Here is a 72,089-nt window from a genome sequence, read left to right as displayed (position 1 = left end):
CAGACAAAATGAGCCAGGTAATTAATTATTTGATTGTTGAAGTTAGTCACGGCACCTTTTTAGAAGGTTTTGAGTAATAGATGGGATATATATCCTCAAAACAAGTCTACTCGAGGACTGTTTATTCAGCTGATTTTTCTGGTGAATATTGAGCAGCGATAATTTTAAGATTATATTGTGTTTTGAATGTAGCTCTTTGATAACGCCAGTTAATTACCAGAGTTACTGCAACCAACAGTTGAGCACAGAATTGAATTGACATCCTTTTAAGTTTATAGCTTTCTTAATAAACACCCATGCCTACATAGATTTTCCTCCAGACTCAACTAAATATCTGCAGGAGAAAAAAGAGAGATACCTATGATAGTATTTGTTCATACAGTTCTCTTGAAAATTGTATCCTACATGAAAACACTCTCAGTGATTCCAGGATGAGCACCGTCAGACACACCACCAAATGTGGGGTTCAAGTTCCCCAAAACATTTATCCCTTTCATGAGGCATGTGGAATAAATAAACATTCAAAATCTTAAAAAATTAAACCATATGTTTAAACATGCTACTTGTGCCTTAGCAAGGAAAATGTAAATGTTAAGATAATCAGCTCCAGCTTGAAAGTCTTCAAAATCAGAGTTGTTAAAATGTAGAGCCAAGAGTTGAATCCTGTTCTTCTGGCTCAAGAGCTAATACACATTTTATTATGATACTCCTGATTTGCCTTTAAAACAAAATTCCAAGAAAATGAACCTAAAAAACACCATGTTAAAGCTTAAATGCTCATTTTTCTTGGGCATTTGGTGAGAAAAGTTTACAGGGACTGTTTACTGACCTCTTACTATATATCAAACTCTATTTCAAGTAGTTCATACTATTGGTGTCATTTTAGTGTCACAACTCTGAACAATAGGTATTATTGTGTTTTTTCTTTCTATTTTGTACATAAGAAAATTGAAAGTCACGTAGGTGAAATGACTTGTCAAGGTCAAGTAGTAACAGGAAGAAACAGGATTCATATTCTGGTCTTTAAACCTATACTTTCAATCACTACCATAAAGAGCCTCCTCCAAGGGTGGAAATTTCATATAAAGCAGTCATCTAAACAATTCACAAATTAAAAATAATGACTAAAAGTCTGAGGTATGGGAGAACATACACATTGAACAATAATTATGAAACCATAAAATATAGGGGCATTTAACAAGAAACACTACTACACTTTTGTGCTCTAAACTAATTACTAACGCAGTATATTCCTTTTAGCTGGTCACTAGAAACACAATTCAAACTGTTTATAGTGTGCACACAAAACATTTGGAAGAATTTGCATTTCCTGAGAAAGATATTTTATACTCTTGAGAGGCAGCCAATTTAACCTGAAACAAGATTCTACAGCTTCTCTGGCACTTTTCCTCAAGGTTACTCATCCTTCCTAGTGAACATGAATTCCATATTTTGCAGAATACTTATTCATGCATATGCATTTTAAGCTATATCCATAATGTTCTTTTAAATGAATTACCCATATCATTTGCATTTTATTGATACAAAATATATCAAACAATCTCCAAATAACTACAGTACAATATAATAGTTAAGGGTATAAGGTGTGACGTTCTATTGCCTAAGTCTGAATTCTAATTTTGTCACTTATTAGCTCTAAGATCTTGGAAAAGCTACTTAACATCTTTAAGCTTTAGTTTTCCTATATGTAAAAAGAGGATATAAATAGCACTTCATGAGGTTCTTTTGTAGATTAAAAGAGAAAAATTTTTAAGACATTTAGCACAGGGCATGCCCATTCATTTATTCAAAAATATGTGCTGACAATAATGATCTATCTAAAAAATGAATCAAGAAAACAATTCTATTCATGATAGCACCTAAAAGAACACTTAGGAATAAATTTAAACAAGAAGGTGAAAAACGTGTACACTGAAAACTACAAAATATTAAGTAAAGAAATTGAAAAATGACACAAATAAATGAATAGATATTTTGTGTTCATGAATTGGAAGAATTAACATTGTTAAAACATTCATACTACCCAAAGCAATATACAGATTCAGCAATCTCTATCAAAATTCCAATGTCATTCTTCACAAAAATTGAAAAAAATACATCTAAAATTGTTATAGAACCATAAAAGACCCAAAATAATCAAAGCATATTTTTTAAAAAGCTACAGTCATTATATTTCCTGATTTTAAGTAATATTTCATAGCTATAGCAATCAAAAAAGTACAGTATTGGCATAAAAACAGACACACAGACCATGAGTGCTTAGAAATAAACTGGAATATATATGGTCAACTAATTTTTGACAAGTGCACTACTATGAAGACACGATAGAGAATAGTATCTTCAATAAATGATGCTGAAACAGCTAAATTTCCACATGCAAAAGAATGAATTTGGACACTTATGAAACAAACAAAAGTAAACTTAAAATGGATTTTTAAAAACCTAATGGAAAATATGAAACCATAAAATTCCTAGGGGAAAAACATAGGGGAAAATCTCCTTGACAGTGGCATTGGCAATGATTGGATACCACACTAAAAACTCAAGCTAAGGAAGCAAAAGTTGAAAAAAATAGGATTACGTCAAACTTATTAGCATCTGCACAAGAAAGGAAACAATCAACAATATGCAAAGGCAGCCTACAGATTGGAGAAAAATGTGCAAACTCTATATTTGGTAAGGGATTAATGCCAAAATATATTTTACAAACTCAATAGCAAAAAAAAAATAATAATCCAATTAAAAACGTGTAAAAGGACCTCAATAGACATTTCTTAAAAAAAGATGTAAAAATGGCCAACAGACATATGTAAAGATGCTGAACATCACTAAACATCAGGGAAATGAAGGATTGCTATCAACCTCACAATGAGACATCACTTGACACCTGTTAGGATTGCCATTATCAAAAGACAAGAGATAAGTGTTGACCAAGATGTGAACAAAAGGAAATCATTGCCCACTGTTTTTAGGAATGTAGAGATTGTTGCAGCCATTGTGCAAAACTTTTTGGAGTGTCCAAAAGAAATTAAAAATATGACTACCACATGACTAAGCAAGCCCTTTTCTGAGCATATAGCCAAAGGAATTGAAATTACCACCTCATAAAGATATATGCACTCCTCTGCTCACTGAGCATTTTTCACAATAGCTAAGCTATGAAGTCAATTGAAGTGTCTGTTGAAGGATGAATGGGTAAAGACACTGTGCTATGTACAGTACCACAGTTTCTCTTTTTAAGATAAAGTTTTTTTTACACTTTCTTTATCTTTTTAGGACAATATTGTTCAGCTTTGAAAAGAAGAAAACCCTGCCATGTGCAACAACATAGATGAACCTGAAGGCATCATGATTAATGAAATAAGCCAGATAGGAAAAGATAAAAAGGTGATTACCAGGGATAGGGCAGATGGGGAGAAAGGGGAGATGTAGATTGAAGGATACAATGTGGCCGATATATAGGATGAATAAGTTTAGAGATCTAATATACAACATGAGAACTATAATAATATTGCTTTGGACTCTACTTTTGCTAAAAGGGTAGATTTTAAGTTCTTTTGTCATACACACAAAATCAGAATAACTATGTGAGATCATTTGTATGTTAATTTGCTTAACTATAGTAACCATTTCATTATTAATACATGAAGTCTTCATGTTATGCTCATTAAATATATAAAATATAAAATATACTTATTATTTAATATGTACTAGACACTATATTAGTCGTTTGGGGTGTATAACTGAACCAAGCATTCAAAAATCCTTGCTTTACTGGCACTTACATTTTAGTGAGGAATAAATGTTAATTATCAGCATTATTATTGTTGCCATCATTGTTATCACCATCATCATGAATATTATCAATGAATGTCCAAAAACTATCTAGAGATCTTAGAGTCTCCGAAAATAATGATATTCCTCAAGGAAGTGTTGTTGGTGGGTCACTAGGCTTAGTGGAACAATTCAGGTTGTGGCCAATCAACTCTTTATTACACATCAGGCTCTTACTCCATCAAAGGGTATTATGCCAATTTGTTTAGCTCCAAGGATTATATAATGGATCAATTCATGTGCAGTGATAATGCTGGGAAAGAAAATAGTCAAAAGGTGGCAGATGTACAGAACCCTAAGTCACAGCTGCAACTCCTGGGGCAGAGTGTCCCTTTGATCCCATCTTTCACTGCAGGAAGAAAACTAGGAAATAAAACATGAAAAGATTCGTTTCAAATTTCGACAAGGATCCTCTGGAAGCATAACTTTCAGAGAAGACAGAGGTCCCTCCAGAGGGCAGATAATCTCTTCTCTTTCCATTAAACGGAAAGAGGACCGCCTCTGTCGATCACTTACAGTCCTATTGGCAATATGTAGAGTTTGCAGATGTAAACACAAGTGATAAACACAGAAATCAGAGATAAAATAATGCTATTAACAGCATCAAAATCAGTCATTTTTGTATTTGGGGAAAGCCCTTCTTTTCTCACATCTGGACAACGAATCAAAGACACCTCAAGAACAGGGACCCACATGAGACTTTGTAAGATAACCCAGGTCAGAAAGAAAAAGAACAATGCCCTTCACAAGAAAAGTGGACACAGGTATAGTGAGAAAAAAAAAAAAATGAGGTTAACCCGGGCAGGAGAGCTATATGCAGTTCCTACTGAGAAAGACTGTGTATCTGAGCAAAATGTTTTATCGGCATGACGCACATTCAAGAACTCTTTCGCTGTATGTATAACCCAAATTTTCCCAAAATGTGACATCTAGCAGCAAGGTGAAATATGACTAAAAATTTGTCAGTCGGAGGGGGCATGGAGACAGAGAAGTGAGAGTGTTCCATGAAGAGGGACAGTATATGAGAAAGACTTGAGGATGTGTACTAGAGGAGCCTGTTGTTCAGTCTGGCTGGAAAGCTAGGCAGAAGCTAGTTAGCACTGTGCTTTATAAACTGTGAGACCAAAGGCACCCACACCACAGTGGAAATCATGGATATAAGATAAACTCTCATGCCCATTCACTTAGCATTAATTCTTAGTCAATGATACGCATTATAAATGTAACCCATAACATATCAAATGTATAATTATATGTGTAAAATATATAAAGCAACATTTCATATATATATATATATTTTTTTTTTTTTTGAAATGGAGTCTCACTATGTCACCCAGGCTGTAGTGCAGTGGCATGATCTCAGCTCACTGCAACCTCCACCTCCCAGGTTCAAGTGATTCTCCTGCCTCAGCCTCCCAAGTAGCTGGGAATACAGGCATGCACCACCACACCCAGCTAATTTTCTATTTTTAGTAGAGACGGGGTTTCACCATGTTGGCCAGGCTGGTCTCGAACTCCTGACCTCAGGTGATCCCCCCCCTCCTCAGCTTCCCAAAGTGTTGGGATTACAGGTTTGAGCCACCGCACCTGGCCTATATTTTATGTTATAACATATACCAACTAATCGTAAAACAATTAAGTGTTAATTATTAGTAATTATTCTTTAAGCATTTACTGAACTCCTCCTCTTTGCCAAACACTGTTCTAGATGCTGGGTGGCCTTCTTGAACAGGCCAAGAAAGGCCCTTGTCTTTCTGAAGTTTACATGTATGAAGAAGGGAGCAAACAATAGGCAGGCCAAAAATTTCTTTAAAATAATAAAAGCTTTGTGGAGAAAATTATGCCTAGAAATATAATAGAGATTAACTGTAGGATGAGGGACCAAGAAAGATGAGGCTTTAGATAGAGTGTTTAGTTTAGGCCTCTCTGTAGAGGTGGCATTAAAGATGAGACTTGAATGAGAAGGAGATGGCCAGAAGAGCATTTCCAGGCATATAAACTGAGAGTTCAAGAGCACTTGGTTTCAACAAGCTTAATGTGGTCAAGGAACATAAAGAAAGGCAAGTGGTATGAGATGAAGCTGGACAGGTAAGTACTGGCTAGATCATGCAAAGACTTGGAAGTCAGTGAATGAGTGTAGATTTCATTTTAAGTTAATTGCAAAGCCAATGTGATTTTTGCTCCTTCTCAAATTCCTTATAAAGAGGTCTAGGAAATTTCAAGGGATGTATGCGATGTGTGCTTGTCAATTAATTCTCTTGGTGTCCATGTAGCATCTGCCATTTTCTCTGTCCTTTCCTGCTCCCACTACTGCAGTTTCACCTGTAACTGAAGACTACCTTAAAGTTACAGCACTAATGACAGAGTACTTAGAAGTGATGTCTTATTTGCATTCCAGATGCAGACTGGCCTGGTTCTGACTCACACTGTTACATGTGCTTTGTGCTCCAGTATCTGCAATATGCTATGTTTCAAAGTCACTTCATAGGTGCTTTACTCTAGTACTTGGATGTTACACTCCAAAACAGCACAGATTTTTGCTCTTCACATCCTACATAGACTTCAGTGGAATAGGTTGTTATTCTTTAATTAGTTTCATTTTTCTCACATATTACAATGAGCCTTACCTTCCAGGGCTCAGGTCTTTGGGAGCTAAGCTTGAAGGCAATCTGAGTGATAGACATTATGATGTTCTTAAAATCATTCCCTCTTCTCTTCCTTTCCTCTCCCAAACTGACACTGGACAAAGTTTGAAAACCTCAGCTCTCCGTCTAGTGGAAAAGTTCTTTTTCAAGAGGTTATTCAGTTTCTCAAGTAAATAGAAGAGCCTTGGTTGGCCTGGCCCTATTGCTGCTCTAGACAGGCTAAAGCTAACAAGCTGAAACCTTGAAGTCATTGATAAACTTGACAAGATACATCCCATTAAAATTATTTAGATAAAAATTTATTAGAGTGTGCTGAGAGACACTAAAAGGTGAGGAAGAGAAGACAGAAACTCTAGTCAACTCTTTAAGAAGCTTTGCTTCAAAGAGGAGCAGAAAACGGAGTTAATGCTAAAGCAGGATAAATATTAATAATATCTTATATATGTAGAACTCAGGCTTGGGGGTGTCCTGCCAATTTAAGACAGTTAGTAAGCATATCTTATAATGCGGGATTCAAATCCAAGTATTTCTGGATCTCAAATCTCCTATTAGTTCCACTATACCATGATGCAATATGTATCTGAAAAATTCACCCTGAAATATTGACTTTAAACACACCAAACCTATTTTAACTCTACATGGCTATTTCCTCTTACACAGTATTCCAGAAATTAACCCAAATTTTCAATTGATCTCATTGCTACTCAAAGCATGGTATATCTGTTTGAGTTTGTGCTTTCACTTCGGAGCAGGGGAATGAGGAAGTAGTGTTTCATGGGCACAGAGCTTCAGTTTGGGAAGGTGAAAAATTTCTGATGATGGATGGTGGTGATGGTTGCACAATAATGCGAATGTACTTAATACTACTGTACTTAATACTACTGAATCCTATGCTTCAAAATGTTAAGATAGTAAATTGTTATTTTACCACAATTAAAAATAAAAAGTTTTTAAATATTTTAAAAAAGCATGGCATATCTATTAAACACAGAAGAAGTAACTAGTGAATTTGTTGAATTTGAAAGATCTGCGTTGCATTCTGTTTGTTAATAACATTCCAGAAAAACCTTTTGGTTGATGTGAAAGATCTAGAAGACGACTGGAGTCTACATTTTTGCCTCTTGTATTTAATTCATACATCATACTAGGACCTTTGGATCTATTTGTATATTCTTAGTGGAAAACTACACATGATAAATGACCCTTAACAGATTCTTTTTCTGAGTTCCAACCATGATAGCAAACACAACTTGCCACTTTCCAAACCCCTGGATTATTTTTGTAGTTTCTTGATTATGTGGTAAGTGCAGTCCACAACAGAAAATCAATACTGATGGGTAAACACAGCATGGTCTAAGTCCTTGAAGAGTTTATGTTCCGGGAATAAATGCCACACAGAAATAGACTAGAAGCATGGCTTAGACCCATGCATAACGAATGCCCTAACTTTCCCTTTCAAGGACTGATTTATAATGAAGAAATTTTGAAAAACAATGGTAGTGAGGCCTTAATATTTCTATTTGCTTCATTTTACCTGAAAAATGAGTATAACTTGGCTCCCAATTTAAAAAGGCAAATACATAGAAACAGAGAGTAGAAGCGTGTTTATCAGGGGAAGGGAGGTAGGGGAAATGGGGAGATATTGGTCAAAAGGCACGATGTTGCAGTTATGTAGGATACAGAGGACTAGAGATCTAATGGAGAGCATGATGGCTACAGTTAATAATATAGCATTAGAGTTGGGATTTTTGATAAAAGAATAGGCTTTGGGAGCTCTCACTTCAAAAAATAGTAATTATGTGAGGAGATACGTTAATTTACTTGACTATAGTACTGTTTTCACAATGCATATGTGTATTAAATCATCATGTTGCACATCTTAAATACATACAATTAAAAAAAGATAATGCTGCACACAAGAACTTGAATAAGTCCCCAGATAATTATGATGAGTGAAAAAAAAGCCAATTCCAAAAGGTTATGTACTGTGTCATTGCATTTATATAGCAATCTTGAGATGTCAAAATTGTAGAAATTAGAGAACAGATAACTGTACGCCCAGGGCTAGGGATGAAAGTTTTGGGAAAGGTAGGTGTGGCTATAAAAACAACACAAGAGGTCCTTATGATAATAGAATTCTTCTGTATCTTGACTGTATCAACATCAACATCCTAGTTGCGATATTGCACTATAGTGATTAAAAGATATTGAAAGATATTGCACTATAGTTTTGCAAGACGTAGTTTTCAAAACATTGGGGGAGGGAACTGTGATGGGTACACTGAATGTCTCTGTATTTTCTTAAAATTACATGTGATTTTATTATCTCTATTATCTTAAAATAAAAGTTAAGGCTTTCCTATATATGTACAGAGGTACATACTGGCAAAAATAAACAACTAACCATACCTAAAACTGTAATGAAAATTTTCACTTTCTTCAAACCCATACATAAATGGAGAAAGTTATTTACAACTGTGGCCTAGAATTTTCATTTATCTTTTTCCTAAGAATAAACATAAGTAAATGTGAAATTCCCCTTCTTAGTACCATGAAACGAAATGAGACTTAGCAGATTTAAAACTATGCTGCAAAGAGCAGATGGTCCAAGAGCTAAATGTATTAATGTTCTGTTTTCATATCAGTAAAGATATGATTTAATTTCCAATAAAAATAGAGATATAATTAAGAAAGCTTTCTGAGACATGCTATATATAGGCAATAAAAATTAATGTACATTTCTATAAAAACATAAAAAAGTAAGAATTATCTATCTGGATTTTTTTGTCATAACCAGACAGGTAAGTCATTATAGATTAAATGTCATGTGTTTGACTGCTTTTCAAGTAGTGTCAAAAGTCAACTCCCACATTGTCAGTTAAAAAAAAAAAAATCAACACTCTAACACTGCTAACAACAAATCAGATTGCCTTCAAGGAAGGAGGAACTGCTCAAATCTTCTTGGCAGCTCTTAGAAGCCAGTTTCAACCAGTTCAAACCAGTTTCAAAACAGTTCAAACCAGTTTCTGTCCAAGAAATAACTCACATACTAAAGAATATTAGTTACTGAGGAATAACTGAGTTCATTTCCCCTCCAGGAACCGGCTCCGCTAGTCGTGGCAACTAAATTGATAACAATTCATTTACATACAGTATCTCAGGTCAGCTTCAGTCAGGTCACCTAATCCCCTCTGCATTTGTCCTAAAAATGTGATAATGACTAAATCATTTGTAGGTGCCAATTTAAAATAACATAGGACCCTGGAGAGCTAACCGCAAACCTGTGTTTCTTCATCATTTTTTCATTCTGTTCAGCTACCACAAAGCTGCAGTCTCTCACACTGACACTTAATAAAAAGCTGCAAAGCGATCTCTTATGAAGATAAATCAAACAATAAATAACTAGGTTAAGTAGAAATCTGATTGGTGTCCTCTCTATAACCATTCATTCATTCATCAAATATACAGTGGGCACCTATAATGTAAAGCAGGAAAATGTAGGTAAGGGGAGTAGACCCTAGATGTAGAGAGAATTAAAATAAAATACAAGCTTCTCAGACACAAAAGATCACGTCTTTTATGATTCCATTGATATAAAACTTCCAAAACAGGCAAATCCATACAGACAGAAAGTAGATGAGTGGTTGACAGGGGCTGGAAGGAGGGGGAAGAGAATGACTTCTGAATGGGTACAGGGTTTCTTTTTGCAGTAATGAAAATGTTTTGAAAATAGGCAGAGGTTATGGGGACACAACATTGAAAATATGCTGAATGCTAGTAAAGTGTTCATTTTAAAATGGTTAATCTTTGTTATGTCAATTCTACCTCAAAACATGTGATTTAATTGAAAACCCAGACTTTTCAATTATGTAGGTGCAAGATCTTAGGCAAATTTCATAACCTCTCTGTACCATCAGCTTTCTCAGAGTATAAATTGGGATAACATTGTCCGCCTCATAGATTAACCTCTTTAGAGTCCTTGACATAGTGTTTGGCACTCACTAAATGCACGTTGGGAATGAGGAAGAGGCCAATGAGATGCTGGACACTGTGGGAGAAAGAGAGGTCAGAAATGGATCCTGATCTTAAGTTGCTTGTGGTCAAGATGGGAGAACAGAGAAGTTAGCAACGAATTGGAATGAACTCCAGCAAGTACTAAATTAAAGGACTGAATAAAACCTCGTGGGAATGAGATGGAGTGAAAGATTCATTCTATTTGTAGGAATCGAAGAGAATGTCATTGAGGAAGTGAATTCAAAGACAAATCATGGGAGATATTTAGACATTACCAGATGGAAAGGAAAGACATTCCTGGAAGAAAGAAGAGCAGGTGCAAAAATCACAGACTCACAGAAGGTTTGTTTGCCTCCCATCGACAAGCTTTGCAGAAATAGTATACCTCAGACAAAGGCATTAGCACTGGGGATTCTTAGGATCAATAAGCAACCTTCAGACGAGGAACTCTAAACTATCAAGGGCAAGAAATTTACATTAATCATCTCTTTTGTTAGCCCATGTAAAAGGAAAACTACTAAAATAAGTAAATGTGTAATGAAATTGGACTTATGGAAAGTTTTTGTTTCTCAACAATTGAAGGGAATAAACAAGGTACTGTCTACTAGAATCTTAGAGAAACCTTCCCAAACAAGGGGAGATAGAAAAAAAAAAAAAAAACTAGCAAACTGGAATTACTTGTTGCCTTCTACTGTGTGATTTGGTGGTCTCAACTTTCTTCTTTAGATGCCAAGTAAACGTATCCCTTATTTGTTTAAACTGAAGGCAGCTGAATGATGAATGCTTGAATGATACTATTTTCAAATAGCAAAGAAGGGTTCTTCATTAGGTTGTCAAATCTAATTTTGTCTGAGCTTTATCTTCACTCTGCTGTTTTAAAGTAGTAGAGTTATATCATATAGCTGCCAAAGAAAGGTGATTTCCAGAAGAAAATAATTTTCCTTTTGAGTCTGGTGCATAATAGGCAGGTATATTTAGATTCAAATGGCAGTCTTGTTTAGTGGAAAAGTCAGTATTTGGAGAAAGGGCAAATGGAATGGAGCCCTTGAGTGACCTTGAGCAAGTCACATATTTCTGACTGGACTCTTATAAAACCAACTGAGATAAAGCAGGTGAAAGTATTTTCTACATTGAAGTATTAAGTCATTTAGCATAAGTCTACATTCTCAGTGGTGACTGGTGAGTATATACTTCTAAATTAATGAGAATTCAGTAAGCAAACATCTCATCTTTGACATATGAACACATATCATGTCAGAAACACATTCATTGGAGATTAAAATGGTCCATACCACTCGCAATACAAAAGCTGAAAAGCCAAATATTTCTAATCCACTGAAACTGTTGGTGGAATTCATTATATAGAAGCTATTAGCTTGTAATGGATATGGAGGATAAGGAAAATGAGAGCTGCTGGCTCAGTGAGAAAATGAGAGCTGCTCATTCAGTCATCCTTCCTGGAAGGTATGGATGTTCTCTCTCACATCCCAGGTCTTTTGCAATTGTGTTACTCTCATGAATTTATGGGGTATCAGTGTGCTCAGAAGTATTGGTAGGTGCTATGAGGGTGAGAGATTAAAGATGGCAGAGTTTTTCCTTCCCAAATAGGGAGCATATTGCTGACAACCTGAGACCATGTTCTGCATTTGTTCAACAATTATGTTTAAGTACCCACTCTGTTCATTTCACAGTGTCTGGATCGCAGTACACACATATGAAGACATTCTCTTTGCATGAACTACTGCTAAATTGAATGTGAGTGACAAATGATTGATAGAACCGGAAAAAAAACGACTATATTAGCAGGAAGAGGACAGAAGAGTTCTGCATATAGCTACTGAGGATGACTTTGTGAAGGAAGAAGTGTTTGAGGTGGGTCTTGATGGATTGTAAGGTTTAAACAAGCAAAAGGGATGAGGAAGAGACAACTACATGGATATATGCTCCAGGGAGATTCATTCAGAATCACAGATCTGCATCTGCCTTGGCCAGGGAAGTTTCTTGGTGCTCTGGTTATTAATTATCTACATAAGCTAAAACCTTAATGTCAGATGAAAAGAGATTAAGTGAGCATATGAGATCAGCAAGCAACTAATCCGGATGAGGATGCAGTTAGTGAAGATTTACGCTGCCTCTGGGCATGACTTTCTCTCTCCTAATGTTTCTGTTTCTCTACCTGCCCTCCATGAAATCAATATGAAAGCAGATCCGTCATACATATGGTGAAGATAGGTGGGACAAAGGGACAAAAGTAAAGTCGGAGTTCTTGGGTTATAATTCTTCTGCTTTTTTGTTCTGGTTTCCCATAACAAGATTAAGAAAGTGGGTAACTCCTTTGAGAATCTAAAGAAAGCTATTAAAGCCCCTATTCCAGAAAAAAAAAATGCAAATTTGTACCCAGACATTTTTCATACAGTTTTATGGGAATCAGGATCCCCTAAGGATCATATATACCACCTCTTGGCATCCACTGAAGCTTGTTATAGATGTCCAAAAGACAGCCAAAAAAAAAATCCTCGCCAAAATCATTAACTTGCTTCATGTATTAGTCGATGGGTCCACCATGTTTGGAATTACCTCCACTTCTGCCAAATGAATTGGCAGAAATTCCAGCATACAGAATGTCTTTTCCCACTTACAGAGATTGTTTATTATTTCCTCAGACCTCAAACACCAATGTAATTAATAATATCTCAGATGAAAAATGAATTTGAAAAAATATATACCACGTCATATTAAACCACAGGTTTATATTAAAAATACTTAGCATGTCAGAAGTTCCTTATCTGTTTCCAAAGTTATTAGATTCATGTTGGGAATGAACAAAAGCTGGTCAATATAGTTATTTCTAAAACACATCTAAAATTATACTGTGGCCTCTTCAAGCCCGCCATTTCTAAAATCACCACTCATTCCCAGCCCTTCCTGGAAGTGACCTCTTCCTTTTGTTTGAGGTCACAGGGCCACTTTAAAGGCAAATAATGGGTCTCGTACACTTTTGGATCATCTGTAGCACCATGTACTTACATAAAAGGTGTTCAGTAATCTTATTTTGAGTAAAAGAAAGATGATCTCAGGATAAGGCTGTTTCTGAAATCTCTGGATCAGAGGCATCAACATCACCTGGGAATTTGTTAGAAATGCACAATCTTGGGACCACACCTAGACATACAGCATCAAAAATTCTGGCAGTAGGACTCCACATTCCGTGTTTTAAAAGCCTTCTAGATGATTCTAAAAGCAAGCTAATGTGTGAAAACCATTAGTCTAGATAAATGATGTGACCAAGAGAAGATTTTTTTTTCTCCAAAATACTGAGACGTTGCTAAGCTACAATTTGAAATACATTAAATTCATCACGTTAAGAAAAAATATTGGGTAATGAAAGCAGCATTGTCAAGGGAATAAGGCAGTCACGAGTTTAAATACTGGCTCTGCCATTTTCTAGCTGTGCAACATTGAGCACACTTTGTAACATCTCTGAGCCATACCTTTCTCATTTGTAAAATAAAGTCATTGTACAAATTGATTTAAAGGTCCCTACCAGCCCCATAATTCTGTATTTCTTTATAGGCAAGTATTTAGTATGAATTTACTGAATGCCTAGCAAAATTCCAATGAATCTGAAGGATGGTAAACAACAAAAGATAACATCTAATTTGAAGAAGTTCAAAATCCAACTAGGAAAACATGTCACTTATATATCAAGGCAAAAGATTAGAGAGTGACATAAAAATGTGAGCCTGACAGTGGCAAGGTCAACTCAGAATTTAGAAAGCCTTCCCTTTCAATAGGGATGATTTGAGAGACGTCCCGAAGATCAGTCTGACTAGAATACCTTCCTCGCCCTGAGCTATGTCACTGTCTCCAGATAAATTTCTCCAGCCATATTTGGGTAACAGAATTAGGTAGAAATTTAACAGCTTGGGAGTTGGTTGTATATTCCAGGTATCGCACATAATGCTTTTCATGCATATTTTTATTTTAAAAGCTCATAAATACCCAAAAGTCAACTAGTAAAATCCTCTCTATTTCACAAATGAGGAAGCTGAGGCTCAGAGATTTTAAATAGCTTACCGAAATTAACACATTCAAGACACGGAGCTGAGGTTCAGTGAAAGTTGTGGACTTTGAAAGTCCGTTTTTTCTACTATATACAAGTGACTCTCTAGAGAGATAAGGTGGTATGGTTTGGCTGACTCTCCACCCAAACTGCATCTTGAATTGTATTTCTCATAACTCCCACGTGTCATGGGAGGGACCCAGTGGGAGGTAATTGAATCATTGGGGTGATCTCCCCTATGCCGTTCTTGTGATAGTGAGTGAGTTCTCATGAGATCTAATGGTTTAATAGCACGTGGCATTTCCCATGCTGGCACTTATTCTCTCTCCTGTCAATCTGTGAATAGGTGACTTCCACCATGATTGTAAGTTTCCTGAGGCTTCCCCAGCCATGCAGAACTGTGAGTCAATTAAACATCTTTCCTCTACAAATTACCCAGTCTCAGGTATGTCCTTATAGGCATGTGAGAATGGACTAATACATAAGATTTAGATAGATAAGACAAAGCCGGTTGTTCCATGAGTAGATGCTGCGTATAGACAAACAAGCCATTATTGCATGTGAGAGCAATAAAGTAGGAATAAAAACAATGTCAGTGAAGTCCTCAGAATTCTAACAGAACTCACATTCAGAATGGATGATTATTGACATCTTTTTCATATGAAAACTGAGTGGCAGCTAGAGGAATTCTTTCATGTGAATCTAAGACGATGGGAGAAAGAAATATTTTCATTTTGTATTTATGATCTTATTTCCACACAAAAAACACTCCATTTTATAAAAGTTGAGATTAAGCATTAACGCTTCTATAGCGTTGAGATGTTCTGCAAAGCAAAGAACTATTAAATAGAGCCCACATGGATCAAAACTCCTGGAAAATACATGCATCAGGTTAAACGAATTTAAAATGACTTGGAAATTATAAAGTGGTCCTCATAGGAATTAAGATTTTTTACATTCTAAAAGGAATGTATACCTTTTGCTTCTGAAAGATTCAAGGCTTTATTTGGCTGCTGCCTAACCTAATCAGCAACTGGTTCTTCGAATAAGTTGATTACTTATGAAGTAAGGTCCTGAAGCCTTACTTCATAAGCTTTTACACACCTTAGCTTTTACTCCAATAAGCTCTTTGGACCAGAAACCATGGAATATCATTTTTTTTTAATAAAAGGCAGGAGGATCTTATTAAATCACTATTTAATTAACACGTACTGTTCAGGCTTTTACTGACATATTGGGTCATCTTGGGCCTGCCATAATTATTTAAAAACATTTATCTTAAACCTACTCTAATAAATTTACATAGTTACGCAACTCCCTGTTCCGCTTCTAATTGTCATTGTATCAGTGGGTGTATTCTATTTAATTTGGCTAGTGACATCTATTTTGGGGAAACTGAATTTCTGTTTAAGTGTGAGTATTGCCCCGCATTCTAGAATACATTCAGTTCTGTTCTACTTGCAAACCTGAAGCAGGAGTTTTTACCTCAACTGCATGCGGAAGTCATCTAGGTAACTTTTAAAATTTACTGAATTCTGGCCACGCGCGGTGGCTCAAGCCTGCAATCCCAACACTTTGGGAGGCCGAGGCGGGCGAATCACGAGGTCAGGAGAGCGAGACCATACTGGCTAACACGGTGAAACCCCGTCTCTACTAAAAATACAAAAAATTAGCGAGACGTGGTGGTGGGCGCCTGTAGTCCCAGCTACTCGGGAGGCTGAGGCAGGAGAATGGCGTGAACCCGGGAGGCGGAGCTTGCAGTGAGCCAAGATTGCACCACTGCACTCCAGCCTGGGCAACAGAGCGAGACTCCATCACAAAAAAAAAAAAAAAAAAAATTACTGAATTCCAAGATGCAACCCCTAGAGATTCTGATTCAATTGGTTTTCTGTGTATCCTAAGTGATGGTACTTTGAAAAAGCTGCCCAGGTGATTCAAATGTATTGTCATAGTTAAGTATTACTGTAGAGAATGTGTTCTCATATAGAAAGAAAACTCATCTCATGAATTTCACAAGAATTCCTTTAATTGGGAAGGGGCTGAGAAAAGAAATATATCTACAAGCCTTCATAAAAACTTAACCTCTCTTTGTGACAAGATATTGCTTTTTGTAGGGGAGTGCTGGAATCAGCTTAAGTGTCCAACAGAAAGTGAGCAAATAAATAATTTTATATACCTATAAATGTAAAGCAATTAAAACGTTTAGAAGAAAAAAGTTATATTATTTTTTAATACGAAGAATATGTAGGTATATATAGTATAGGTATATACTATATATATAAAAAAAATAATTTTTGGACATTATAGGAAAGCATGGAAAATTAAATGCTGTCATCCTCAGCAAACTAACTCAGGAACAGAAAACCAAACATCGCATGTTCTCACTCGTAAGTGGGAGCCGAACAATGACAACACATGGACACAGGGAGGGGAACAACACACACTGGGGCCTGTCAGGGGGGTGTAGGGGGAGGGAGGGTATCAGGAAAAATAGCTAATGCATGCTGGGCTTCATACTTCGGTGACGGGTTGATAGGTGCAGCAAACCACCATGACACACATTTACCTATGTAACAAATCTGCACATCCTGCACATGTACCCCGGAACTGAAAATTAAAATAAAAAAGAAAATTAAAAAGAGAAAGAAAAGGAAATAATCTAAAATAACACCTAGCAACAGTCTGTGTTAATGATCTGGTGACTTTCCATTCCCAATCTCCTTTTCACGTCCTCCACTGTTCCTTATTATTATTATTATCATACACGCACCCAAACATACATAGGTATATGTGTGTATACATATATATTATGCATATACACATACACACATATATAGTTTTTAAAAATAAATAACTCAATATTATTCCACAGCATCACAGATTCTATATATAGTTTTATAGCCATTTAAAATAAACTAAAATGTTACTTTATGGCATCGTTTTTATATTTTCCTCATCATTAAGAAGAAAGTTGAAAAACTTACATTACCTACATTTTAGCAAAGCTCTTCAATTCCTTCCATAAGGGTACTGCAAGTCCACTTACGTGTTTGCCCTCCTGTATGTTTCTCTCCCTTTCCCTGCTCAGCTCTGCATGACACGTGGCACAGGGAAGGGGAATCAGGGGAATGGAGAGAAGTCTAATCCCTGAAAACTGCATTTTCCAGCTCCCTTGTCAATGGGCTTCCAGGTAGTTATAGTTAGTGGGAGATACTAGAGGAAGGTGGAGAGTAGAAAAAGGAGAGTAGGCAGAACATTTTTCCCTCTCTCTGTCTAGGCTGTGCCAACAACATCTCTGCCCTGTGGCCCATTGTCTCACTGTCCTGTTTGTCTTTTCAGCTATTCTAATACTTTTATAACTAATTTCCTGGCTCTGCTTACTTGAATTTTTTCCTGACTGATACAAACACATTATTAGAGGAATATTTGCTAGGACAAAAGAGATGCTCATTTTAAAATAAAGTTTATATTGCACAATACAGAACTGTTCTGGAGCCAGCATGTAAAATTTTATGAGACAACATGTTTTCCTGGACCCTGCATTTCTGGGATTCACCTTTCTCTTGTAATCTCTGTCAGTTTCAAAGGTACATCTTTCTTTATTCTGCATTTGTTTGATTATCTTTTTCCCCATACGTTTATCCGTCATATATAGTTATTCTTTATGAAATGCTTGCTCCCCTTTTTCTTCCTGTGTTAATCTTTTCCTGGTTTCCAAGCCTGAATGTACCAAAAATCCAGGGTCCCTGCTCATTGAATTCACAAATTCATACTCAGCACGCATCTCTGTGCCTGACAAATAATAAATATTCTTTATTATTAATTAAATAAATGAAGAAATGCATACAGATGTTCTAGTCTGTTTAACGAGCCTGCTCTATAATGTATTTTATTATCTAGTAGGAAAAATTTTCCTCTCATTATTGTTTTATTTGCCCTCAATATTTTCTTGAATGATTTCATTCTTTAGCAATAAACTTCAGAAGAAATTTCATCAAGTTCTTTTCTTCCCTCTGAAAACATTTTTCCAATTGGTACTTTGAGAGTGTGTTAAATTTCTAAATTAAATTGGTAGAGAGTTGACATCTTTAGAATAATTGATCTTTACACCTGTCTTGGTTAGTCCATGTTTGTGCTACCCCCACCCCTTATGGTCTACCCATTTCTACACTGCTTTCTGTCAGGAGACTCTATAGTTCAGGTTTCCTTTCCATCTGACTTCTGGTTAGGTTCAGCCAAGGTAAAGAACTGAAAAAACATGCGGGATGGTAAAAGATTTTTTCTCACGGCTCCTCTTGCTACAGTGCCATGTTTCTGGAAGTGGCTAAGTTTCCCCTGCTTCCTGACCACATCTCTTCTCCTCAACTCCATCTCTCTAACCACGCTCTCATAAAGCTTCTCTTGTCCCTTTCCCTTTCAGATCTTGATGTGGTAATGGCTCCACACTTTTGTTAGTCTCTATGTATCTCAACATTCTGTTAGTCTCTATGTATCCCAACATTCATTACTGCTTCCCTTAACCCTGTGCACAACTCTCAGTAGTCCTCTGATTAAAATATGTTTGAAGTCCCAGCTGAGTCCTTCTTCGATTTCTTACTGGCCCTCTGACTAACAGTAATCCAGCCCATTTATTTAGGCTTTGTAAAGTTCTATGCTGTTTAAATGAAAGATGGCATAGTTTATCTTAAATTAAATTTTATGTATTTTTTATTTTTGTTTTCATTAGTGGAATACTTTTGTATTTTCTAACTGGTTGTATTTAATATGTAGTCATGAATAGATTTAATTTTCATGAGAAATGTTCAAATACAATACAAAGCCAGAATAAAAAAGAATTACAAACTTTGTAAACACATGTAATATAAAATAAAATCCCAAGAAAAAAAATACCTCCAACATTCTTAAAGGTAGGTTTTAATACCTGGGTTTTGTGTGATTTTAAAATAATAATATCCATTGTTTAAAAAATTGATAATTGGGCCAGGCACGGTGGCTCACGCCTGTAATCCCAGAGCTTTGGGAGGCTAAGGCGGTAGGATCACGAGGTCAGGAGTTTGACACCACCCTGGCCAACATGGTGAAACCCTGTCTTTACTGAAACTGCAAAAATTAGCCAGACGTGGCAGCACACACCTATAGTCCTAGCTACTCGGGAGGCTGAGGCAGGAGAATCGCTTGATCCTGGGAGGCGGAGGTTGCAGACAGCCGAGATCGTGCCACTGCACTCCAGCCTGGCGACAGAGTGAGACTCTGTCTCAAAAAAAAAAATGGATTATTGAAGACAGATGTAAGTAAAATTGAAAAATATGCAGGGCAGAGAATAACCTATATGTGGAAAATGTTTAAGTTGCAACTTCTACTTTCCAAGCCCCACCTAACCACTAAAATCTTGAATAGCAGAGAAAATAGTTACTGAAATAAACTAAATGGAGCTGACAAAATTATTCAGGATGGCAGGTGGAATTTTTTATGCTGAGATCTCAATTCACAGCAGGACATTCCCCACATTGCCAGTGGTCAACATTTTGATTCAAACTATTTTCAGTGGTTATTTTACGGATGTGATTACATGTTTCACTAATCAATGCCATGAAAGGGTCAATAATACTGTAGCTAAAGTGGTATACAGCTTTAACTAATTGTTTTTTAGGTCAATACATATGCAATTTGTTGAAATTTTTAATATTTTAAATATTTATAATGTGAGGCTTTCAACCACAACTTATAACTGATTCTGCTATAACTAAATCATAGAAGCAGAACAGAGTGGAAATAATGCAGGCCGTCGCATACCCCTTAGCCAACCCTATGACTCTGATAATACAATATCCACTATCCATCCCTCAGAGAAGAATTGTAAGAGTACAAGAATGCAGCATGTGTACCACAGCTTTCTAAAATGCTGTGCAAATGTTAGTTGTGATGAATGCAAATGAATTTTGCAAACAAAATCCATTTGTGTGTTGTTAGTTGCTTACATTGTGAGTGCTTATATTATGAATCATAAGGAGATGATGTTCAGGTATCCACAGTGGAATCAAAAAATATTTTAATAGACTAAGGAAATGGCATGCCTGCCATATTATTAGTAGAAGTACATATTATGACAGAGTAACTTTGTAGCATGTTGCTAATGACTGTTCAAACTGTATCTAATACATAGAAAATTCAGCTACATTTTCTCATATATAATGACTGTGTAACTAACTTGCTTTTAAAATATCTATATGATAAGAACAAGTGTAATGTCTTCTTGGTTGCATTAGCAAAATAAAGACAACACCCAAATACAATAGGCATGGATGCCTCAGGGACCCTAGATCCAGGTAAACACGGCAGAAACTAAATCTTAAATTGCCTAAATCAGCCACCATTTGAAATAATGTCAATTGTCAAGGGGAACTGATGACAGGGTATTTTCAGCCTCCTCAATGCCTATATTTTTCAGGCAAAAAGTTAAAAAAGAATGATATGGTGTGGCTGTGTCCCCACCCAAATCTCATCCTCAGTTATAGTTCTCATCATCTCCACATTGCATAGCGGGGGGCCTGGTGGGAGGTAATTGAATCATGGGGACGATTTCCTCCATGCTATTCTTGTGAGAATACGTTCTCATGAAGTCTGATGGTTTTATAAGGGGCTTCCCCCTTTGCTACGTTCTCATTCTTCTTCTCCTTGCTGCTGCCATGTGAAGAAGGATGAGTTTGCTTCCCCTTCCAAAACGATGGCAAATTTCCTGAGGCCTCCCTAGCCCTGCAGAACTGTGAGTAAATCAAGCCTCTTTCCTCCATAAATTACCCAGTCTTGGGTATTTCTTCATAGCAGCATGAGAACGGATTAATACAGTAAATTGGTACTGCAAAGAGTGCGGTGCTAATGAAAAGTTACCCGGAAATGTGGAAGTGACTTTGGAACTAGATTAACAGGCAGAGATTGAAACAATTTGGAGCACTCAGAAGAAGACAGGAAAATGTGGGAAAGTCTGGAACTTCCTAGAGACTTATTGAATGGCTTTTACCAAAATGATAATAGTGATATGGAAAATAAAGTCCAGGTTGAGGTGATCTCAGATGGAGATGGGGAACTTATTGGGAACTAGTGACATTTTGTCTCTGCCCCAGAGATCTGTGGACCTTTGAACTTGAGAGAGATGATTTAGGGTATTTGGCAAAAAAAAAAAAATTCTAAGTGGCAAAGCGTTCAAGAGAAAGCAGAGCCCAAAAATTTGGAAAGTTTGCAGCCTGACAATGCGATAGAAAAGAAAACCTCATTTTCTGGGGAAAAATTCAAGCCAGCTTCAGAAATTTGCATAAGTAACAAACAGCCAAATGTTAATCACCAAAAATGGGGAAAATGTCTCAAGGACTTGTCAGAGACCTTCACAGCAGCCCCTCCCATCACAGACCCAGAGTCCTAGGAGGGACTTGCATGGGGCCTGTGGCCCCTTTGTTTTGGCCAAATTCTTCCATTTGGAGCTGGTGTATTTACCCAATGCCATACAATGGGGGTCCATTGTATGTAGGAAGTAACTAACTTGCTTTTGATTTTGCAGGCTCATAGGTGGAAGGGGCTTGCCTTCTCTCAGATAAGACCTTGGACTTGGACTTTTGGGTTAATGCTAGAACGAGTTGAGACTTTGGGAAATCGTTGGAAAGGCATGATTGTGTTTTGAAACGTTAGGACATGAGATGTGGGAGAGGCCAGGGTGGAATCATATGGTTTGTCTGTGTCCCTACTCAATTCTCATATTGAATTGTAGTTCCCATAATCCCCCCGTGTGGAGACAGGGACCCACTGGGGGGTAATTGAATAGTGGGGGCAGTTCCCCCATGCTATTCTCGTGATAGTGAGTAATTTATCATGAGATCTGATGGTTTTATAAGGGGCTTTCCCCTTTGCTCAGTTCTCATTCTTCTTCTAGCTGCCACCATGTAAAGAAGGAAGTGTTTGCTTCCCTTTCACCCTGATTGTAAGTTTCCTGGGGCCTCCCCAGCTCTGTGGAACTGCGAGTAAATTAAACCACTTTCCTTTGTAAATTACCCAGTCTCAGGTATTTCTTCATAGCAGTGTGAGAATGGACTAATACAGTTGTCAACCTTTCACCAAGCCTAAGCCAGCAACATCTATTTTGGTGAGACTCAGACCAAAGTGCCTGGCTTAAGTGCCCTTATTTCAAACTCAACTACTTGCTTTTGAAAATGCACAGTATTCATCACGTGACATGTTGACTGAGGTGAGTCATCAAATCTTGCCAGAGAATTGGGAAGATTCTCTCTGTTTTCAGCAGTCCAGAGTGCAGATAAAGCTTTTAAGTCCATCGTTTCATTTTTGTGACTTACAATTTGAGATTTTCCACAGTATAACACAGATAGGTATATGCCTGCATGCAGGACACATATAATTCTGGGCAAAAGCATCTTTTGATTTGTCATAGCATTGCAATCATTTTTTTGTGCAGCTGACAAACTCTTCTCAAACAAAAACATAGCATCTTTTAATTGAGTTCACAGTGGAGGGCCTCAAATTTATTTTGTCATCTAAATCACTCTGTTTAGTTAGAACCTTTATTGCCACTTCAGAACATCTGGTCCAATTAAAGGATAACTGTGTTGCCTTCATTTGAATGGCAGAGGAAGGTTAATTTTAACAGGACCCGTAGGCAAATATCTGTTCTGTGCTGGATTGGAGATAGCTTCATGCCCTAAAGATGGCCTTGATAACTGATAGGAATCTATATGGATTAAGATCCAACCTTACAGCTTATATAAGCATGTAACCACAAGTAGAATTACATATACCAACAGGATACGAGATCACAATCAAGCAAAACCATGATGCATTTTTATACAAGTTGAGATTAGAGTAAATAGGGACCATGTTGGGTTGGAATGTTTCTTGGGATCATACACCCTCAAGGAAGGCCAGAAGCAACTACCATATCATCAAAAGAAAAGTCACAAAAGTGAAGAGGAAGACAGTAACATGCAGAGAACATAAGGGAAGCAGTGATTCTCTTTTTCTCTCGCACAGAAGGTTATGAGATGTGAACAGCTTATATCATAATGTGCCAGACTGCACAGCACAAAGTTGAAGAAAGACCCTCAGAGACATATACTTTCTTGTAAATCCTGGAAGGATGATGAGTAAATTTGACAGCTGAGGAACTTGGGTAAATGACTCAAGGCAGTGACTGAGCTAGATTATTAAAAAGAATATTGACTGAGTATTGCCTGCCAATACCTGAAATATTAGGGTCATGGGGCAGGTATTTCAAGTTCTTTCTGAATAGTCAGATTTGTTATATTTACTTCCTGTTAAATAAGTATATATTCTGATAAGCTTGTGCAAAGCATGTCAGTAAAAACATCAGTGATTATTCCTGTATTACAGTTCAGGTATTTCAGTAGTGACGACTGAGGAAGAAATACCTGCTAGAAAAGATAATATTCCATGAAACACGATTGCAGGAGAAAATATGAAAGATTGCAATAACTTTGGTGTTATGTATATGTGTGTTGACAACTCGCCATGAAGTCCTGGCAAAGATGTTTTCAACACAATAAATGTAACCAGTGCAAACAGTATTATTTCTATTCTTGCATTAAATAAACAGTAATCCTTCATAATCATGCCTAATATTTATTTAGCAACTTCTAGCTTCAAAGTACCTCTAAATATAATCTCCCTTAGTTCTCCCCAAAACTCCTGATTTATATTCTGGGGAAATTATTAGTCCTACTTTAGATATAAGAAAACTGAGACTCACAGAATTTAAGGAAATTATTTAAGGTCACCCAGTTAGTGACCTTATCAAGAACAAACACTTTGTCCTTGGCCAAGGACAATGGCCTTGATATATGCAGTGGTCTTGATATTTGCTTGTCAGCCACACACAAAAGTGGCACGGATAAGAGGCAACCGTTCCTGTTTCTACAAAACACCTCCCATTGATCTAATTAAACTAAAGAGCTTCTGCACAGCAAAAGAAACTATCATCAGACTGAACAGGCAACCTATAGAATGGGAGAAAATTTTTGCGATCTATCCATCTGACAAAGGGCTAATATCAAGAATCTACAAAGAATTTAAACAAATTTACAAGAAAAAAGCAAACGACCCCATCAAAAAATGGGCAAAGGATAGGAACAGACACTTCTCAAAAGGAGACATTTATGCAGCCAACAGACATATGAAAAAATGCTCATCATCACTGGTCATTAGAGAAATGCAAATCAAAACCACAATGAGATACCATCTCATGCCAGTTAGAATGGTGATCATTAGAAAGTCAGGAAACAACAGATGCTGGAGAGGTAGTGGAAAAATAGGAATGCTTTTACACTGTTGGTGGGAGTGTAAATTAGTTCAACCATTGTGGAAGACTGTGTGGTGATTCCTCAAGGATCTAGAACTAGAAATACTATTTGACCCAGCAATCCCATTACTGGGCATATACCCAAAGGATTATAAATCATTCTATGACAAAGACACATGCACATGTATGTTTAATGCAGCACTGTTCACAGTAGCAAAGACGTGGAACCAACCCAAATGTCCATCAACGATAGACTGGATTAAGAAACTGTGGCACATATAAAGCATGGAATACTATGCAGCCATAAAAAAGGATAACTTCATGCCCTTTGCAGGGACATGGATGAAGCTAGAAACCATCATTCTCAGCAAAGTATCACAAGGTCAGAAAACCAAACACCACATGTTCTCACTCATAAGTGGGAGTTAAACAATGAGAACACATGGACACAGGGAGGGGAATACCACACACTAGGGCCTATGAGGGGTGGGGGGCTAGGCGAGGGATAACATTAGGAGAAATACCTAATGTAGCTTACAGGTTGATGGGTGCCACCATGGCACATGTATACCTATGCAACAAACATGCACGTTCTGCACATGTGCCCCAGAACTTAAAGTATAATAATAATTAAAAAAACACCGCCCATAAATTGACAGGGGAAGATTATTGGATAGGAAGCTTCATGTTTATTGCAAACCATTAAGCATGTTGAGCACATTATTGACTTAACAAAAACAAGTGTTTTGGAAAAGAAATGAAGGGTGTTATTTTTTGTTGTACACTTACACATTAAAGCAAACAATAACAGAATCACTTTGGGATACTGCTTCTTATGTGTAAGACAATATTGACTGCTGGAAACCCAACATAAACTCTAAATTTTGTGTATACAGCCAGTCTCCAAAATTCCTCCAATATTTAAAATACTAATCTTAGTTATGTGTGTCTACTTATTACTTTGGGACTCTTTCATACATCTGAAATATAAAGTTCCTGCAAGATCTCTCTTTCATCTTACTTTTTGTGTCCCAGGAGACAGAATTATGAACATGGTTTTTTTTAAAACAAAACAAAATTTGGGAGCAATTGGCTGACTTCTACATAACAAGTCTTTTGTTATTATTGCTGTTGTTGCGTGCACATATATGTGTGTGTGCATGTGCATGTGTGTGTGTGTGTGTGTGTGTGTTTGAGAGAGAGAAGTATCGGAATTACACCGTCCACTTAATTCTAATAGTGGTGCTTTATTTTTCAGCTCTATAGGTGAAGCTAAAATGAACTCATCAGAAGCCTTTTGAGGACATTCTATGAGGAGAGATCTAAGCAGACACTGAGGGAGTAACAGGGTGAGGAGACTGAAGGTGGATTACTTCAGTTTTGAGGCAAAATTGATCACACCCTCAAACAACATATAGCCTCAGAGTTCATGTGACCACACAAGAAAGATTGGTGCTCTCAAAATTATTAACAGCTTTAATTGGTGTAAATCTATTTTAAACAGTGGGCCAGCAACCTCTTTAATCTTAAAGGACCTAAGCAATACCTAAGATGGCCTGTCATAGCCAGTGTGCAGCCTAGAAGAAACATAGAAAACCAACAGAAAAGAAAGGGTGAGAAAACCATTAAGGATGAGGAAGGAGAGAGAACCAAGAGAAAATGTTACTGAAAGAGAAAGTACAGAAGAAAGAGGGCTGATATGGTTTGGCTGTGTCCCAACCAAAATCTCATCTTCACTTGTAGCTCCCATAATTCCCATGTGTTGAGGGAGGGATGCAGTCAGAGATAATTGAATCATAGGGGTAGTTTCCACCATACTGTTCTTGTGGTAGATAAGGCTCATGAGATCTGATGGTTTCATACGGGGAAACCCCTTTTGCTTGGCTCTTATTCTCTCTTTGCCTATTGCCATTAACACTGGCTTTGCTCCTCCTTGCCTTCCTCCCCAGCCATGTGGAACTGCATGTCAATTAAACCTCTTTCCTTTATACATTACCCAGTCTCGGGTATGTCTTTATTAGCAGTGTGAGAACAGACTAATATAGTAAATTGGTACCAGTAGAGTGGGGTGCTGTGTAAAGATACTCAAACATGTGGAAGCAACTTTGGAACTGGGGAACAGGCAGAGATTGGAACAATTTGGAGGACTCAGAAGAAGACAGGAAAATGTGGGAAAGTTTGGAACTTCCTAGAGACTTGTTGAATGGCTTTCACCAGAATGCTGATAGTGATATGGACCATGAAGTTCTGGCTTAAGTGGTCTCAAGTGGAGATGAGGAACTTGTTGGGAAATGGAGCAAAGGTCACTCTTGCTATGCTCTATCAAAGAGACTGGCAGCATTTTGCCCCTGACCTAGAGATTTGTGGAACTTTGAACTTGAAATAGATGATTTAGAGTATCTGGCGGAAGAAATCTCTAAGCAGCAAAGCATTCAAGAGGAAGGAGAGCATAAAAGTTTGGAAATTTTGCAGCCTGATGTTGCAATAGAAAAGAAAACCCATTTTCTGGGGAGAAATTCAAGCCAGCTGCAGAAATTTGCATAAGTAACGAGGAGACAAATGTTAATTGCCAAGACAATTGGGAAAACGCCTCCAGGGCATGTCAGAGAACTTCACAGCAGCCCCTACCATAACAGGGCTGGACGACTCGGAGGAGAAAATGATTTTCTGAGCTCACGGGGCCCAGGGCCCCACTTCTGTGTGCAGCCTAGGGACTTGGTGCCCTGCATCCCAGCCACTCTAGCCATGGCTAAAAGAGTCCAAGGTACAGCTTGGGTTGTGGCTTCAGAGGGTGCAAGTCCCAGGCCTTAGAAGCTTCCACATGGTATTGAGCCTGTAGGTGCACAGAAGTCAATAATTGAGATTTGGGAACCTCCGCCTAGATTTCAGAGGATGTACGGAAACATCTGGATATCCAGGGAGAAGTTTGCTGCAGGGGTGGCACCCTCATGGAGAACTTTTGCTAGGGCAGTATGGAAGGGAACTATGGGGTTGAAACTCCCACACAGAGTCTCCCACTGGGGCACTGCCTAGTAGATCTGTGAGAAGAGGGTCACCCTCCTGCAGAACCCAGAATGGTAGATCCACTGACAGCCTCCACTATCCACCTGGAAAAGCTGCAGACACAATACCAGTCTGTGAAGGCAGCCAGGAGGGAGGCTGTACCCTGCAAAGCCACAGGGGCAGAGCTGCTCAAGACCATGGGAACCCACCTCTTGCATCAACATGACCTGAATGTGAGACATGGAGTCAACGGAGATCATTTTGGAGCTGTAAGATTTGACTACCCTGCTGGATTTTGGACATGCATGTTGCCTGTAGCCTCTTTGTTTTGGCCAATTTCTCCCATTTGGAATGGCTGCATTTACCCAATGCCTGTACTACCCTTTTATATAGGAAGTAACTAACTTGCTTTTGATTTTACAGGCTCATAGGTGGAAGGGACTTGCCTTGTCTCAGATGAGACTTTGGATTGTGGACTTTTGAGTTAATGCTGAAATGAATTAAGACTTTGGGGGATTGTTGGAAAGGCATGATTGGTTTTGAAATGTGAGGACATGAGATTTGGGAGGAGCCAGGTAAGGGATGATATGGTTTGGCTGTGTCCCCACCCTAATCTTATCTTGAATTGCAGCTCCCATAATTCCCATGTATTGTGGAAGGCACCTGGTGGGAAATAATTGAATCATGGGGGTGGTTTCCCCCATGCTGTTCTCATAGTAGTGAATAAGTCTCATGAGATCTGATGGTTTCATAAGGGAAAACCCCTTTTGCCTGCCTCTTATTCTCTCTTACCTGCTTCGATGTATCAAGTGGCTTTCTTACTCCTTGCCTTCCACCATGACTGTGAGGTCTCCCAGCCCTGTGGAAATGTGCATCAATTAAACCTCTTTCATTTATAAATTACTTGGTCTTGGGTATGTCTTTATTAGCAGTGTGACAACAGACTAATACAAGGGCATATCCTAAGGACATGTTTATTCTAAACTATCCTCATGTCTCAACCTCCTTCAAGCCTTTCATGAATGTCACCTTCTCAATTAAGCCTTTCAAGACCCCTTTATTTTAAAGTGCAATATTTGCCCTCTTCCCATGTTTGGCATTCCGTGTTGCTCTTATCCTGCTTGCTTCTTTTCTTTTTTTTTTCCAATAGCATTTATTGCTTTTTAACATATTTAAGACACAAAAAACTATAGAGAAAATGTAAATGCATATTACTAAGTGAAAAAAGCAAATCTGAAAAAGGACACATACTGTATGATTCCAAATTTATGAGATTCTGGAAAAGGCAAAATTATGAGACAATAAAATGGTCATTGATTGACAGGGGTGAGAAGGGAGCTAGGAATGAATAGGTAAGGAACAGAAGATTTTTAGGGCAGTAAAACTACTCTGATACTATAATGATGGATACATGTCATTATGCATTTGTCCAAACCCAGAGAATGTACAACACTAGGAGTGAACCATAATGTAAACGATGGACTTTGAGTGATAATGATGTATGTATGTCAATGTAGGTTCATCAGTTGTAACAAATGTACCACTTTCGTGGAGATGCTGATAATGGAGGAGGCTTTGCATGTTTGGGAGCAGGGACTATATGGGAAATCACTATACTTTCCTCTCCATTTTGCTGTGAACCTAAAACTCATCTAAAAAATAGTCTTTAACAAAAGGGAATTATGAATTTCTAGTAGGATATTTTAAGTCAATACTTTCTTGTGGCTCCTGTCTAGTAAGACTAGTACTACCTCCAACACCATTGAAAAACAAAAATAATTCCTACATATGTCAAAGTACCCCTTAGAGACACTATACCGTTCCATTGAGAACCATTAACCTAAACTGTTGCCAGCAGAGCTTGCTCACAGATCCTGCAAATAGTTCTTGGCACATTAGCAGAGGATATAGAGATGAGCACTGGACAGTCTGACCTACCTTCAAAGCAACATGGTATTGACCATGATGGCATAACAGTCACTGCTTAAAACAATGATATAATAAGTTAAGCAAAAGTTTGATGAATTTAATCGGTGTATACAAGCAATCACAATAATTTTTATTTTTTTTTACACTTTCAAACTTTATTTTTACTGATCTGAATTAACTAGAAAATTACCTCAAGTTACAACCTTGCTTTATAAATAATTTCGGCCACTGAAAATCTGAGCCATAATTATTAGTGCATGGAAAAGAATAATTTTTCTTAGACAATGATTATTTAGCAAGCCTGATATATTACATCCTATTTAATTTAAGAAAAGAAAAAAAAGAATAAACATGTATGCATAGACACATGATCATGGGTAGAAATTCACTAAATGCTTTCTTTTGCACACAGTTTAAGAGTTATGGGCTTTGAACATTAGTATTGCAAATATGTATACATAGTTTTCAATTTAATTCTAAGGAGAGCTGCTTTGTCTAATGCCTTTGGCAAGCAAGCAATACATCATTGGAAACACAGGCGCGTGCTGTTTTGGAATTCGTACCCACTCATCTCTACCCTTTCCTCCTGTCCCTGAAAAAAATTTCAAATTTGATGTACATTATCATCACCTAACAATGACCAGCTTCCTTCCTATTGCTGAGTTTTAAACTGCAGATTTCAGTGACACACAACATTGAGACATAAGCAATAAATCTGCAGTTATGAACAGCTTGCTTTTATGGAAATATGTCAAACTGAATATTTTAAAATGATAACTTTCACATTAGCTTGTCACAGCTTACTTTTTTCATTTTCAGTGCTGACAAATATAAATTTAAATAAATAAAATATCCCAAGTGATATTTAATGTATTTCTAGAAATACTGTTAACTTCTACAGACAAGTTAAACTAAGCATCCCAGTCATTTTAGACTCAAAGGAAGAGTGAGGCATTTTCTGTATTTTTTTTTCTTTTTCTATTAGTTTTGGGCCATAGGCTCTGGACACTGAACTAAGATCAGATGACAGGGTCCCAGCTCCTCTAATGTGCCTCAGTTTCCTAATCTATCAAACAGAGTAGAAACTATATGATCTCCAAGTGTTCTATCTAACAGACTTCGAAATGCCTGTTAAGTGAACAATTCCAGAAGTCAAAGGATTTCAGGAAGGCAGTCTTTTTCTCAGAGTACTATTATTTGCAAAGACAAAAATAATCCTTGTAGATATTAATGAATATTCCTTTGGACTAAAAAAAATGCACGAATTGTGATGAGTTTTTTTTTTTCTGAGATTAGAATATATTTAGATTCTGTGCGCCCATCTTCCTTATTCACCTACCTCTTTGTGAATTTCTCTTTGCCTTACTCCCCAACAGCTGTTTCAACTTCAATACTAAAGCTCTTTTGCTTTTAGGTCACAATTGATTGATCTTGCTTCTACTTCAACTTTTTTGTTGTTGTTTGTTTGCAGTTTTGAACCTCTATTTGCTTACCCAACTGTAGGGCAGAACACTCGGAGAGTCACGGTGCTTGCAGATTTCCAATACTCTACTTTAGTACTTAGCCAGGGCCTAAATCACACTCTAAACTGACCACCTTAGGGATCGGTTGATAGCAATATCTATGTGTTTTCTATAAATGGAGAGATAATGATCACAAGTTATAAAGACCACTTATAAGATGAAGGGCAGCGAACTTGAGCATACAGATGCCTTTATTCTCCTTTCCTTTTAAGCCATCTTCCTTGCAAGCTGGAGACAACGGCCTAACTAAAACCTTGTTTCTCAAAATATGGTCTTAGCAATATCAATATGACCTGGAAGCTTGTTAAAAACACAGAATTGTAGGCTCCATCTTCGTTCCACTGAATCAAAATAAGCAAGTTAACAATCTCTCCAGTGATTTGCATGCACATTAACATTTCACAAGCTTTGGTCTAAAACAAGTGTCTGTTGTGTCACTGTCCTGCCTAAAGCTTTTCAATAACAAGCTGCTATTAAGGAAGTCCAAATTCTTAGGGCAACTACTTCCCCAATTCACTTCTTAGAACTACAAGACAATTCATTAAGGGCAAAATGTTTTTAATATCATAGACTAAGCACATGCCTGGCATGAGGAAAGCTCAGCAAAAACTTATTGGATTTAGCTAAAAAATCAATGGGACATCTGTAAAGTGTTTTCTCAAGTCTATTTTGATTATACCTCTTGACATAAACTTTCTACTGCTTATTCAATTGGCACCCAGTGGGTCAGGCACATGGTTCTTTTTATTTATTTTCTTGTTTTGACAATCAACAAGTGGTATATCTTTCCTAGAGGTTAAATTAATAGAATATTGTTGCAACTATTGTTATAAATTAATAGTCCCATATTTATCGCGCAAATAACATTAAAACACAATGAAGTGTCATGGAGGGTATCAAGTTTTACTCACAAATAAGGAGAACAGAAGATTTCTTGGTTATTCAAATAAGAACTCAACGTTTTATCAGCTTTTTGGATCAAACAATTTATCTGGTATATTGGAATACTTTTTTTGCATAAAACTTTATTGGCAAGTTTCAATACCAATTTTACTCAATCCAGGATAAACCTCATTAAATGGTGATAGATCATACCGAAAGCGCTTTCTACTATTGCAAGTATATAGCCTTTCCCTTTGCCACAAGACTTGCAGTTACCACTGTGTCAAGAGTGCATTCTCCTGTCCCACTGCCATCAAACTCAGTCATAAGACTCTTTTTGTCCGACGAAATACGTGCCATTTCAGAGCAGCTGCTTTAACAGCATCTTGAGTTTCTACCAACTCTCTTGCTTTGCCCTTTGGCTAGAGAATGGCATATCCCAGATGCTGTCTGCTTCTTGTAGCCTGGATCCAGGAATGAAGAGACATGGGAAATCATCAGTTAACTTGACCTGTAACCAAAGGGCAAAGAGAGGGAGAAATAATCCCTTGTTTTCTAAGTCTTTGAATTTCAGAATTATTGATTCCATATGAAAAATTAGAAAAAGCCGACCGGACGCGGTGGCTCATGCCTGTAATCCCAGCACTTTGGGAGGCCGAGGCGGGTGGATCACGAGGTCAGGCGATCGAGACCATCCTGGCTAACACGGTGAAACCCCATCTCTACTAAAAATACAAAAAATTAGCCAGGCGTGGTGGCAGGCGCCTGTAGTCCCAGCTACTCGGGAGGCTGAAGCAGGAGAATGGCGTGAACCCGGGAGGCGGAGCTTGCAGTGAGCCAAGATCCAGCCACTGCACTCCAGCCTGGGTGACAGCGAGACTCTGTCTCAAAAAAAAAAAAAAAAAAAATAGAAAAAGCCAACTAATGCAACTTATTTTGTATTCACCATCCAATTTTATTAAGTTCTTGATATTTCTGATTGTGGCAGACATCATACCATAATTTGTCTAACTTTTGCATGTGGACAGGATCTGTCACTTGCTTCTAAGCAAGCAGATCCTTCCACATTTGAGTCCTCAGGTGCAGCCAACCTGACACCTTGATTGCGAGCTGTGAGACCCTGAGCAGGAGAGCTAGCTAAGCCAGATCTATACTTTTGATCCACAGAAAGTGTGATATCATAAATGAATGTTTTTAAATAACTAATTTTGTGGTAATCTTTAACACAGCCATTACATGAATGCACTGATGATAAAAGTAGCATTTGCTAAAAATTAAGTAAAGCTTACATAACAAAATAGAAATGCATTTGTACTTCTATTATAAAGAAAATTTTCTTTAACATTTTGGTATATTTTCTCTATATCTTTTCTACTCTTAACCTATATCTATATTAGTACCTCTTCCTATCTTAAAATATACATTTGTATGTTTACATTCTGTTTTTCTTCTCAATGATCATCACAGAATAAGCTTTCTACCCCTAGTAGGTGGATTCCTTGAGAATGGGATGTTTCTTATGCTGACCTATCTCCAAAACTTTGAATAGTGCCTGATATATTAAGTAGCATTTAAATACATATTTGTTCTGTTAATTGATGAATGAATTGATGTTTTATACCCTTAATAATTCTTCATAAACTTTCTTTTGTTATATAAAATTATAAAAATCGAGAGACTATAAACTACTCAATATTCTTCTGTCTTGGATTTTTAATTGATACTAACATATATATTTTTAATAATTCCATTATGTATACTTTATCCCAAACCAAACATGTCTTTCTCTCCTCTCCCTCTTGTCTGCCTAATATTGCATAACAGGAGAATGGGCCACATTCGGCCAGAAAGAGGCAATCACAATGCTGAGACATCATCCCCCACTGCTGAGATAAGAAAATTATAAACAGCACCAGTTAGGAAAGATTCTGAAAAGCAACGGCCACATAGCTAGTAAGCAGAGCAATGCAGGTTGTCATTTTTTATCTAGACTTATTTCAAAAGTCTCATAATGTACGTCTTACCTCTTCAATCCAGTCTTCAACTTATTGCTAGATTAATCTTCCTATTATACAAACAGAATTATGCCTATCCCCTTCCAAAGTCCAATAACGGCTTCCCATTTGCCTATAAAATAATTTCTAAATCCCTGGAATAACACAGAACCCTCCCCAGTCTCACATTATCTAAACTATCAACATTATTTTTTTCTAAATTCTTTCATACGTATTTATGACTCCCCAGTTCACCACCTCTGAATGCACAATATGCTAATGAATTCTTGTACTCTTTCATATATAGTTGTATATATAATTGTTTCTTTTTTTCTGGACTGTTTTTATTATCATTCTTTGGCTATTACAATAACTAGTATCTTTCAAAGCTAAGCTGTAATGCCACCCAGTAAGTGACATTTTCTCTTAACTTCCTAATCAAAATGAAGAATTACTTCTTCCATAATTCCATCCTTTCTTGAGTTACACAATATATTACTAGTTTTCCCATCAGATAGATTGCTCCTTGAAGGCACACATTCAATTAAACAAAAGGGAAAATCCCACCTTTCATGAAGCTTACATTTAAGGGAGAGAAGAAGGACATGAAAAATTAAACACACAGCTATGTGATATATTCTCAGAAGATAAACTAAATGAAGATAAAGGGATAATGAATAATTGGTGTATGTGTGTGCATGCGTGTAAATACACATTCATGTGCAATTTTTATAGTGTCATCAAGGTAGGCATCACCAATAAGGTGATATTTGAGCAGAAACCAAGGGAAGAAATGGGGACAGCCATGTGGATGTCTAGAGAAAGAACATTCTTGCTTCTGAGGAGAGAGGGACTTTGTTTGATTTGTGTTTCTAAAGGATTATTCTAACTGCTTTGTCCAGAATAAACTGTAGAAGGTCATGGGCAGAAGCAGGGAGATGAGTTCAAGAACCTTTACAGTAATCTGGGAAAGAGGTGATGGTGACTCAGACTAGGGTGGTAGTGGTGGAAATTATGAGCAGTAGTCATGTTCTGAATATATCTTAAAGGTACAGCTACTCAGATATAAGCATCCCAATAGAAATGGGAGCTCCAAGACGATAGGGACATTTGTCTTTTTCAGTACCGTTTTATTCCCAGTACGTATAACAGTGCCCAGCACTTAGTAAGTACTTAATAAATATATGTTAAATGAATAAATGTTGAATAAAGAGCTGATGTGATATGCTAATGGATTAAATATGAATTGTATATGAACATAAGGAGTCAAATACAACTCCAATTTTTGATTAAAGCAAGCAGAAGGATAGAATTGACACTTGTGTAGGTAAGGAGACTGATGGCTTTGCATGCCTCGAGGTAGCGGGGTGGAAGTTGGAATTTCTGCCTTATACATGTTAAATTTCTACTAGAAATTTAAAGGTGCTTATCAATTAGGCAGTTATGCATACGAATTGTGATTTCAGGGGAGAGGTCTGTACTGAAAATATGTAATGGGGAGTTTTCAGCAGTATATAGATGGCATTTAAAGTAATATGATTAGATCATGTAGCTAGCCATTGAGTGTAGATAAAGATGGAAAGAAACCCGAGAGTGAACCCCGGACACTTCCATATGAAGAGGTTGGGGAGAAGAGGATTCAGCAAAGGAAACGACAGGAACAGCCAGTGAGGTAAGAAGTGGATTATTTCAATGGGTCCTGAGAGCCACATAAAGTGCAACAAGGAGAAAAAAAGAGATGACGATTGACAATTGCCACTGGATTTTGTGACAAAGAGACCTTTGGTGTCTTGACCAGAGCAGATTTTCTAGGGTGGTGTTGGTAAAATCCTAATTGAAAAGAAGCCGATAAAAAATTGGAGAAGTAGAAGTTGGTAAATATAGACAACTGAAGGAGTTTTGTAGTAAAAAGTAGGAGAAAATGGGGATAAATATACTACGACTTATTTTATAGGCTCACTGAGAGTCCCCAATGATAAAATATATTTGAAATGTTTTGTAAAATGTCGAGAATTAATTGACAGTGTCTCATTTTGTTTTTTAATTATATAAAGCAATGTTTTCTCAAAAATCAATGTACATGGATATTAAATGTTATAGTACTAATTGGACACCATACTTATTTCCAAGTTAGCTGAAGGTAGGGTCAGTTTGGTCCTCTACTTGTCAAACTATTATAGTTTGTGGTATAGATATCTGCCTCCTCATCCAGACTGAGTGCTCCTTAAGGGTGGCACTGTGCTGGATTCCCATTGCCTAGTACAAGACAAGGTACCAAGTAAATTTGCAACCACTGTTTATCGAAGATACGATTGAATGATGGAATGAATATTAATATAAATATAAATATTTAAAAGAATGAAGACTAGGTAGGGACTTTAATATCTCACCAAAGGTATAAAGCAATTTTGTTTTCCGTGCTGGCATGAGACGGCTGTCGGCATCTTAGACAGCCTGCCAATACAACCAGGATATGCTTGCACAGTTTCTGTTTGTAATAATCTCAAATGCACATGTAGTCAATACTGCCACCCCAAATCAATGAATCCTGCCACAATAAAAATTATTCTGCCCTTTTCTTGTATAACACAAGGTGAGTTCAAATAACCTTTAAGGAAATATGCTATTACATCAAGAAATAATGTCAAACCTCCCCAAAATATTTAAGAGTTGCTACTGCCATTACCACCGTCTTCTCTCTTTAAGGAGTAAATACTAGGAAATATGGAGCAGTCAGAATATTGCCTGTGATTAGGATTATATTGCAACTGCAAATTCTGCTATTTCTCACAACTCTTACATAAAACTAATGAATTTATTCACTAGCGCTAAAATAAATGGAGTTCAATGAACAACAGAAACATGCATTTCATGAGAAAGAAGGAACTTGGTGAGTAATAAAGAGGCATAATTTGAAACATTTTTTCGCTTTTATATTAAATGACTGATACTAACTAGAACATTTTTAGTGTTGCTCACAGTTGTATGGTGAATAGCTACTTCATCCACTCTAAATGTCCACAAATTAATTTAATCCTTATATTGTTGGCCAAATTTCATATTCTCTATCTGCAAGTGCAAAGAAAGCAGATAGTTCCCTTTAATCCCCCCCAAAAATCCTGACCATTGTTATGTATGTCATTTTCAGAAAAACTCTAAACTCTAGCCACCTGTCCCTTGTTTTCTGATCGAGCCTCAGTTATCTGCCCTAAGGGATAAAAAAAAGCAGAAGAAAATCCATATTTTCTCTTAAGCTTTGGAAATGCTTTCTGTGATCATGGCAGCAGATACCACTTTACAATTTTATTTTGTTTATGCTCCTTTTGAAAAGCCTTTGTATCTCCTGAGTTTAGCAGCTGGAGAAGGGCAGGGGAGCCCTACTGGAGAAAAGATTAAAAATGAATTCAATTTGCTTCAAGAAAGAGGGAAGGGGCAAGTTTAAATGAGTATGCATAAAACAAAACTGACTGTGAGTCCATAGCTGGTGAAGCTGAGTGATAGATACAAGGGGGTTCTCTCTATCCTTTAATATGTTTCAAATCCCCTATAGTATAAAAGTTATTTCAAAACGCAAATGACCCATAGTCTGTAGTACATCGATATATGATATTTATTGAGCATTTAAAATGTTTCAGGCCTTGTTTTGGGCACAGAGGTAAAAATACATAAGCCAGGATATTTGTCCTAATAACTTAGTGGATTTAATTAAAGCAACAATAAATTATAAAATACTACTGATCACATATTATGTGCCAGGACTATATTATCTCATTTAAACCTCACTATCCTCATAATGGAGGCTCAGAGAAGTTAACTGACTTGTCTAAAGTCATACAGCCTGCAATTGGCTGAGCATAGATTCTAGCTTAGGTCTGATAAACTTCCAATTGCATGCTCTTAAACACCAGGAAATATACAGAATCCATAGTTACTGAAATACTAGGAGAAATCTTCACCAAGGAAACATGCCTTTGGGTAACAAAAGGGCCATAATGGTTTTTCCACTACAAAGCCACAAAAAGTAAATGTGTCCACCAACGGAGAAAGCATTCCAATGATCTAATTGCCTTACAGATACTAAGCTGAAACATGCCATGTAAATAAGGCACTGTCTGGTATGCAACAAAAGAAAATGATCTCTAGTTCAGCATACAATTTCTATGTGTCATCTGCCTCAAAGAAGTAAATCAAGCCTGTCCACTTGAAATAGAAAAGATGAAACCCATTAAGTAACATCATTATCATTCATCATAGTTTTTCTAATGCTTTTATTTTAAGGATGAAAACACATCTTAGTCCATTTTAATATATACTTATTGTCTAAAAGCTTTTCATGTGAGGACAGTGGGTTTCCTGATTTTAATAGTCTGCTTTTGAACTTAAAGTGAACAGTAAAAGACAATTCACTTGCAGAGAATGTTCTGTTCCAACTAATTCCACGCGTAATTTTAGCAAAGCAATAAAATTGTATGAGCTTTTTCCAGGCTCAAGTACAATTACAGGCACTATTTTAAAAAGGCATTAATTCTTCTTTGAAAAATATGAATCATTTTTTCAAAAATCAGTAAATAAAGGTATATGCAATTGTCAAGTGCTCAAATTGTAGTAATATAAATAGGAACACTACTTTGGTTAAATGGTTCATAATCTTCCTGCTTTGTACAATTAAAAATAAAACACACACATTCCTGCATATGGGCACACACACACACATACACACACACAAACAATGATGTGACACATTGCGAATAAGGTGTTTTCCTTATTAATTTAGAGATGGAACATCCATTTCTTTCAAATGCTTGAAATAAAAGAATAAACATAACTGAATAATAAAAAAGACTTTAGACAAGGCCTTTATCAACCGGAAAGAGTCAGAAAATCCAGTACACATGCAGCTGTATATACTGAGAACAAATAAATACCTTTAAAAATATAGCATCCCACTTTTTTTTCTTGAATAAAGCACAATCCTGGTTTGAATACAAACTTAATGTTTGCCCCACAATAAACTAGGTAAGAATGGGAAAGAGGACATCATATTTGTAGATCTATGGTGGAAAGAATTAGGGAGATAACTGAAAATATCACAGACCTTAAGTAAACAGTTCAACAAATAGTTGAACTTTCTACAGTCCAGTGATATGCTAGTAAACCAGACTACTGAAAAATAAAACCATGCTATGTAGCATTTGTTGATTTCCATGCTGAAGATACCACCATTCCAGTAGGCTACTTCAAGCTACTGCTGTGAGGTATCGAAAGGAAGGTTGGAAAGAGATGCACATAATTGGCACGGTAGAACTTGGTAAGAGCTGACTCCACGACACCACTGTGTATACCCATGTAACCGAATACCAATTAACATAAAATACTTCTATCGCCCTAGAAAGTTCCCTAATGTCCCACTCTAGCCAACTCCTACTGCCAACAAGAAATTCCTCTTACAGTTTTTAACACTGAAGATTAATTCTGCTTGTTCTTAAAGTCCATAAAAAATATTAATACTATTATATTCTTTATTATCAGCTTCTATACTCAACAAGATTTTTTCAAGATGTATCCTTGCAGTTGTACACATCAGTATTAACTGAAATTATTGTTGTGTATTATTTAGTTATATGAATATACAATTATTGATCAATTTTCCTGTTGGAAATCTGTGGGGTTTTTCCCCCACTTTTAAAATAATATAATAAAGCTGCTATGAATCATACCTGTAAAGTCTCTATGTAAACAGAATTTTTATTTCTCTTGGAGAGGTAGTATGATGAGGAGTTCCAAAATCATGTTGAAAATGCCTGTTGAACTCTATAAGAAAATGCCAGAGTTTTTCCCAACTGACTAACATTCTGCATTCCCACCAGCAATGTATGAAAGATGTTGCTGCTTCATATCCTTGCCAATATTCAGAGTTGTCAGTCTTTTTAATTTTAGCCATTTGAGTGGGTGTGAAGTGGTATCTCATTATGTTTCAAATTTGCATTCTTTGATGACTAATGATATTGAGCAACTTTTCATAAGCTTATTGCCAATTTGCACATCTTTTTTGGTGAAGTGTTTGTTCAAGTACTCAATTTTCTTTTTTATCTTTGGTTGTCTGACTTTTCTTATTTAATTGAAGAATACTTTATATATTACAGTTGTGAGATCTTTGATAGTTATATATGTTGAAAATATCTTCTATTCTATGGCTTATCTTTTTGTTTTATTTATAATGATTTGTGATAAAAAGTTCTTAATTTAATGGGATTCACTTTATCATAATGTTTTCTTTTATACAAGGGATTTGTGTATCCTAAGAAGTCTTTGCTTAACTCATGAAGATGCTTTCCCACATATTCTTTCAAAAACTATAGTTTTGGCTTTTAGAATTACATCCATGATTAATTTCAAATTAGTCTAGAGTGGTATGTATAGTTCAAGAGTGTTTGGATGCACCCCTCCACACACACGGTTATCTTGTTTTTCTAGTACTGGATGTTCAAAAGAAGTTACTTTTTAAATTCAATTGATGGGAAAATTTTAACAAAATCCATTGACCATGTGTATAAGAGTATATGTCCAGTCTCTATTCTGATCCATTAATTTTCTTTAATATCTGTACGACAATGTCATACAGTCTTAATTCCTAGCATTTGGTACATCTTGAAATGAGAAAGTGTAAGTTTTCAAGTTGGTCTTCTTTTTAATACCATTCTCATTACTCTAGGTATATCAAATTTTCATATAAATTTTAGAATCAGCTTTCAATATTGTATAAGAAATCTTGCTGTGGTTTTAAGGAGAATACAGTTGTATAAATCAATAAGAAAATAACATGCACACATATGTTTATTGCAGCACTATTCACAATAGCAAAGACTTGGAACCAACCCAAATGTCCAACAATGATAGACTGGATTAAGAAAATGTGGCACATATACACCATGGAATACTATGCAGCTATAAAAAATGATGAGTTCATGTCCTTTGTAGGGACATGGATGAAATTGGAAATCATCATTCTCAGTAAACTATCGCAAGAACAGAAAACCAAACACCACATATTCTCACTCATAGGTGGGAATTGAACAATGAGAACACAAGGACACAGGAAGGGGAACATCACACTCTGGGGACTGTTGTGGGGTGGGGAGGGGGAGGGATAGCTTTAGGAGATATACCTAATGCTAAATGACGAGTTAATGGGTGCAGCACACCAGCATGGCACATGTATACATATGTAACTAACCTGCACATTGTGCACATGTACCCTAAAACTTAAAGTATAATAATAATAAAATTTAAAAAAAGAAAAAAAAAAGAAAATAACTGGCATCTTCTCAATATTGAATCTTCCCAATCTCGAATTGGGTTAGTCTCTCCTTTTGATTCTTCATTCTCTCAGCAATGTTTGTAGTTTTCAAGATAAAGGTTTTGTCCTTTACCTTTTTGATGTCATTGTAAGAGCTAGTTGTTGCTAGTTTATTTTGTCTTCCAATTGTTTTCTGCTAGAATAAAAATAAATGGATATTTTTATATTGACCTCATACCCAGCAAATGTAAATATTCACTTCAATACAATAAATAATTTTATCTATAAATTCAGGCATTTTCACTTCTTCCTTTTCAATCTGTGTGCCTAAAAATGTTGTTTCTTGCTGTATTGCTTTGGCTAGAATTTCCAATATGATGTTGAACAGAAGTGGTATGAGTAGAAATTTTTGCCTTCTTCTTGATTTCTGGAAAAAATATTAAATACTAATCATTAAATGACAAGTTGGTTGTTGAATTTCCATGAGTGCCTTTAAACAGAAAAAAGAAATTTCATTCTATTCGTAGTTTGCTCGAGCTTTTCTCACAAATTGGTGTTGAATTTTTTCAAATACATTTTCTCCAACTTTTGAGATAAAAATGTGTTTTTTTCTCCTTTGTTCTGTTAATGTGGGAAATCACAATAATTATATTTACAATAGTAAACCAAAATGGTATTGCTGGAACAAATCCCACTTAAAGATGCAGTAACATCATTTAAAATATGTGGCTTATTGGATGGGCAGGCCTGTAATCCCAGCACTTTGGTAGGCCCACGCAGCGGAGTTCTAGACCAGCCGGGCCAACATGGCGAAACCCCGTCTCTACTAAAAATACAAAAATTAGCTGGGTGTGGTAGTGTGTACCTGTAATTCTAGTTACAAGGGAGGCTGAAGCAGAAGAATTGCTTGAACCTGAGAGGCGGAGGTTGCCGTGAGCTGAGATCATGCCACTGCACTCTAGCCTGGGCAACAGAGCACGAATCTGGCTCAGAATAAATAAATAAATAAATAAATAAATAAATAAATAAATAAATAAATAAATAAGTTGCTTATTTAATTTGATAGCATTTTATAAATGATTTTAGCGTCTATTTTCATGGGGGATTTGGTTTCTAATTCTATCTTCTTGTAATGTCTATCAGATTTGAGTATGAAGATTGTTGTCTTCATAAAACAATTTGAGATATATTAAATATTATAACAAGAATTATTGTTTGTAAGACTGATATTATTTCTTCATTTGGTGTTTCATACTATTCACCATTAAAATCATCTGGGCCTCTTTTTTTTTTTTAGATTTTTCTGGGACTTTTCATAATGAATTAAATCTGTGCATTACATACAGTAGTATTTGGATTTTCTATTTCATCTTGAGTCAGTTATGGTAAGTTGTGTTTTTCAAGAACTTGGTCCACTTCGTCAAAACTGTTCAATTTATTGAGGGCCACTTATGCGTAACATTATCTTATCATCATCTTATTAAGTGAAGGATTGGTAGTGATGTTCCCTCCTTCTTTCTTCATATTGATAATTTATGTTTTCTTTCTACTGTTCTTGGTCAGTATTCCTAGGAGTTTATTTGTTAAAATCTTTAAAGAATCAAGTGTGCATTAATTTTACCTACTTTTTGTTTTCTATTTCAATGACTTAGGCTTAATAATTTACTTCCTCTATATATTTACGTTTTAGCTTGCATTCTTTCTCTAGGTTTTTAGGTAAAAATTTAGATCAATGTTTTAAAAACTTTTTCTATTCTAGTATGAGCATGCAATGCAGTGGTTTTCAATAGTGGGGTATCTTTGTCCCTAAGGGGACATTTGGTGATGTCTAGAGACATTTATGTGTGTTACAACTGGGGCATTACTCTTTCAAGTCAGCAAGGAGAAACTCTTGTTCCAGTCTACTAAGATGAAGTCTTCTATAACCCAATGTAATCATGAGAATGACATCCCATCAACTTTACCATATTGTATTGGTTGAAAACAAGTCATGAGTCCTACCTGCAGTCAAATGGAGGAGATTACATAAGGGCATGGACACCAGGAGGTAGGAATCATGGGGGGCTACTTTGTGGTCTGAACAGTACAGTTGGTATTTTATTTACCAACTTGTTCCTTATTTTCTATTATCCTCTGTGCATGTGTGTTTGTGTGTGTGTGTTCCTGTGTTCCTGCTTACCTTCCTGCTATAGCTCAGATATTTGTCCCCATCCAAATCTCATGTTGAATTGTCATCCCCAATGCCGGAGTTGGGACCTAGTGAGATGTATTTGGTTAATGGGGACGTATCTCCTGGCTTGGTACTGTCTTTGTAATAGTGAGTGAGTTCTTGTGAAGTATGGTCATTTAAAAGTATATGGAGCTACCCCCTTCTCAACTCTCGCTCTCACTCCTACTTTCACCACGTGAGGTACCTCCTCCCCCTTGACCTTCTGCCATAATTGTAAGCTTCCTGAGGCTTCCCTAGAAGAAAAGAAGATGCCAGCACCATGCTTCCTGTAAAACATGCAGAATTGTGAGCCAATTACATCTCTTTTCTTTGTAAATTACCCAGGCTCAGGTATTTCTTGATAGCAATCCAAGAACAGTTTAATACTCTTCCTAAATGTCTTCTTTGGATTAACTGAATAATTTTATTATTGCATTTTAATGACTGTATTATTTTAGCTATGTCTTTTTATTATTTTTCAATCATCATTCTAAAGATTCCAATATCCACCCTTATTCATTAGCATCTTAGAATAAATATTGTACTAGTTTATGTAAAAGGAAAGAATCATAAAACTGTATAATTCTATTTATTTCCCAGCCTTTGTGCTACATTTTACTTTTAAAAATATGGTGAAATCCCTGTAATACGATATTACTTTTCTTTATCATGCCTTTTAAAGAATTAAGAAGTTAAAAAATTAATAATTTATATGTGCTTATATATTTAACTATATCCAAAGTGCTATTCCAATCTGATACCACTACCCTCTTGCCTGAAAATGATCCTCCAATATTTCTCGTAGTGCAGGACTCCTGGTGACAAATTTTTTCAAATTTCAGTTTTCTGAAAATATAGTTTTTGGCCCTCATTTTCCAAGGCTGTTTTCACTGAATATAGAAATGTGGGTTATTTTTTTTCCTCTGGGCACTTTAAACATATGCCATTGTTTTAGGGCCTCAATTATTTCTAATGAAAATTCAGCTGATATTAATTCACACCGTTGTTCCTCTTTGTGTAATTTGCCATTTTTCTCTGCATGTTTTGAAATTTTTCTATTTATAATTCATGTTATGCGGTTCAACAATGATGAGGCTATGTGTAGCTTTCTTTGTAATTACTTGTGTTCACTGAGTTTCTTAGATATGTAGTTTTATGTTTTTCAACCAATATAGGAAATATTTAGCCAATATTTCTTTAAATGCATATATTTTTTCTAACTCATTCTCTCTCTCCCCTCCAATAAGACTCAAGCTATTTGTGTGTGTATATTTGTTTAATTTTTCTCCTTGTTTAATTTTTCAATGTTTTACTCTGTTCTTTGGATTGTATTTCTAATGCTCTGATTTACTTTTCAGTGACTCTTCTGCAATCTTCATTCTGCTGCCACATTTATGTGATGATTTTATTTTTTAGCTTGATTTACTGTTTTTTTAATTGACACATAATAATTACACTTATTTATAGGGTAGAATGTGATGTTTCAATACATGTATACAATATATAATAATCAAACTAGGTTAATCCATCTGACAAAGGGCTGATATCCAGAATCTACAAGGAATTTAAGCCAATTTACAAGAAAAAAACAAACAACCCCATCAAAAAGTGGACGAAGTATATGAACAGACACTTTTCAAAAGAAGACATTTATGCGGCCAACAAACATATGAAAAAAAGCTCATCATCACCGGTCATTAGAGAAATGCAAATCAAAACCACAATGAGATACCATCTCACACCAGTTAGAATGGTGATCATTAAAAAGTCAGGAAACAACAGATGCTGGAAAGGATGTGGAGAAACAGGAACACTTTTACACTGTTGGTGGGAGTGCAAATTAGTTCAACCATTGTGGGAGACAGTGTGGTGATTCCTCAAGGATCCAGAACTAGAAATACCATTTGACCCAGCAATCCCATTACTGGGTATATGCCCAAAGGATTATATATCATTCTACTATAAAGAAACATGCACACCTATGTTTATTGCAGCACTATTCACAATAGCAAAGACTTGGAACCAACCCAAATGCCCATCAATGTTAGACTGGATAAAGAAAATGTTTCACATATACACCATGGAATACTATGCAGCCATATAAAAGGATATGTTCATGTCCTTCGCAGGGACATAGGTGAAGCTGGAAACCATCATTCTTAGGAAACTAACATAGGAACAGAAAACCAAACACCACATGTTCTCACTCATAAGTGGGAGTTGAACAATGAGAACATATGGGCACAGGGAGGGGAACATCACACACAGGGGCCTGTCGGAGGTTGGAGGGCAAGGAGAGGGATAACGTTAGGAGAAATACCTAATGTAGATGATGGGTTGATGGATGCAGCAAACCACCATGGCACATGTATACCTATGTAATAGACCTGTATGTTCTGCATATGTATCCCAGAACCTAAAGTATAATAAAAACATAACATAATACAATAATGGAAGTGATACCTCCTTACATTCACAGGTTACAGGACTAGGTGGGGCATCTTTGGAGGGCCATTTAGAAATCCTGCCGCTGTACCATTTATTGACAATCTATGGTATGCTTGGTACCTTATGCATTAAAGTGTAATTCATGATGATCCTAAAGATTTGTAGTATAATTCACACTTATATTAGGAAAATGAGATGCAGTGATTTAAAATATGCACGTTTACATACCATGTAAGTGTTAGCGCTGTTTTTCAAGTCTGGTCTGACTAGCCTGGCACATGTCATTAATTACCATGTTTCTCTAACATTTAGGTGCTGATGTATCAGAAGCCAATTACGATCATCATATGGTGGCATTTAATAGAGAATGAAATCTGCAAATGTCACCAAAGTTAAAGGTTTATTAAGCAAAAAATTACTATGAAAATCTAAGCAACTTGATTAATGATTCCTTTTGCTAGTTTTTGAGCATCCTTGATATTACTTATCTTAAGTAATATTTCAGTAGATTTAGCATAGTGATAAATTCCTGCGATTAGCATCATTTCTCTTCAAAAGTAATTTCTTAATTAAACTATGCTGGATAATAGACAATGACGAAGTAAAGGCTTTTGTAGGAAGAATTCTTTGCTCTTAGTTCTGAGAAAGGAGAATAACCTAGGATACAAATCATCTGCACAACTGGTCACTTTCCACTGAGTTCGATGGATAGATGAATGTGATGATGTTCCTATATCAGTTGGTATATAATTTCAATATATATTTGCAAATTATTTATTAAAATGTGGACTAATTAGCATATACAACAAGCAATTTTTATAACTGGCCAGTAAAATTTATATTTCTAGCAACCAAGCATAGTAGAGGAAAATAAAGAGAAACTAAATGGATTATCCAGGGTTAAAATCAAATCACCCATGAAGATGACAACTGAGCATGTCTAAAAAGAACAATTTCTTTAAGGAAAGGTAGGCATTATTTGGAAAGACATTAGAAACAGCAACAGTGAATGTACCAAGGCTTCTATTTTCGGTTCTGATGTGCAAAGTGCATGGAAGTCTTCACTCTTGTTCTTACAGCAAAAACAAAACAAATAAATAAATTTTAAAAATCTGGACAAATAAAATCAGTGACTTTCAGAGAAAATCAGAGAACTGAGGTCTCAAGATGAGCTGTCACTGAAAAATCCAGAAATACAGGAACATCCACAGAGAGGACTCAAGATTTGCTTACCTAGAAAAATGCCACTCAAATCCATTAGCTGCAAGAACACGGCTACTTTGACAAATTGTGGGAGGCTGAATGTGCACTGGCACCCGATGGAGAAATTCCTGGGGCCAAAGTTTTAGGGGACGCCTCCACAACTATGTAAACTTTCACTACAAGAACACTAAATTCTTATGATAAGCATCTGAGAAAGATCTTCTCTTGGCCCTGGCTGGGGGACGTGAAGAGTAATCATTGGGAAATACATCCATATTCTTTTCCATAACAGAAAACAACTCTCCAGGAAATAAAAGACTTTCCCAGATCTTCATGCAGGAGGAGAAAAAAAAATATTCCTTCCATTCTACCCCTTCCAATCTTCCTGTCTCACCTAAGGGAGATAAAAGCACAAATCTAGTCAAGAAGAGTCAGAGCTTCTAGGAAATTGATTAGAAATGCAGCAGCCAGGGAATGGAAATAAAGACAGAGAGAGAAAAAATCTATAACCCTGGAGCAATACTTGTAAAGGTCACGGTCCAGAAACACAGATCCACCAAAAATTCAATGGAGAAAGTTAAACTCACAGAAACCTCAAGCATGACTAGAAATTGGTATGGAACCAATTCTAGTTTCTGGGAATTTAGAACATAATTACAGCCTGGTAGTTATTTGGGTTTATGAGGGCCAGATATTCTGACCAACATCTACTTCATCGTAAGCCCAATGGGACCCTGAAGGCAGTGTGTGTGTGTATGTGTGTGTGCGTGTGTGTGTGTGTGTGCATGTGTGTGTGTGCGCATGCGCATATCTGTACTCCATCTTTACTATATTCTAAGTTTACATCTATTTGGGGTTCTGTTTCTTGGCTCTCTATTACCCTATATTTGATCCAAATCTACATGAGTGCTATAATGCTTTATCTACTCTAATTTATGAGTAAATTTAATATCGGCTATGCTTGCCCCTTCTGCCCCCATACTCATTTTCAGTTTTGTTCCCTATCCCCACCCCTGCTGTATTCTCACATTTTTATTTTTCCAAAATCAGTTTGCAAAATTTTTAATAAACAATAACACTGTCATTTTAGTTAGGATAAAATTTAATTTTTAGATTAATTTGAGAACATTGACAGCTTTACCATATGGAGTCCTACTAAGCAAGAACAAGGCTTTTCTTGCCATTTACTTAAGTATGGTTTATCTCCCTAACTGGAGTTTCAAAGTTTTCTCCTAAACTGTCCTGTACATTTACTGTAAAGTCAATTTCTGGTTATTCCGTCCCTGTGCTTGCTTTTATAAATTATGTCATTAATATGTTATATATAATTTATGTTAATTTTATAATCAGTCACATGCTGGGTTTCTTTAATGGCTTTTTTGTTCATTGAGATTTTCAGCTGCGACATCATATGATATTCAAATAATCCTAATGCGGATATGTCTCATCATTTCTAAAACTCGTTATTTCTTTGCCTTATGTAATTGCATTGTCGACTTCTTTCAGAACAATGTTAAATGATACTCATGATAGAGACATTCATACTAATAATAATAATGATGACTATTTTTCAGAATGTGCCATATGCAAGACACTATTCTAAGTGCTTTCCTAATAAGTTTATTTCATATTCAGAATGACCTTATAAGAATTCTAGCTAGAAAATGTGACCTCAGAAACTGTTCTCTTTTCTACAATACAATATTGCCTCTCTTAGAAATCCATGCCTCTAATGTAGATTCTCAAAGTACAATTCATAGACCACTATAGCAGTATTACATGGATTCTTAATAAAATGCAAATTCCCAAGTCTCTCCTATAAACATACACTCTCAGGTATTGGGGGCATTGCCTAAATTCCTCATTAAACCAAACTCCTCAGATGACTCTTCTGAACATTCAGCTTTGAAAACCATTACTCTGGTATTTCTCTTTGATCACAAAGGTGAGATCTGATTTGATTTATACAGTTTTTTTAAAAAAAATTTCTCTAACAAGATATCCATCTATTCCAATTTGATTATGAGCTTATATAATAAAAAATTTCCAAATTTTATTAAATGCTTGATTTGCCAGTTTTTTTCTCTGGCTTATATACTAAATTGTGTGAATAAATTTTCTCATGTTAGGACTTCGCTTGGAATTTTGGAGTTAATGTCACTTGAAAACAATAGTATGTTTTTCAAATGCTACTGGATTCTGTTTGCCAATATTTTCTTTCGATTTTTTTCTTTGTCTTTGGATCTTCTGCAGGTTACTATGTAACTAATTTGTAGTTTTTAAAATTTGTTTTTCTGATTGATGTTCTCTTATCTTCCTGATTCTGTAGCTTCATGTATGTCACTAATTTTGCAAAGTTCTCATCCATTTTTACCTAAAATATTTCTTCTTCCCCATTCTTTTATCATTCTCTTTCTAATATTCTAATTATGCATACTTTAGGCCTTTTGAAATTATCCCACAATTATTGTTGTTTTACTTTTTTCTTTTTTTTCCTTTTGCATTTCATGTTGGGAAGTTTCTACTAATCTATCTTCACTCACTGATTCTTCCCTCAGCCATGTCAGGTCTACTGATTAGTTTATCAAAGGCATTCTTCATTATCATGAAGAGTTTTTGATTTCTAACATATTATTGGGAATTCTATCTTAGAATTTTCACTTTTGCTTGTTTTACCCATCTATTCTTGCATGTTGTCCTCTATTTTCATTAGATGCTTTAATATAGTAATCATAGTTATTTTAAATTTTCTCTCTGATATTAAGAGAATCTGTGCCATACTTGGCTCTGATGATTGCTTTGTGTATTCAGATGATTTTTTGACTGTTGTGTAGGGCCAGGTGTGTGTGTATGCATGTAAGTGTGTATATGTGTGTATGTGTGTAAGTGTGTGTGTGGGGGGTGTATTTTCCCTTCTGTATGCATTATAATTTTTGGTTGAATGTCTAATGCAATTTACTGTGTAAGAGGGACTGAAGTAAATAGGCCATTTGTATGAGGTTTTATGTTTATTTGTCTAGAAGTTAGCTTGTATTTAATGTTTGCTGTAGCTACAGGTGCCAGAAGGTTCAACTCCCTCTAGTATAATTGGTTTTATCCCCACTCTTGACTTCCAGCTTTCTTAAATACTCCTCTTCAGAGAGTGTCTATGTCTTGCAGTTCTTTCAGCTGTAATCCACTGTTACTATGCTGAAACCTCAATGATGTGATGGGAAGGTGTGGAGGAGAGGGGAATTCCCTAGTATTCTGATTATATCTGAGCCTTCCCATGGACGTATGTTTCTAAGATGTGACTTTCACACATATTCCTTCAGGGCTATACATTTCCATCCCCCACACCCTGCTCATCTTCTTATCCATTCCCTGGCTGCACCATTTCCATCTATTTCTTACAATAATAGGCAATAATTTCTTGTTTGCCTTTCCTGCAGGGTCTCAGCTAGCACCACTATCAGAAGGCTTACAAAGTTTTTGATCCACTTGCATGAGATTATGTATAACATCATGTAAGACTGGAAGACTGGAAGACCAAATCCACATTATAAGAGGTATGAGAGCATTCCCATGACAAAAGGATCCAATGATTATATCACCCTCTGCATGACCCAGAGGCTACTAATCTTACATTGTATTAGAATGGCCAACTGAGGCCCTATCTTAATCACCTCTATAGAGGTGATGTTCTGTGAGATTGGGATAGTATCCTTTAGGCTATCTGATTTGTATAACTTTTCTATGGAAAATAAGACTTCATGAGTCTGGGAACCAAAAGGTGAAAGCAAGAGCCACCCCTCATACCATCTCTCTGAATGACTTACTGCAGGACTTTTTGCTTCCTTTCCTGTCAACTCTGGGATCTGCTGGGTAAGAGATCATGGTCCCAAGTGGAAACACTTCTGTCAGGGGATGGAAAACGTCTCATCGAACTACAGGCTATCATGGTTTCCTAGGTACTTTGAACACTTTGTATCCAGGGACCAGCAAAAAGAAAAGAAGAGACACTAGTCTGGCAATATGTAGAATCCAGGTGATCTACCTGGACATCCTCTAATACTCCATTGCTCAATTTTAACAATGAATGGCAGGGTACAGTGACTCTGGTCTGAGAAGGCATGGTGACAAGGGGCTTAAGCCTATCAGAAATGAGGTTCTGTGTCATTTACCTAAGTACCTGTGAGGTGGTAGCTGAGCATAAGAGGTTATGAATTAATAGTGGAAGAGAGAGAGAATAAGCATTTATTACCATACCAAGACTAACTGTGATAGCAGGGGCTCTAATTTGTTCTTTGAGCATCCCTATTGTAACCTTCCTTTCAGGAAAATGGTCTACCATAATCTTGGAAGAGATGCTCCCCAAAAATATTTGAAGAAGTAGATCTAAACAATCCAAGTAGATCTAAACAATCCTTTTCTCATCCCCCATGTCCAGGTTAGACAGTCCTTCTTTGGCCTCCATAACATTGTCTTAGATTGTTCAGATCTACTTCTTCAGATCTAGAAATAGGGATGTGCTACCTTGATCTGCACTCAAGAAATGACTCGCTGCCCAGCTTTTACAAGTGTGGTCAGCCGACAGCCTCTACTAGTTATCACCTTTAGAGATTGGCTCAAGTGCAGAAACCTGCTTCTCCCAAGGTCACAAACTTCCCAGGGCAGACTGCATCTGACAATTGAGTTAGGTGGGGAAATAGATTCCCAGCCATTCTAGTCCTATGCAGGGAATCTCTGATGAGCAATATTTAATCTGGAGCTTCCGTAAGGATTGACTAAGGCTTTGTTAGGCCTGAATCACAGTTTAACATTTATTTTTGCCCAATCCTGCTTCACCTTCATTCATTACACAAGCATTGATCCCTAATTAAACATCTTGTATCCCAGACTGTGTCTCAGCACCTGCTTTCAGAAAACCCAACCTGTGCATCCAGTAAACTTTTAAAACAACAGCTGGTTTCCCAAGCTAATACATTGATACAGAAGTCTCTCGTGGTGACGAAACATATAGGAAAAGTTAATTCCTAGACGACAAGTTTGGTAAACTTGCTCTTCCTCTAGATCCTCAAAGGAAGAGTAGTTGGTTTTCAGGATTTTCCATAGGAGACTGGATAGAGCAATCTTTCCAAGTTGCTTCAAATTAGAAGCAGCAGCACAGTTTCACTGCAGGCAGAATTGATTGAGCAAATTCAGCAAATAAACAAGGAGAATTGCCACTCCAAGTACTGAGATGCCCCACTTTGGTCAGTTGACTGGGCCCATCAAGTACCATGGGATTTAAGGTCTTCATCCCAATCAGTAGAAAGCTTCTGGGTCTTTGATCCTTTCTTGTTATAGTCTTGTCCTCCTGCTGCCCCACTTCTCCTTGAGTGCTCCAGACCTTCATATTTGACATCCTCTTAAGGTTGTTAAAATAGGCTGAGCTTCAAAAGACACATGAAAAAATGCTCACCATCACTGGCCATCAGAGAAATGCAAATCAAAACCACAATGAGATACCATCTCACACCCGTTAGAATGGCAATCATTAAAAAGTCAGGAAACAACAGGTGCTGGAGAGGATGTGGAGAAATAGGAATGCTTTTACACTGTTGGTGGGACTGTAAACTAGTTCAACCATTGTGGAAGACAGTGTGGCGATTCCTTAAGGATCTAGAACTAGAAATACCATTTGACCCAGCCATCCCATTACTGGGTATATACCCAAAGGATTATAAATCATGCTGCTATAAAGACACATGCACACGTATGTTTATTGAGGCATTATTCACAATAGCAAAGACTTGGAACCAACCCAAATGTCCAACAATGATAGACTGGATTAAGAAAATGTGGCACATATACACCATGGAATACTATGCAGCCATAAAAAGGATGAGTTCATGTCCTTTGTAGGGACATGAAGCTGGAAACCATCATTCTCAGCAAACTATCACAAGGACTAAAAACCAAACACTGCATGTTCTCACTCATAGGTGCGAATTGAACAATGAGAACACATGGACACAGGAAGGGGAACATCACACACCAGGGCCTGTTGTGGGGAATTGAACCGGGGCCTGTAGGTGGGAATTGAACAACGAGAACACATAGACACAGGAAGGGGAACATCACACACTGGGGCCTGTTGTTGGTGCAGCACACCAACATGGCACATGTATACATATGTAACTAACCTGCACGTTGTGCACATGTACCCTAAAACTTAAAGTATAATAAAAAAAAAGAAAAAAAAGAAGCTGAGCTTTTCTTATTGTTTGGGGTACCTAGAGAAGAGCTAAGAGAAAGAGGCAGTCATGAATATGAATTCAGGTTACCATCTTCTGAAACTCAGGTAAAAAGTCCCCAATTATGGAATAAATACCAGAAACACTGTGAATACATAGAAGCTCAAAGATTAACCCAGAAAGATATGTTTCATTCTATCATTTAAGACAGTTAAAACTACCACTTTGGAATAGATTAGTCTTCCTAAAACTGTAATGGCCCCAGAAGTACTTGTTCATTAAGAGGATGAAAACTATATTTAAAATAAATATTGTCACAATAGTTAATGGCTAAATGATGACCTTCTGAAAATCACCTAATAAGCACATTTTAAATTATCTCCTTACTGTGAGGTTATTATTAATAGAACTGTACATTTTTTTTAAAAAAAAGGAAAGACCATGGAAAGCTGGAGTCTTTAATTATATTTGATGATGATGATTATGACGATGTCAAGGGTAAAATCATAACAACAATGAAGATTACCACTTTAAAATAAATCCTTTACTGACAGGGGAGGAGCCAAGATGGCCGAATAGGAACAGCTCCGGTCTACAGCTCCCAGCGTGAGCGACGCAGAAGACGGGTGATTTCTGCATTTCCATCTGAGGTACCCGGTTCATCTCACTAGGGAGCACCAGACAGTGGGCGCAGGCCAGTGGGTGCGCGCACCGTGCGCGAGCCGAAGCAGGGCAAGGCATTGCCTCACCTGGGAAGCGCAAGGGGTCAGGGAGTTCCCTTTCCGAGTCAAAGAAACGGGTGACGGACGCACCTGGAAAATCGGGTCACTCCCACCCGAATATTGCGCTTTTCGGACCAGCTTGAAAAGCGGCGCACCACGAGACTATATCCCACACCTGGCTCGGAGGGTCCTACGCCCACGGAGTCTCGCTGATTGCTAGCACAGCAGTCTGAGATCAAACTGCAAGGCGGCAGCGAGGCTGGGGGAGGGGCGCCCGCCATTGCCCAGGCTTGCTTAGGTAAACAAAGCAGCCGGGAAGCTCGAACTGGGTGGAGCCCACCACAGCTCAAGGAGGCCTGCCTGCCTCTGTAGGCTCCACCTCTGGGGGCAGGGCACAGACAAACAAAAAGACAGCAGTAACCTCTGCAGACTTAAATGTCCCTGTCTGACAGCTTTGAAGAGAGCAGTGGTTCTCCCAGCACGCAGCTGGAGATCTGAGAACAGGCAGACTGCCTCCTCAAGTGGGTCCCTGACCCCTAACCCCCGAGCAGCCTAACTGGGAGGCACCCCCCAGCAGGGGCACACTGACACCTCACACAGCAGGGTATTCCAACAGACCTGCAGCTGAGGGTCCTGTCTGTTAGAAGGAAAACTAACAAACAGAAAGGACATCCACACTGAAAACCCATCTGTACATCACCAGCATCAAAGACCAAAAGTAGATAAAACCACAAAGATGGGGAAAAAACAGAACAGAAAAACTGGAAACTCTAAAACGCAGAGCACCTCTCCTCCTCCAAAGGAACGCAGTTCCTCACCAGCAACGGAACAAAGCTGGATGGAGAATGATTTTGACGAGCTGAGAGAAGAAGGCTTCAGACGATCAAATTACTCTGAGCTACGGGAGGACATTCAAACCAAAGGCAAAGAAGTTGAAAACTTTGAAAAAAATTTAGAAGAATGTATAACTAGAATAACCAATACAGAGAAGTGCTTAAAGGAGCTGATGGAGCTGAAAACCAAGGCTCGAGAACTACATGAACAATGCAGAAGCCTCAGGAGCCGATGCGATCAACTGGAAGAAAGGGTATCAGCGATGGAAGATGAAATAAATGAAATGAAGCGAGAAGGGAAGTCTAGAGAAAAAAGAATAAAAAGAAATGAGCAAAGCCTCCAAGAAATATGGGACTATGTGAAAAGACCAAATCTACGTCTGATTGGTGTACCTGAAAGTGATGCAGAGAATGGAACCAAGTTGGAAAACACTCTGCAGGATATTATCCAGGAGAACTTCCCCAATCTAGCAAGGCAGGCCAACATTCAGATTCAGGAAATACAGAGAACGCCACAAAGATACTCCTCGAGAAGGGCAACTCCAAGACACATAATTGTCAGATTCACCAAAGTTGAAATGAAGGAAAAAAATGTTAAGGGCAGCCAGAGAGAAAGGTCGGGTTACCCTCAAAGGGAAGCCCATCAGACTAACAGCGGATTTCTCAGCAGAAACCCTACAAGCCAGAAGAGAGTGGGGGCCAATATTCAACATTCTTAAAGAAAAGAATTTTCAACCCAGAATTTCATATCCAGCCAAACTAAGCTTCATAAGTGAAGGAGGAATAAAATACTTTACAGACAAGCAAATGCTGAGAGATTTTGTCACCACCAGGCCTGCCCTAAAAGAGCTCCTGAAGGAAGCGCTAAACATGGAAAGGAACAACCGGTACCAGCCGCTGCAAAATCATGCCAAAATGTAAAGACCATCGAGACTAGGAAGAAACTGCATCAACTAATGAGCAAAATCACCAGCTAACATCATAATGACAGGATCAAATTCACACATAACAATATTAACTTTAAATGTAAATGGACTAAATTCTCCAATTAAAAGACACAGACTGGCAAATTGGATAAAGAGTCAAGACCCATCAGTGTGCTGTATTCAGGAAACCCATCTCACGTGCAGAGACACACATAGGCTCAAAATAAAAGGATGGAGGAAGATCTACCAAGCAAATGGAAAACAAAAAAAGGCAGGGGTTGCAATACTAGTCTCTGATAAAACAGACTTTAAACCAACAAAGATCAAAAGAGACAAAGAAGGCCATTACATAATGGTAAAGGGATCAATTCAACAAGAGGAGCTAACTATCCTAAATATATATGCACCCAATACAGGAGCACCCAGATTCATAAAGCAAGTCTTGAGTGACCTACAAAGAGACTTAGACTCCCACACATTAATAATGGGAGACTTTAACACCCCACTGTCAACATTAGACAGATCAACAAGACAGAAAGTCAACAAGGATACCCAGGAATTGAACTCAGCTCTGCACCAAGCGGACCTAATAGACATCTACAGAACTCTCCACCCCAAATCAACAGAATATACATTTTTTTCAGCACCACACCACACCTATTCCAAAATTGACCACATAGTTGGAAGTAAAGCTCTCTTCGGCAAATGTAAAAGAACAGAAATTGTAACAAACTATCTCTCAGACCACAGTGCAATCAAACTAGAACTCAGGATTAAAAATCTCACTCAAAACCGCTCAACTACATGGAAACTGAACAACCTGCTCCTGAATGACTACTGGGTACATAACAAAATGAAGGCAGAAATAAAGATGTTCTTTGAAACCAACGAGAACAAAGACACAACATACCAGAATCTCTGGGATGCATTCAAAGCAGTGTGTAGAGGGAAATTTATAGCACTAAATGCCCACAAGAGAAAGCAGGAAAGATCCAAAATTGACACCCTAACATCACAATTAAAAGAACTAGAAAAGCAAGAGCAAACACATTCAAAAGCTAGCAGAAGGCAAGAAATAACTAAAATCAGAGCAGAACTGAAGGAAATAGAGACACAAAAAACCCTTCAAAAAATCAATGAATCCAGGAGCTGGTTTTTTGAAAGGATCAACAAAATTGATAGACCACTAGCAAGACTAATAAAGAAAAAAAGAGAGAAGAATCAAATAGACACAATAAAAAATGATAAAGGGGATATCACCACCCATCCCACAGAAATACAAACTACCATCAGAGAATACTACAAACACCTCTATGCAAATAAACTAGAAAATCTAGAAGAAATGGATACATTCCTCGACACATACACTCTCCCAAGACTAAACCAGGAAGAAGTTGAATCTCTGAATAGACCAATAACAGGAGCTGAAATTGTGGCAATAATCAATAGTTTACCAACCAAAAAGAGTCCAGGACCAGATGGATTCACAGCCGAATTCTACAAGAGGTACAAGGAGGAACTGGTACCATTCCTTCTGAAACTATTCCAATCAATAGAAAAAGAGGGAATCCTCCCTAACTCATTTTATGAGGCCAGCATCATTCTGATACCAAAGCCAGGCAGAGACACAACCAAAAAAGAGAATTTTAGACCAATATCCTTGATGAACATTGATGCAAAAATCCTCAATAAACTACTGGCAAACCGAATCCAGCAGCACATCAAAAAGCTTATCCAACATGATCAAGTGGGCTTCATCCCTGGGATGCAAGGCTGGTTCAATATACGCAAATCAATAAATGTAATCCAGCATATAAACATAGCCAAAGACAAAAACCACATGATTATCTCAATAGATGCAGAAAAAGCCTTTGACAAAATTCAACAACCCTTCATGCTAAAAACTCTCAATAAATTAGGTATTGATGGGACGTATTTCAAAATAATAAGAGCTATCTATGACAAACCCACAGCCAATATCATACTGAATGGGCAAAAACTGGAAGCATTCCCCTTGAAAACTGGCACAAGACAGGGATGCCCTCTCTCACCACTCCTATTCAACATAGTGTTGGAAGTTCTGGCCAGGGCAATCAGGCAGGAGAAGGAAATAAAGGGTATTCAATTAGGAAAAGAGGAAGTCAAATTGTCCCTGTTTGCAGACGACATGATTGTTTATCTAGAAAACCCCATTGTCTCAGCCCAAAATCTCCTTAAGTTGATAAGCAACTTCAGCAAAGTCTCAGGATACAAAATCAATGTACAAAAATCACAAGCATTCTTATACACCAACAACAGACAAACAGAGAACCAAATCATGAGTGAACTCCCATTCACAATTGCTTCAAAGAGAAGAAAATACCTAGGAATCCAACTTACAAGGGATGTGAAGGACCTCTTCAAGGAGAACTACAAACCACTGCTCAAGGAAATAAAAGAGGATACAAACAAATGGAAGAACATTCCATGCTCATGGGTAGGAAGAATCAATATCGTGAAAATGGCCATACTGCCCAAGGTCATTTACAGATTCAATGCCATCCCCATCAAGCTACCAATGACTTTCTTCACAGAATTAGAAAAAACTAATTTAAAGTTCATATGGAACCAAAAAAGAGCCCGCATTGCCAAGTCAATCCTAAGCCAAAAGAACAAAGCTGGAGGCATCACACTACCTGACTTCAAACTATACTACAAGGCTACAGTAACCAAAACAGCATGGTACTGGTACCAAAACAGAGATATAGATCAATGGAACAGAACAGAGCCCTCAGAAATAATGCCGCATACCTACAACTATCTGATCTTTGACAAACCTGAGAAAAACAAGCAATGGGGAAAGGATTCCCTATTTAATAAATGGTGCTGGGAAAACTGGCTAGCCATATGGAGAAAGCTGAAACTGGATCCCTTCCTTACACCTTATACAAAAATCAATTCAAGATGGATTAAAGATTTAAATGTTAGACCTAAAACCATAAAAACCCTAGAAGAAAACCTAGGCAGTACCATTCAGGACATAGGCGTGGGCAAGGACTTCATGTCCAAAACACCAAAAGCAATGGCAACAAAAGACAAAATTGACAAATGGGATCTAATTAAACTAAAGAGCTTCTGCACAGCAAAAGAAACTACCATCAGAGTGAACAGGCAACCTACAACATGGGAGAAAATTTTCGCAACCTACTCATCTGACAAAGGGCTAATATCCAGAATCTACAATGAACTCAAACAAATTTACAAGAAAAAAAAAACAACCCCATCAAAAAGTGGGCGAAGGACATGAACAGACACTTCTCAAAAGAAGACATTTATGCAGCCAAAAAACACATGAAAAAATGCTCATCATCACTGGCCATCAGAGAAATGCAAATCAAAACCACTATGAGATATCATCTCACACCAGTTAGAATGGCAATCATTAAAAAGTCAGGAAACAACAGGTGCTGGAGAGGATGTGGAGAAATAGGAACACTTTTACACTGTTGGTGGGACTGTAAACTAGTTCAACCATTGTGGAAGTCAGTGTGGGATTCCTCAGGGATCTAGAACTAGAAATACCATTTGACCCAGCCATCCCATTACTGGGTATATACCCAAAGGACTATAAATCATGCTGCTATAAAGACACATGCACACGTATGTTTATTGCGGCATTATTCACAATAGCAAAGACTTGGAACCAACCCAAATGTCCAACAATGATAGACTGGATTAAGAAAATGTGGCACATATACACCATGGAACACTATGCAGCCATAAAAAATGATGAGTTCATGTCCTTTGTAGGGACATGGATGAAATTGGAAACCATCATTCTCAGTAAACTATCGCAAGAACAAAAAACCAAACACCGCATATTCTCACTCATAGGTGGGAATTGAACAATGAGAACACAAGGACACAGGAAGGGGAATATCACACTCTGGGGACTGTGGTGGGGTGGGGGGAGGGGGGAGGGATAGCATTGGGAGATATACCTAATGCTGGATGACGAGTTAGTGGGTGCAGCGCACCAGCATGGCACATGTATACATGTGTAACTAACCTGCACAATGTGCACATGTACCCTAAAACTTAAAAGTATAATAAAAAAAAAAGAAAACATAAAAAAATAAAAATAAAAAAATAAAATAAAATAAAATAAAATAAATCCTTACTGTTTTGGATTCAAAGCCATCCATTCACTGAACTACAAGTTTTTTATCAAAGCAGCATGACATACTTGTTAAAGCATGTACTTTGGAATACATTTTAAAGAAGCAAGTTTGTAGATCTGTTTTTTTTAATGTATTAGTTGTACGAACCTGAAGAAGTTACTTAACATTTCTAAGACTCAGATATATCATTTCTGAAATTAGGATAATATGAATAACTATATCTTATGGTTATCAGGCTTAAGTTATGTAATATTAATGTACTTAGCATATTCCTGTGATACATCTGTTAAAAGATAGTCAGATGAGGTCATCAGGACCCCAACCACCCCTCTTCCATTTGAGATTATATGGAATCAATAGTTCATCATAGAGTCAGCACTTCCAGGTGCATTTTTATGGAAAGAAGAAAACTAAAGGTTGCTGTATTACAAGTTTTGTAGGTATTTGTAAGCTGTTAATGGGTTTTTCAAAGTGAGAATATTTCAAGGTGCATTCTCTGTGTTTAGATGTGGCAATATTTGGAAACATTGAAAGTTAAGGACCAAATAGAAGAGGTAAAGACACACTAGATTTTTAAAGTTATAAAGCATGATCAATATGTAAGAGGAACCTTTGCAAATTATAAATCCATTTGCATAAATGAATAAACCCCAAAGGAAAATAAACCTGTCACTGCATCTCATTAAGTCATAATAATCAAAGTTAAATGAAATAAGTCTTCCTGGAAGTAATTCAGAGGGTTACTGATATTTTTTTCTATGATACAATTATTTAAGTTGTAGAGAGTTCCTTGATATTTACTAACACCATAGAAGTAGATAGGTGAAAGTACAAAATGGATGAGGACATTGAGTAGGAAATGTTTACTGAATTCACAAACAATGCAACAAAATCAGTGGGTAATACAATTTCACAAGATATTATTAAAGTCAGTTTTATATATATAGTATGTTTTTCATGAAAATAGTATCGATATTACATATAAAAATCAAAACAGACCAAAACAAAATAAAAGCAAAATAAAACAAAAGCTGAAATAAGATCAGCTAATTTCCCTACTGGATGAGACATTGAGTTGGTTGAGAGAAACGAATCTAGGTCATTAGAGAGACTTTAGGTCACAATGACATTGGTGATCCACAAACAAAGTGAATTGAAGAGCATTCTGAAGACAAAGCAGCTATAGAAAATACTTAGTGGTTTCTTGATATGATCCTGTAGCCTATTTATGGATCTTCCTTCCTCTAACAAATGTTATAAAATGGAGGATTTCCTTGCTGCTTAAAACAAGTCTTTGTAACTTTTTTTTCTTAGCTAAGAAGAGGCTATTTAGAAACGGTAAGCCACCATCCCTTCCCCAAGAAGAGGCTGGAGATGAGAGAGACATTTGGTTAGCTAAAGGACTACTGATCAGAGGGTTACTGATTTTTTTTAAAGGATTTTTTAAAGGACTACCTACTGGGGAGATCTAGGCACAGAAGCCAAGGCAGCAGCTGGGAGACCAAACAAGTTCACCATCTTTCTCCCAAACATGATCTGTCCAGTGTTTCCAGTTTCCTTTATTTTGAGTGATCATATATCCTAGGTTGATCTAGATTCCTAAATTTTGCTTGTTATTGTCAAGTGTAATTCTTAACAGTGCCTCCATGTACTCTATAAAGTGTCTTCATTTGGATAATAAATTATATGTTTACACCTCTGGTCTAAAACAATATTTTGCTTTCTCACTTCCCCAACAGCCATTTAATCATGGTCCTATTGATTCTACCTTCCAGTCTTTCTGATGTCTGTTTCCTTTTCTTCTTATCTACCACTATCCTCAATCAAGCACCATCCTATTTTTTATATTACTAGATTACTGTACTAGCTTTCTAGCTGTTTTCCTATTTTCCAATTTCCCCCTTCTTAATACATTTCCCTCAGTGCACTCTATACTGTGATTTAGATTTTAAAAAACTGATATCACCTCTGTGCTTAAAAATTTTCTATGATTTCCTATTACCTTCATAATATAGTGTATACACTGTAGCAGGTCACGTAAGACCTTTTTGTCTGGTATCTACTTGACTCTGTGCTACAGTTTTGCTATTGGACCCTCCAAATCTCATGATGAAATTTGATTTCAATATTGGAGATGGGGCCTAATGGGAGGTATTTGGGTCATGCGGGTGGATCCCTCATAAATAGCTTGGTGCTGTCCTTGCAGTAATGAGCGAGTTCTTGCCTTATTCGTTTCTGAAAGAGTTCCATAGATAACTTATTCTTAAAAACAGCCTGGCACCTCCCTCTCTTCTCTTTTGCTTCTCTCTTGCCTGTGGTTTCAGCACACGTGACTCCCCTTCACTTTCCACTTCACCATCAGTGGAAGCAGCCTGAGACCCTCACCAGAAGCAGATGCTGGCACCAAGCTTCTTGTACAGCTTGCAGAACAGTGAACCAAATAAACCTTTTTTCTTTATGAATTACCCAGTCTCAGGTATTCCTTTATAGCAACACAAATGGATTTAGACAGTCCATAACCTCAAATTTCTTCATTCTCCCACATTTATTAGGCTGTTTCCTAATTAATCTACCATTAATTCTGTACTCTGTTCTCTAACCATGTCAAACTCATTGGAGGTCACTTTTAGTACCCTGCTCATCTTGCTTTTGTGCCTTCACGCATGTTCCTCTACCGGAAACACTCTTTTTATCACCAATCCCTTCATCCATTTGGGATGTCACCAATGTTAGGGTCTCTTTTTTACTTTACAAAAAAATCTATATATTTATAGCATACAATATGGTGTTTTGATACATGCATGCATTGTGAAATTGCTAATATATATTATATTATTTATATATAATTAATTATATATAATTATATATATTCACAATTAACAAATACATAATTAATTATATATAATAACAACATATGTAAACAACATATAAACTATAGATATAAACAATATGTTTTGATACATGCATGCTTAATTATATATATATGATTAGCCATTTTACAATGTATGCATGTATCAAAACATCATGTTGTTTATATCTCTATATCGTTTATATATGTTGTTGATATATATAAAGATGTTTACATATATATATAAACTTACATATGTATAATTTTTTCTTGTGTGTTTGATGAGAATACAAATTCTACACTGTTAGCAGTTTTCAAGTATAAAGTATATTGTCTTAACTTAGATCTCATTTCCTTCAGGAAAGCCTTTTCTCAACCCCCATGTCCAGGTTACACAGTCCTTCTTTGGCCCCCATAACCTTGTTTACTTGTCTCATCAGAGTTTTCATACCACATTATCCTTATTTTATTTATAACAAATTAGAAATTCAGACATATAAGGTCAATTTTCCAAGTTCAAAGTATGAGTAAGAAACTGAGAAATAATTTAGACTGAAATCTACCTGGCTCCAAATCACCACACCAAACTGCTTTTCTTTCATCCTTCAAAATACACCCATGGGTGCCAAAAAGTTGTTCTACATAATTTCAATAATTCTAGAAATGCATTTTTAGTGCCAAATGACCATAGAAACCATATATGGGACTCGGGGTAATTAATTTTTGTTCAAGTACCAAGAGACTATCAGAGGCAGAGGTCTTTTATCAATCCTCTGTGGCCCTAGACTCTACGTCTCAGAGCTAGAGGAATAGTGGGTAAAAAATACACAGCACAAGTCTTGGATGGGTCAGACCTGAAGTGCAGACACACTGCCAAGTGGAGATAGCTGAAGTCCCTTTTTTGTGACTGGCCGCTGTCATTTGTTGTGTTTTTTTTTTGTTGTTGTTTTAATGTAATTATTAGCCATTACATATGAAAATATGTCTCTTGTGTAACAATACAAAAATTTAGGTTTTAAATTTTTTTTGCCCTTGTTTTCTGATTCATCTCACTACAAACCAATAGATTTCAACCCTTCTCAAGATCCATGCAAAGGCCATGAACTCTCTACATAATTGAGATATGAGTATGTATATGCAGGTTGCCTGGACTAGGGGGAGATCCTTGAAGAAAACCAGATTGTGAGACAATTTGGATCCCTGAGATTAAATTATCAGCAAATTCTGGAAGGAGCCTGGAACACAGTCTACCTCTTACTAGAAAGACAGGGATGAAAGATGTTGACTCCTCTACATTTTCCCCCCTGTGCAATATTACACTTTTTGGTAACAGAAAGAGACAGGGAAAACAATTCAAATGGCAACCTGCCACAAACGCTTGCAAGCTCAGCCATCTCCCAAAGACAAACGATGTAATGAGTCCTGTCAGCCCTCAGTGCAAAATTCTCTCCATTCAGTAAAGACAACTGGCAGGACAGGTAGGGCAACTTGAATTGACTTATACTTGGTTTGTTTATACTTGCTATGACTATGACAGTAACAAAAAAGCAGGTAAATCCCATACCCAAAATGCTCTGGATAAGTATTTCTCAAACTTAAGTGTCGTATGAATAACCTTGTGTTCTTGATAAAAATGCAGATTCTGAGTCAGTAAGTCTGAGATGGGGACTGACATGCTGTATTTCTAACAAGCTCCCAGATGATGCTGGTGCTGCTGGTACAGAGACCACACTTTGAGTGACGAGGATCTAAAATACCTTGGCTCTGTGTATCATTTTCATTTACTACTCAAGGCCATTCATATATAATTTCAAGTTCTGTCATCTCTTCTGCTACTCTCACAATCCATCCCAATTTTCTCTTAATGCTAGAGTTTAGGAAAGCATATCATTCTTCCCTGGATTAGGACTCACCACATTTGTGCATGTGTGTGCATGTGTTTGTAATTACAGTATCAGTATCATGAAAAGAGGTTCCCAAAGTAGGGGAGCATGAGGATAATTTAATCAAAGATTATTATTGCCGGGGTTTTCTGCTACATTCAGTAAAATTCTAAATCTGGCTTGCCTTATTATTTGATCACAAAAACAAGTAAGCATTCTATATTCTCCCTCCTCCATTCCTTCGTCTTATCTCTGTATTCATTTGTCTAACACATCAAGGCAAGTTTTGGTAATTCCACCAATTTAACACGTTATATTTGTGATAAGATAACACAAAAATACTTCTGAGTGTATATAATTATCTAATTAATTATATCTTCACATCTTTTTAAACCAAATATGTTCTATGTATTTATTATTTAAACTAGTACATTTTACTCCTCCAATATATATTTCACATTCATAGGAAGGTATACTAGTACCAGAAGGAGTATAAAGTATATGTGAATCATTTCTAAAGTAATACCTTATGTAATTATGTGTTCTGGAAAGAAGAGAATGTTTCTGTTTATCTATTGCTGCATAACAAACCACCGTAAAAATCAGTGACATAAATTAACCCTTATCTCCCAAGTTTTGTGGGTTAATGAGCTCAGCTGAATTATTCTTTGTGGGGCCTCTCTTATGATTGCTTCTGTATTCTTATGTTTGGTGCCTGGGCTGGGAGGGTTAGAATAGCTGGGTGCTGCTTGAGTATCACTTTCTCCATGATGCTAGTCATACAACTAAGTTCCTTCACCAACTAGCAAACACATAAAAACAAATCTGGGTAGGTTGGAAGCAGAGGGATTAAGCTCATAATAAAACAAAAAGTATTAAAATGCTCTGTTGTTAAGGCATTTCCTGAATGCAGCACCACCAGCAGTATGGCGCTGTGTTTAATAACTCCACAATAGGCGTTATTACCCTTTACTGGTAAGACCAGGTGCTGGAATTGTCACTGCTGCTTCTCTCCACACTATGTTCCATACGAGTAGCATGAGCGTGGGCTTCCTCACAGGATGATCGTTTCAGTGAAGGTAGACTGCTTACATGGCCCTTGGCTTCTCAGAGAGTGAGAGTTCTAAAAAGTGGCAGTTCTGATAAGCCAGGCAGAAGCTGCATCGTTATTTATGACTTAACCTCAGAAGTTACACAGTGTCAGTTCTGTCATATTCTATCAGTCAAAGCAGTCACAGGCTAACAAAAATTCAAGAAGGCGGAGGAATAGACTCCATTTTTCAAAGGCTTATACCTATAGAGTGGGAAGGAACTGATAGCAGTCATCTTTGAGAAACATGTCGTTATTGTCCCAATAAACTTCTCCGGGAGGATCTACACAATATATTAAAGCTGGGGATGAGAGGATGTTAAGGCATCTGAAGGAGTACTAGATGCCTCAGCAAAGAAATGAGGTATGAGAAAAGGAATACATTTTCTATTGGCCAAAAAGAGAGGTGAACACATAAGGTAGGATGTAGGCAAGGATGGAATTCCAGGAATATCAGAAGTCACAGTTGTGTCAGTATCACCATAGAGTAACTGAAAGGGGATCCATGATAGGACTTATTACCCTTTACTGATGATAAGACCAGGTGCTGGAAGAAAAATGGGTTGTCCGAATTTATAGTGACTAACAGAGATGAACTTGAACTCTTGAAATCTGCTATTTGTCCAATCCAGTGCCCTTTGAGCTACATAAAAACTATCCCTGGCAACTGAGATGTTGGCATACTTAAGTAACAAGAAAGGAAGCTACAAGGCAATGATAAGATTGTGTCATTGTTGATTTTTTTTCATTGCTTTGTATCATATATGTTTGTTAGACTCTATGTCTTTGCTGATAATTGTTTCCAGTACTCTGGGCATATAATTTCTGGTTTTCCCATGTAGAAAATAATCTATGTAAGTGGTATCATATACCATATTTTGTGTTTTTCATTCTTTGTAAACACAGCAATGACTTGTATAAAGAAAGAGTTATAGATATTGATATTGAATTTACCATAATTGTTTAATTCCAAGAATACACTAGGAATTTCATCATAGGACATGTGGATGCTGATTTTAAAACAATATAAACATGCATAAACCCACAATGAATTCATTCAATGCAGGCCTATTTTGGCACAACCACTGCAAGAGTGTTTGTTCTTGGAAAATATAAATGAACAAATGAATATAGAAATACATCTCATTGCTACTACTACTCCTACTGCTACTACTAGTAATCCCTTATTTAAGAATGATTAATAATGTTTTAAGCCTCTTTTTAAACTTTTTGAATCATCAGAACAATTATGTGAAATAAAATGTGTTCTGTTTCAGCCCATTAAATGGATCTGAGTGTCCTAGGAATTCAGGTGTGAGAGGTACATAAGATGCCCATGCACTGGCCATTGTGTTTGACTTCAATATTCACTCACACAGCCTCTACGTCTTTGCCATTACCTCTGTAGTTCTTCAACCTTTTTGCTCTCATATTTCAATTAACCATACCAGCACCAGGTCATCCATGTTTCAAAAATTTGCTTCTTTGGCTTATTAACGTTGGTCTATCTTTCTTGACCTCCAAACTTTCTTGACCACTCTGTTTTGACTCATGGACAATTCTGAATGCAAAATCTTCCCACCAATAGCCCTTGCCTTGAGAAATCCATACGAGCTGAATTATTCCATCAACTGGCTCAACACAGAAGGGGAACGATTTAAGTAGATACTGTTGCCATTTTAAAAATATTGAAACTAAGTCACAGCAAGAATAAGTTCAAGTTGAAATGGTGTACAGCCTCTGTGTGTTGCAGTTACGATTTGATTTCTAGTCTATCATTTTTTCTGTTTCAGGCAACCTCATTTAATGAAGTCTAAAAGAGGACAGATTAGATATCATAATTTTGTGGAATTTACTGGAGGAATTAAGGAAGATAACAGGAGAGAGAGAGAGTGGGAGAGAGAGAGAGAGAGAGAGAGGGAGAGGGAGAGAGAGAAAGAAAGAGAGAGAGAGAGAGAGAACTAGTCTGGAGCTGAAGACAAGGGAAAGAGAGAAAGAGAGAGGCTCCACTGGAACCCTTGGTCCTAGAGAGATCACCAGAAATCCAGCGCTGTACAAGGACACCCAGCTAATATTTGTTGCAGATGCTGGAGTAAGTGTCCCAACACCATTATGGCTGCCTGCCTCCAAAGCCTGTATTCTTTCTGCTACACAAGGCTGGTGAGATGTCATTATACCTCAGCCAAATAGAGCTGGATTCCAGAATAGAATGCCAAGTCTTATTTGGAAAATGGAGTGCTAGTCCTGAGGCAGAAGGACAAAAAACATAAATGAAAATTTCTAATAACCATTTGTCAAGTTTTATACTGGATTATCTTTTGGCATATCAACACTATTCCCAATCCTTTCCATGCTCTTCCCTATATCTTAGGGACAAGAAGTCCAGAAACCACATTTTTCTGCCAGGAGTGTTCTAATTTGGAGTTTACTAATGTGAAAACTTTGTATAAACTTGAAGAGGCTGAAGAGAAAGAGAAGCCATTATTTTCTTCAGTCAGAAGCAGAAATACATAAGAAAGTGGAAAATGTGGTTTGTAGTGGTTTCAGCAAAAATTCCTGCATACCATTCACTTTGATGTTGCAGGCAGCTGAGATCATCAGGAACTGCTACCTGCATTTCCTGCACCTCCTGGTATCTTGAAAGCCAGCAGTGGTCCTCCCTGGCCTTCATCCAAAAGTAATCTTCCAAAAGTTTTGTAAGCATCTAATTCCTGGCATTAAATCCCTTCCTGATATAATGCATGGAGTGTTTGGTTTTTTTCTGGCTGAATTCTTGCTGATACAAAGACTCTTCTGGGCATCTGCTGAGTTTTGTATACTTGCCTTCCTTTAATGATCACATTAAGCCTAGGATATTGGAACTATTATTTCCATTTGAAAGATGAATAAATTGAAGATCAGAAAGCTTAACTGACTTGTTCAAAGTCACTCAATAAATAGGTTCCTGAACCCAGACTCAAATACTGACCTCATACTCTTTGTTACTGTATAATACCATGTACAAGAATAATTCTATGGATGTGAACAACGCAGGAGAGATTATGGGAGCTTTGTAGGAACGTGCAAACTACGTTAATTATTCTCACGGTGCAGAGGACAAAGGGAGCCATAATTAAAATTAAGTTAATAAATTAATTTATTAATAAAATCAATTAAATTAAAGTTTTACTCTTCAAACATTTACCACACCCCTCCCCCCTTTCAACAAGGGCATAGCAGAAACCCATCCCAGGAGGTAATGGTAGGGAGTGGTTAAAAATGAGGTAATTTTGAACAAAATTAGATTAAATCCTATCCAGACAGTTCCAATACGAAACTCTGGCTGAAAACCAAGACTGTAGATCCATTAAGCGGTTCGTTTATGCTGGGCAAAATGATTCTAGTCACCCTCCTCACTCAAATCCTCACCCTCATTCCACAGCATAGCGACAAGTCAAAAAGTAATATATACCTTGTTCAAATCCCGTTCAAACATTGCACAAGGTTAAGTTTTTAGTTAGAATCAGTGACCTGAATGGTATAAGGCTGATAGCAAAGGATTCTCACACAGCAGATTTTCAATAAATGTTGTTGACATCTTACTCGTTCTCGGGAATACTGTGTGAGAAGATAGGTCTTTGTCTTCTACTCAGTAAGCACCAATACACTCTGCCTGTGCAGTAACTGTCATTACTGCATTGCAGCTCAGCAGAATGAGTGTGGAAAGTCAAGTTACATTTTATTCCATTGAAAAGGAGGCCTAGAACTTTAATCAAATACTTCTCAGACACTTTCCAGAGATGCAAGCTTGATATGCCAAGTAACTCTCCGAATAGAGTCACTGTCTGCATTACTAGAGGTTTCTGCCAGATTTCTAACTCCCTATTAGCAACCTGCTTTGTTTCCACACAGTCCTATCTCCCTTTATGTAACAGTTTGTTAGTTAACATTATGGAATTAGAAAAGAATCACTCTTTGGATTCCTAATTCTGCTTTTATATATTGCCTAAGACAATAGCCTTGCCTCATATTTAAATCACTTTTGTTGATTCATTTACTCAGCAAATATTTTATCAAATGTTTATTGAGCCTGTAGTATTTGTCAGGTAGGTGGTTAAGATTCGAGTACACAATACTCATCTAAATAGATCTGGCCCTTATCATGCTTTATCTGGTTTACCCATGTGGTGGGGTTTAAGGTAGGAGGGGAAGAGACCTGAAATTCACATGATTTGAATGAAAAGAAAAAAACATTAGTTCCAATAGTAAAGAATTATATATTTAAACAGCCTAAACATAAAATTCCATTTTCAAAGTATTAATTCATTGAAAATATTTATAAAATATTTACTATCTGTGTAGTATTGTACTAGATTCTGGCATAAAATATATTAGTAAGCATCAGTCTGTGCCCTCAAAGAGTTCAGTTTGGAGTGAGAAGCAGGTAGATAAAGTAAGATAAGTGGCAATACACACTCTGAAACATAATATACCCACTCAAGCAGAAAAGTCAGGGACAGCAATTGATTTGAGTCTTGAAGGATGAGAAGTTTTGCCAGGCTGAGGAGAGGAATGTATTCTTACAGAAGGAAGAGCCTGTTCAAAATGACTGAGGTAGGCTTTGGGAATGGTGCTTTCTGCTTGAAAATGTGGGTCTCAATAGTGCTGCATGGTAGAATTACTGCAGACCCTAGCCCAAACCAAAATAGCATTGCGACTTGGAGAACTAATTTAATGGAGCTTGACTGAAGGACAACAAGCAGCATGACTTCATTCTTAATGACAAAGAAACTGCTTCTGCATCAGTGTCCCCCACCCCCAAACTCTAATGTGAGAAGTCAATACTATCACTATAGAGGCCATGCAAAAATTATTTAATTTGATCACTAATCATTTTGTGCATTCCCTAATGAACTTATTATCAAAGTTCCTACTACATTTCCCCTATGGCAATATTTCTACGTTTCACCATATATCAGATACTTACCATGATTCTTCTTTAATAATTCTTCTCTTTGCTCCCTTTCTGACAGGGAGTTTCAGTCTTTCTTATCCACTTGTCCTCACTGTGTGTTGAGAAAACAAGATATCCTTCCAGCCAAGGAACTCAGAAAATGTGGCCTGATTATCCCCCTGCTGTTAATTACGTATATTTTTAATCAGGTTTGCAAACATGGTAGAAATAGCACTGGACTTTAAGTAAAACAAGTGTATACTGAAATATCAGCTCTGTTCACTGCATAACTATGCAACTTTGTGGAAATGAATATCTTAAGTTCTTTGAGCCCTATTTTCCGTATTTGTATAAAAGTTAATACTTACTTCATAGGGTTATTGTGAGTATTGAAATGAAGTAATATAGGATACAGTACAATTGCATATTAATTGGACTTAATTCCTGATTCATTTTTTTCATTTTGATAACTGATTATTTTTTCTCTCTTTCCAGAAAAATATCATCTTTGGTAGCTAAACTCATCTAGTTGCTTCTTAAAGCAGGGGTTGACAACCTTTTTCTATAAGGTCATACAGTATATATTGATGACTTTGCAGCCCATATGGTCTCTGTCACAACTTTTCAACTCTACTGTTGCAGCAAGAAAATAGCCATAGACATTACATAAATGAATGGACTTGGCTATATTTCAGTAATTCTTTAATTAAAAAAAAAGAAATCCACGTGGTCAGATTTGGTGTGAGGGCCAAAGTTTGATGACCCCTGTCTTAGAACATGGGAGACAGTATTGCATAGCACTTTTATCGAATGAAATGAGATAATGTTCACTCAAGACTGTGGTCCAGAGAGTTACTGATATATGATGATTCTTGAATGTTTGCATGTATAAATTTATTATGTTAAAAGGAGATGTTTTTATTGTAGTTGTTGGTTCCTCCTTACCACCTCATCTTCTTATTTCACTTCCTCATTCACTTATCCTGGTTGTCATCATTCCATTGCAACTTCTCTATCCATGACACCCCATGTAATGGAGGCTACTTGGTTTACCTTCCCTCTCCCAACACATAAGCTTATCGATATTTGTTCTAGA

The sequence above is a fragment of the Gorilla gorilla genome, chromosome X (genome assembly GCF_029281585.2).
Source record: "Gorilla gorilla gorilla isolate KB3781 chromosome X, NHGRI_mGorGor1-v2.1_pri, whole genome shotgun sequence".
Lineage (NCBI taxonomy): Eukaryota > Metazoa > Chordata > Mammalia > Primates > Hominidae > Gorilla > Gorilla gorilla.
This window is presented reverse-complemented; position numbering follows the sequence as displayed.